This window comes from Lactuca serriola, chromosome 4 (genome assembly GCF_051521515.1).
Source record: "Lactuca serriola cultivar US96UC23 chromosome 4, Lser_US96UC23_V15, whole genome shotgun sequence".
In the NCBI taxonomy this organism is placed as follows: Eukaryota; Viridiplantae; Streptophyta; class Magnoliopsida; order Asterales; family Asteraceae; genus Lactuca; species Lactuca serriola.
In genome coordinates, this window is record NC_136411.1 from 251885227 (window position 1) to 251957315 (window position 72089).

At 39.0% G+C, this 72089-nt stretch overlaps 2 protein-coding genes across 3 annotated transcripts; one reads left to right on the plus strand and one right to left on the minus strand.

The window, feature by feature from the left end:
* The first annotated feature begins 33916 nt into the window (after positions 1 to 33916).
* Positions 33917 to 37066, plus strand: LOC145096922 (low-temperature-induced cysteine proteinase-like). Its single transcript, XM_079034309.1, has 5 exons — positions 33917 to 34471; positions 35063 to 35298; positions 35406 to 35546; positions 35742 to 36191; positions 36766 to 37066. The coding sequence occupies exons 1-5, from the start codon at positions 33985 to 33987 to the stop codon at positions 36844 to 36846; spliced, it is 1395 nt and encodes a 464-aa protein (XP_078890435.1). The 5' UTR covers positions 33917 to 33984; the 3' UTR covers positions 36847 to 37066.
* Positions 37067 to 37657: 591 nt separating this feature from the next.
* Positions 37658 to 38718, minus strand: LOC145096923 (protein RER1A-like). 2 transcript variants are annotated; one of them, XM_079034310.1, is made up of 3 exons: positions 38227 to 38718; positions 37978 to 38158; positions 37658 to 37886 (listed from the first exon to the last, which is right to left on the minus strand). In XM_079034310.1, exons 1-3 carry the CDS (start codon positions 38598 to 38600, stop codon positions 37785 to 37787), a joined length of 657 nt encoding a protein of 218 aa, XP_078890436.1. In that variant the 5' UTR covers positions 38601 to 38718; the 3' UTR covers positions 37658 to 37784. The 2 variants fall into 2 exon arrangements, with proteins under 2 accessions (XP_078890436.1, XP_078890437.1); XM_079034311.1 differs by having other exon boundaries at positions 37699 to 37896.
* Between the last annotated feature and the right edge of the window lie 33371 nt (positions 38719 to 72089).

A 72089-nucleotide genomic window follows, 5' to 3' on the forward strand; every position in this document is an offset into this window, starting at 1 on the left:
TGGTTATGAAATCCATAGTGATCCGCTCCCACTTCCATTCCGGAATCTCTGGTTGTTGTAGTAAACCGGAGGGCTTCTGGTACTCGACCTTAACCTTTGCGCAAGTAAGGCATTTACTTACGAAGGCAGCAATCTCTGCTTTCATATTAGGCCACCGGTATAACTTTTTAAGATCCAGATACATCTTATCTGAACCTGGGTGGACGAAATACCAAGTGTTGTGCGCCTCGGTCATGACCAAGTCTCGGAAACCACCGTGCTTCGGTGTCCAGATCCGGTTCATGAAATATAAGGCTCCGCCACCCTTGGCTTCTAAATTTTTATCCATTCCTCTAAGGGATTCACTCGTCACGTTTTCAGGTTTCATGGCTTCAAGTTGGGCCGCCTGAATTTGCTTAGACAAGTGTGAATGAATAGTCATTGTCAACGACTTGACTCTTTGACCAGAATATTCCTTCCGACTTAGGGCGTCTGCTACTACGTTGGCTTTACCTGGGTGATAACGAATTTTTCATTTGTAGTCACTGAGTAGCTCGACCCACCGTCGTTGTCTCATGTTGAGCTCCTTCTGATCTAATATGTGTTGTAAACTCTTGTGGTCAGTAAAGATAGTGCTTTTCGTTCCGTACAAGTAATGTCTCCAGATCTTCAGAGCAAACACAACTGCTCCTAGCTCAAGATCGTGGGTCGTGTAGTTAACTTCGTGTGTCTTCAACTGTCTCGAGGCATAGGCGATGACCTTACCTCGCTACATCAGAACACACCCGAGCCCTTGATTCGATGCGTCGCAATAGACTACGAAGTTTTCTATTCCTTCGGGGAGGGATAGTATTGGTGCGGTGCACCAGGCTCGCTTAAGCGTTTGGAACGTTCTTTCCTGTTTCTCTTCGCAGTCAAAGGCCACGCCTTTCTGGGTCAGCGTTGTAAGAGGTTTCGCTATTCGGGAGAAGTTATGTATGAACCTACGGTAGTAGCCAGCGAGACCTAGAAATTGACGAATTTCTGTAGGCGTCTTCGGTGCTGACCAGTTCTCAATGGCCTTAATTTTGGATGGGTCCACGTGGATTCCCTTTTCACTTACCACGTGTCCTAAGAATTCGACTCTTCGGATCCAAAATTCACATTTAGAGAACTTCGCATAGAGCTTCTCCGTCCGTAAAGTTCTTAGAACTTCTTGCAGATGATCGCCATGCTCTTCCTTACTTCGGGAGTAGATCAGGATGTCATCAATGAATACAATGACGAACTGATCCAAGTAAGGTCGGCATACTCTATTCATCAGATCCATGAAGACTGCGGGCGCATTGGTCAATCTGAATGGCATCACCACGAATTCGTAGTGTCTGTAACGAGTTCGGAAGGCTGTCTTCGGAACATCCTCCTCTAGCACTCGTAATTGGTGATATCCGGATCTTAGATCAATTTTGGAAAAATAGTTCGCCCCTTGCAGTTGGTCAAATAAATCGTCTATGCGAGGCAGAGGGTAACGATTCTTGACCGTTAGTTTGTTGAGTTCTCTGTAGTCGATACACATACGGAATGATCCGTCTTTCTTCTTAACGAATAAGACCGGTGCTCCCCAAGGCGAGAAACTTGGTATTATAAAGCCCTTGCTGAGCAGTTCGTTAAGTTGACCGGATAGTTCCTGCATCTCTGTTGGTGCTAATCGGTAGGGCAACTTGGCTACTAGGGTAGCTCCTGGGACTAAGTCGATTCAGAACTCGACCTGTCGTTGCGGAGGTAATCCTGGTAGCTCTTCTGGGAAGATGTCGGGAAAGTAGCTCACTACTGGAATGTTCTTTAGTTCTTTCGTTTCGAGGCTCGTATCGACAACGTGAGAAAGTAATGAATGGTATTCTTTACGTAGATACTTCTGTGCTTGAATACTTGATATAATACGAAGACTCGCACCTGGTTTGTCTCCGTCGACGATAAGAGTTTCGTTAGACGGAAGGTTTAGAAGGACTGCTTTCTCGTAGCACATGATGTCGGTGCGATGAAGACTCAACCAATCCATGCTGATGATAACGTCGAAGCCTTTTATTGAGACCGGCATAAGGTCGATTGGGAATGAATGGTTATCTAGAGTTAGGGTACATCCTAAGTATATGCTATTTGTGCTCTCTATTTTTCCATTAGCCATTTCTACTGTGAATTTTTCTTTAAGTGTGTGTGGTTGTTGTTTAAGCATGCGAGCAATTTTATGGTTCACGAAGCTTCGCTCCGCTCCACTATCGAACAGAATGCATGCATAGGAGTTATCGAGGAGGAATGTACCAGTCACCACTGTCGGGTCAGCAACTGCTTCCCCATGGCCTATTGCTAGTACCCTCCCAGCTCCGCCGGCATTCTTTGCTTTAGGGCAGTCCCTCTTATAGTGGCCCGCCTCGCCACATCCATAACAGGTCGGGCTCACGCCAGCGCCGAGGACTTGGGTAATCGGCCTCGCCGGAGATTTACAGAAACGGGCTGTGTGGCCTTTCCTGTTGCAGTTAGTGCACTGCATTTCACGGCAGGAGCCATTGTGGTGGTAATTGCATTTGCCGCACTTAGGCAAATTTCCAACATACTGCCCCACCGGAGCAGTAGCAGCAGCAAGGGTTATTACAGCATGCACTGCCATAATTTGCTGCTTTTTGGCAGGTCGCTGTTTCTTCTTCTTCTCCTCCCAGAACTTCCGCTTAGTGTCAGCGGGTTTGGAGGGTTCCGGGATGGCTAGGGTTGTTGTTGTTGCAGGGGTTTTGACTCCATGGTCAATGAGTCGTTGTGCCAGTCGCTTGGCACTGTCAAAGGTATCGGGGTTTGATGATAGGACATTCCGCTGATACAGAGGCACTAGCCCCCATATATACCTCTCAATCTTTTTCCCTTCAGTGGGAACCATATTGGGGCAGAGGGCCACCAATTCACTGAATCTGGCAGTATATGCGACTACGTTGGTGCCCTTCATGGTTAGGCTCCACAGCTCCTGCTCCAATTTCTGGATTTCGCCCCTCGGGCAGTATTCCTCAATCATGAGGTTCTTCATGGTTTCCCAACCCATGTCTTTCGCCACTACGAGAGTTAGCGCTTTAACGTGGCCGTTCCACCACGTCAGGGCTTTTCCTTCAAAGGTGCATGCGGCATATTTGACTTTGCTCGCAGCAGGGCATGAACAAATTTCGAAGACTGATTCAGTCTTCTCGAACCATTGCGAGAGGGCAATGACTCTGTCGGTTCCCTGAAAGGACTTCGGCTTGCAGTTGGTGAAATCCTTGTAGGAGCACTCTCTCGAGCGCACAAGGATTTCAGCAGGAATAGAGTCAACAGGGGTTCCACCTCTGCTGGCATCAGTAGAGTGATACTGAGCCATGGCAGTTGCCACTGCTGCAGCTACGGCAGCATTCAGGGCTGCAGTATCGATGACCGGAGGAGGAGGAGGTGGTGGAGGTGCAGGGTTATTCCTGGGAGATTTGTGAGGAAGCATCTTTCAGCTATAAGTTTATAAAGATAAACAAAATGGTAAGAATCAATTGTAAGTGGGGTGAGAGTGACACACGGACTAACTAACCATAGCCCAACAGTTGAATGAGTGTTTGAGATCACAACAAGGAAGATTAATAGGAAAACACAAGCATAAAGAATTTTCCCACGGATTAGGTAGTTGTCAATAATACTGGTATTACTGATGTAATAAGTTCAGGGAAAATCGACCTAACAGTAGGTCTTACATCATACCATACGAAAAGTTTGACAGTTCCTAGATTCCTAGTTAGAGTACTGAAAGTTAGGAATATTTTACAGACAAGTGCTACTTAGAGCACAGATACTAAAGGCTATTCCTTAACCACAAGACAAAGATGTACTAGACATCTTTTAACGGTGATGGGAATTCCTCGGGCGAACCCTGAGGTCTACCACTTGACGAACCACCTCTTGAAGGTGTCGCTCATGAGCCCTTTGACAGGCTCGAAGTTCCATGACTTCGGCTCGGGAGGCAGCCAGTTGTTGCTGTAGTGTTTCATTGGTTCTCCTGGTCCGTTCCATTTCTTCTTCCAGACGGAGGATGCGGACTATGTTGACACCAGAGTTGGCATCAATCTCTATGACTCGGTCGATAGCTGCTCGACCTTGTTCACCATTACAAGCTATCCTGCGGATAATGACGGGCAGAGCTCGATCCGCAGAGCCACCTTCGTTGAGGTTGTAAAAGCTTCGGTCCCCAAAGTAAGGTAAGGGTTGACCCTGTTCATCGCTCCAGTGATTCAAGTTGGTTGCCCACAAAGGTGTAGGACCTGGAAAAGTTGGTCGAGGGTTGTTGTTTGGGGCTTGACCTACTGGCGGTAGGTTGTTGACTTCAGGCTCAGAGTCGGATCCATCAGAAAAGCCTTCTGCGAGGTGATCATCCAAAGGGATTGGATGCTCATCTTCAGGCTCTTCTTCGATCCACCTAGCATTGCCTTCATTTGGGAAGTACGGGTCGCCATGATGGAATCCATCCATTTAATCTACGCGAGAAGAGAGGTATAAGAATCTAGTGTATAAATAGCTTGTAGTAGCACAAAATACCCATATAGTATTTTATATTTAAGATCTATTGTTCTCCTTATGGTATTTTTGGTAAGTTTTTAGACTTGTTAACATATCACAACCATTCTAGGGCATATGCTAATCACTCCTTGGACCAGCATAGTTGATCAGGCTATGCCATTCCCAGGACTGACCATACATCCCCGAGCTCACTTGTGATATTTAACAATCGTAATACTTTTGTTCTTGTCATTGTGACACTGATTTTAGTATGAATGCAGAATAGTATACTTAACTAAATATTTTAATATTTAAAGTATAGACTCTTGGTCAGAATGTTTTAATCACAAATGGGTTTATAGTTAGTATATCTTTTATTGGTTGATATACTTAATTCACTATAAACAATGCTCTGATACCAATCTGTCACACCCCAAAACCAAGAACGGCGGAAACGTTCTGGGGCGGAGGACGTCATGTAAAGTATCACAACACAATATAACAGTAAATAAGCAAACAACATCATTTATTTCATTAAATATATAATTTTAACACAAGTGTGTTCCGTACAGTTATAGACACCGAAAAGTAAATCAAAATAATAAGATGAGTCTTGGATGCGCTCCATCTTCTCAAAAGCTGGCCTCGGTACCTGTCTATTGTCGACCTGAGAATACAAGTTATTTTGAAAGAGTTTATCAGCATTAAGCTAGTGAGTTCATAAGTATTTTAGTGTTGGTGTTTGTATCAAAACGTTTGAACATGGTTTTAAGTATGAGTTTGTAAACATTGGTGATAAAAGTGTGTGAATGTCTGTAAGTGTTTGTAAAAGTTTGAATCTCTCAGAAAAACCTATATTTTCTATTAAAAGTAGCCTTCTACCAAGGCGTAACTGTTTTGTATGTTCGTTTATTGTAAAAGTGTGTAATTTCCCAAGTGTAACTATCATTAACAAGTTATAGTTTGTACATTAATGTTTAAGTGAAATAATCACTAAATATATGTGAAGCGTAAATTATTTTAGTACTGTAATGTTGTATTATAGGAACTACTGCTGTAATAACTACCTTAAACCAGATTTATATTAAGGTATCATGTGATTAATTGTACCATACTATCGACTAGGTAACAACGACTAATATAGGTCGTAAAAATATATGACGTTTGGCACCCGCAGACCTGCAGGTCCGGCTGTAGCTAGCAGCACGGTGTAGGATAGTCAATCCAGTATAGATCTATACGCAAACTCATGCTCTCCCTCCAAGAGACTCTGGCTACAACTCGGGCCATCACATTGAAGGCATGCTTCGATACAGTGGATCACAATTGCTAACGTATTCATGTATATGTAATGTATTGTTACTCGTTCTAGTATTGTTTGTATATGTTCTCTTCCTAGTATAATCGTATATGTTCTCTTCTAGTATAGTTGTATATGTTCTCATAGTAATGTAATGTATATGTTCTCATAGTAGTGTAATGTATAAGTTCTCATAGTAATAAGTATTGACTCATGAATGAACTGACTCATTGAACATCTCATTGATCTAGCAATTGTATAAGTATTAAACCGTGCTACCCATATGGTAACACACTAATGAAGTAACTAGTACGCATGAATATGGAAGAACTTTTATGACTATATATATACATATGATATATAATTAATATTGAAACGACCTTCGGACGGCTACCCGATATCCCACCAGACCTCATCCAAATCGAGGAAAAGGAAATAGGGCGGACGGCCTTCCTAAGCCTTTTAAACATTTCTTATATAACTATACATATACGGGCATGCAATTTATAATAAGTATAAAAAAGTTTAAGTAAAAGAGTTTGTAAAGCAGTTTGAAGTAAAACAGTTTGATAAATAGTTTGAACAGTAATAAAATCATTGGTTTTGTAGTTATTAATCACATGTGATTGATGTAATAACTATAAGTATTTAACTTGTATCCCCCCCCCCATTAAATCATTTAAAACATTTAAAAGTATTTCAAAGGTTAGTTAAAGGGGTATGAACTCACTTGTGGTGAGTGGATTGGATTGAAGTGTCGGATACTGTGTTAGGAGCAAACGGAGACTTGTACACACGCACGAGCCTAGTTATCATATAATGAACATATATATAACTAATTAGCCAAATCATAACTAATATATTAAGTTGGGACACTCTAGAACATGAAAACACTTTGTATAAGTGTTATAAGTCCTAAGGGTTGCATCTAAGTTGTTGTGGGACAAGGCTAAAGGGGTTTAGGGTTCCAAAAGACCCTATACATGAGTTTACTCTTCAATAAACCCCACACAAGGAGTTTACGGTCATAAACCCTTGAGTTTACGGCCGTAGGCTCCTAAACTTAATGAAATTTTGTGTTTTGAAGTGTTACATGATTCCCAGAAGCAGTTCTACTTGGTGGTTTAATCCTTGGAAGAGTTTAGGGCATTAAGACACTCCTTTTAGGAGTTTTCGGCCCCAAGGCCATCTCCTTTTGAGTTTACTGCCGTAAACTCATATGGAAATGGGTATTTTTATGTTTTTAAGTCCCATACTCATCTAGGATAGGTTCTAGACAATTATCTAAGGCTAATGAAGGCCTTAGGCACACTTTGGTACCCTTCATTGATGTTCACGGCCCAAGAACCATTTCCCTTAGAGATTACGGCCGTAATCTCTCATGGGGATGAGTTTTTTATGTTTTAAGGTCCCCAAATTAACTAGGAATAAATAGAGGTTATTGTCCAAGGCTTTAGGAGTGGTTAAGGCACTCTTTGGCCTTTGAGTTTGGAGTTCACAGTCCAAGAACTTCTTGCGCCGTGAACACCTAAACCTTGGTGTTCTTGGATGATATCTAGTCTTAAATACACCTACATACAAGCCTAAGGTCGTTACTTAACAAGTGGAAGGGACTAGGCATCATTTAAGCCTTATATAAGAGTTTACTCCCCAAGATGTTCTTGGGCGGTAAACTCTCGAATCTTGCAGTTTTGCTATGTAATCTATGTTATTAAACACATTATAAGCCATATAAAACAACTAGAGAGAGGTACTCATGATTTGGGATGAAAACCCGAATATCCGTGAGAGAGAAAATGGTTTTTCTCTAGTTGGAAATGTAACTAATGAAATAATTTGGTTAAGAATTATATATATAGTCCTGGGATTTTTGGCAGAAAATATTTTTATTCCATAAATGAACTCTAATATCATCAAGTTTTGAAATACTCGAGTTGCACAAACACCATGTGCATCCACTCTCCTGATATCTCCTTAAATGTAAACCCTGAAATATGCAAACTTATTCGGAAAAGTCTAAAATTCACTGCAACTGGTCTAGCTTCTATTGACTTGATAATGTTCGTACATAATGGAAATTTCGGGTTGTCACAGTTTTGATAGGATCCGGTGCATTAGTGTTGGTATGATCGCACCCTATAGGTCTACAAAGAAAGCACCCTTCCACCAAAATGTTTAAAGGTGAAACGATAATGAGTTTTTTTTAGAATGGCTACGTTGTGAGTTTTCTCACTAAGTTTATCTTAGTTCAATTTGAAACGTATTTTGGTTGTTTTATGGTGTTCTGAAAACAATTCATAATGAGGGTCTTTATATGATAAACTCATGTATTTTAGTAGTTCTGTATCCAAGTGAAACCTTGAAATTTGATCCAAGCTAGGTCTTTCTTACGACCATTTGATGTATGCTTAGTGGTATGATTAAGATTTAATAGACCTTTGAGTCTGATGGATCTGTCGTAAACCCATTTTGTTAATATGATTCTAGAAATTTTGGTTTCAGAGAAAGTTTTGACCTAGATGTAGGCCTACACCAGATTATTGTAAGGAAAAGTTTTGATAGCAACTAAATCTCTTGATTAGTATAGCCGCTTAAATCGCAGTGTCGTGCTTATGCGTAGAATAGAGTAGCACAAACGCATACTCATGAACCTAATTTACAAGGTCTTGTGAGCGGTATGAGCTCTACTCATGACGATCCGTCCATTGCGATGCCTGAGGCAAAATCAATGTACCTTGCAGCTCTACCAATCGATGCTTGGCTGCAATCATCCTCTCTTTGGATGTCGTGTGTCTATCCTGTTACTCTCTTGCTTCTGCCCGAGCTGTGATAAGGTTCTAAAAAGAATGTTGGCCTCTGAAATAGTAGTCTATCTCCGAGTCTCGGGTACGTGAGACAGGAGGGTATGTGTAACATCCGGATTTCCAGGTATATTATTTTATTTAATTATTTTTGGAGTTTGTGGAGGAACTCGGCGAGTTGGAGCCAAGACTCGCCGAGTAGGGTCGCGGATGTTCATCCGGGTTCACGTCCTGACTCGGCGAGTCCACGCTGTTTAATGAAACCCTAATCCCCCGGGTTTGGAGCCTATTTAAGGGCACTTATAGCCTCCCATTGTAGCTACCAGTCCCTTGAGAGAACCCTAAGTGAGCCAAATCGCTGTGAGGAAGAAGAAGTCACTTTTGATCTTTGTACCTTTGGTTTAGCAAGAAGAAGGTGACCAATAGCAAGATGAGGTGCGATTCTAGCAGTTCCAGAGTTCAGAGACTTCATTTTGAGGTATTAGTTCGAACCTCCTTCAGTTTTGGTGTTGATCATTAGAGTTAGGGTTTTCTAACCCCTTTGGAGAGTGATTATGTGGAGCAAATGGTCCCTCTTCGAGTTGTGCCTTGGATCTGGACTCAAAGAGGTCCATAGACCTTAACCCTTAGAGCTTTATGGATCAGTTTGGGGTCATTGGACTTAGGTTGCCATTTTTGGGACTAAATCTCCTTTTGATGCCTTGTTGTTGTTATACAAGCATCAAGTTTCGGACTTTACGTGACATTCATGCTTGGGAAGGCCAGATCTAGGGTTTATGGAAACAGATCTGACCTCAGGAGGCCAGTAGAGTTTGTGCATGGCATGAACTCACCGAGTTGTTCTTGGGACTCGGCGAGTAGGGCTAGGGTTTCACGTAAATTGCTCAGTGAGTAGACTTGCCGAGTTGGGGAATGACTTAGTGAGTCAGAAGGGGGTTAGAGGACTGGAGTTCAAGGCGGTACTCGCCAAGTTGTTCTTGAGACTCGGCGAGTTGAGTCGGGGTGGCCCCGCGATTCATGTCTGGTATGCCTCGTCGAGCATAGGGAGGGACTCGGCGTGCCAAGCGGGACAAGTGTTAGAGAACATGTGTGAACTCGCCGAGTCACCAAGGTGCACTCGGCGAGTAGGGTCAAAGTGTGACCGTTGACTTTTATTGACTTTAGGGGTTTGGTCAACAACGGAGTACTTGTGTCAAGATGGGGGTAAAATAGTCTTTTACCCTTCTAAGAGTGCCAATGGCGGGTTGATTCTAGTTTCTAGAGTTATATTAATAAGAGTACTTACTTTATGTGAATAGGCGGAGACTAGGCAATATTTCTTCCGAGTCAGAGATTTACCGAGACGCCTGAGGTGAGTCTTCTCACTATACTTTACCTAGTGTGGTAACAGAGTTATGTGACAGTGTATTTTAGAGTTATGAGCTAGCGTATTTGCATGTTATTTATGTGTTTTGATTTATTGTATGTGATATGCATGATTCAGAGTTTATAGAGTAGGACCAGTGGGTCCATAGAGTTAGGACCTTCGGGTCCATAGAGTTAGGGCCAGAGGGCCCACAGAGAGTTGGGGCTGGAGGGTCCCACTAAGACACATTGATCAGAGGGTCAACACAGTTATAGCCTCGAGTGGCTAATATATGTTAGAGTGGTATTTTGGGGAACTCTCTAAGCTTATGCTTACAGTGTTACGTGTTATGTGTTTCAGGTACCAGTGATGACCAAGGGAAGGAGTCGACTTGATTCGTACACACACATGGGATTTTATGTATTTCGATCTTGGGAGGTGTTTTGTGAAACAAAGACATGATACTATGACATTTTATGAATGAATGAGCTAGTAAAAATGTGTTTGAAAATGCGAAAAATTGTTTTAAATTTTTATGGCGTTACAGTCTGTAGTAGGCTAGTAGCGCGTAGTTTCCGAACTCGGGTTGTAGTCTACCTGTTTTAATCCCCGATGTTCGCGATCTGTCGGGTCTTCGCCGGGAAGGCTCTGTCAGTCGGTCCCCCGTGGTTGAGGTCATAGCACCCTCGTTGGTCTCTACATGGTGATTGCTGTCACTGCTGTCGACTTCAACCCTCAATCACGGTTGCCTAACGGGGCACAGGTTCGATGTAGTCGAAACGGTTTGTGGGAACCCTGGCTATGCATGGAGGGTTGATTACCTCCGGTTCGGCTTCTGATTCTTCTCATAACCATCCACCATTTCTCTGGTTGGGAAAGTAGGGATCGTCCAGAAAGTAGGATATTGTTATGTTGTACGTGCGAGAATAGGAGTAAGAAGATAATTATTGGACGAACTATCTACATAATTATTAGATGGTCTGTATCAGTTATATCAATACTTGTGTAGTGTATACTAGTTATATGAAATCAAGGCAGGATAGTCATTTGAATAGGTGACTCTAACTCCAAATCCACAATCCTACAAGAACAGGAAGTAAAGCAACGGTCACAAATTCTAAGTCTATAACGCCTAAATTTCATGTAACCTTAGCGTACCCACTTAACAACTATTGACCTACTTGATAGAGACCTGTTTAGTTCTCATGTAAGCACTTATAGTAACACAAAATACTCCCATAGTATTTTTAAACTCATGCTCTGTTCTAATGTTCTCATTGTGGTAGTGTCGGTAAGTTTTTAGACTTGTCGCCATATCACAACCATTCTTGGGCATGTGCTAATCACTCCTCAGACCAGCATAGTTGATCAGGCTATGCCACTCCCAAGACTGACCATACATCCCCGAGCTTACCTGTGATATTGTGACAATCTGAAATTTCCATTCTATACAAACTATATCACTTCAATAGAAGTTATAGCAGTCACAGTTAATTTTCAGACTTTTTCGTGTAAGTTTGAGTAATTCAGGGTTTACACTTCAGGAAATATCAGGAGAGTGGATGCACTAGGGTTTAGTGCAACTCTATTATTCCGTCACTCTATTATATTAGAGATCATTTCAGGAATAAAAATATTTTCTGCCAAAAATATCTCAGGACTATAAATAGAATTCTGAACCAATTTCATGAATTCTAAACCAATTTCATTCATTATTCGCATTTCCAACTAGAGAAAAGCCATTTTCTCTCTCACGGATCTTCGGGTTTTTATACCAAAACTTGAGTAACTCTCTCTAGTAGTGTTAGAAAGCTTATTATGTGTTTATAACATGATTTAGATGGCTAAATCACTAGATTTAGGAGTTTACTCCCCCAAGGTGTTCTTGGGCAGTAAACTCCCAAAACAATGCCTAGACCTTCCCTTGTGATATGATACTACCTTGGACTCATATATATGTGTGTTAGGGACATGAAAACAACCAAGAATCATCAAGTTTTGGGTGTTCACAGCCCAAGAAGATCTTGGACTGTGAACTCCAAAATCATGGACAAAAGGGTGCTTTTAAGGCACCTAAAGCCTTGGACATTTACTAGGAATTGTTCCCACTTAAATGAAGGACCAAAACACATCAAAATCACCCCTCAAAGTGAGTTCACGGCCCTAATAAGGTTCTTGGTCCGTGAACATCAAAAAAGGGCACCAAAGTGTGCCTAAGGCCTTCATATGCTTAGGATAAAAGTTTAAGACCTATACTACATGTGTATGAGACTTGAAAGCATCAAAAACACCCATCCTTAAGATTTTACGGCCGCAAACTCTAAAGGAAATGGCCTTAAGGCCGTAAACTCCTCAAAGGGGTGTTTCTATGCCTTAAACCCTTCCAAGAATTAAACTACCAAGTTGGAATAATTCTAGGGATCATTTGGGACTTCAAAACACAAAATATCACCAAGATTGGGAGTTCACAGCCGTAAACTCAAGAGTTTACAACCGTAAACTCCATGTGTGATGCTATATGGAGAGTAAACTCAAGTATAGGATCCTTTGGAACCCTAAACCCAAGTACCTTGTCCCACAATAGCTTAGGTGCAATCCTTAGGGCTTATAACACTTATATAAAGTGTTTATTATGTTCTAGGATGTCTTAACATTATCAATTAGTAATTTAAGACTAATTGAGTGCATATATGTGTGATTATATGTTCATTAGGATCGTAGTGTGTGTACAAGTCCTCACTTGACACCTAACAATCCTACACCGTCCAGTTCATCCAAACCACCATCTACAGGTGAGTTCATACCCTAATCAATGTTTAAAATGATTTTAAATGCTTTAATGGGGGGAATACAAGTAGAAAACAACATGTTATTAAATTACTCATATGTATTTTATAACTGTGTTTTCATCCAGCAGATTTCACATACTACAAAATGTGATGCATGAAATGGTTTTCCATCTTAAAATACCTTGATAACAAAGGTATTAGGTTTGAAATGTTTATTAACATGACATCAAGTCACTCTTAATTATTATTCAAAACTCTTAGATATCTTGCAAAACCATTACGTTTACCTTCTTGAACAAACAATTGCCTTTCAGTTAATTATCATAGGGATAGTTAGAAGATACAAAACAATATTCCTATTACGAGGAATCACACAAGAGTCAGTTCATTCATGAGTCTATACCAGTACATTACATGATACATGAGTACATTTATCTAGGATTACATGATACATGAGTACATTTATCTAGGATTACATGATACATAAGTACGTTTTCATAGATACATTTATCTGAATACGCTTACATGAATACCATACATGAGTACTGTTACATAGATACATTATCATGTATTCACTTACCTGGATACTTGTATCTAGAGTTATGAGGAAGATTTATTCGTACCTTCTGTGTAAATTTCCCTGCCCATCCATGTTCGACGGGATGTCTAGACGGGACTAACCATTCTGGAACCCAGCTGTTAGCACCACTGGGTGATGAACATCTACGGATGTCTAAGGTTATCACTTATAATAGATAGATTGATATCGGAACTAACCATTCCTCCATCCTGTTTTTGCAACAGAGGATGAGATGAAAATCTTCAAATGATCATTAGGTTACCACTTATATTAGGAGTCGGCTATGGGACTAACCCTTCCTCCAACCTGCTGCTGCTACAGAGGACAATTGGACCATCTTCGTAGGTTCATTAGGTTATACATATCGCTTACTGCGATGGCGTGTTAGTCCTGGTATCCAGGGATAACACTCACATGGTTATATTTTTCCTATTTACTTTATTTTGTGATATATTCACATAAACGATGAGTTAGACTAATTACTGTTTGTAGTAGTCAAAAAGAAGGAAAAACTATCATTTTACTTACAAAACATTTGGGTCTTGGTAGAAGACTACATTATCATAACAAAACATTCGGGTCTTGGTAGAAGATTACATTGTCATAACAAAACATTCGGGTCTTGGTAGAAGACTACATTATCATTCGGGTCTTGGTAAAAGACTACATTGTCATAACAAAACATTCGGGTCTTGGTAGAAGACTACATTGTCATAACAAAACATTCGAGTCTTGGTAGAAGACTACATTATCATAACAAAACATTCGGGTCTTGGTAGAAGACTACATTGTCATAACAAAACATTCGGGTCTTGGTAGAAGACTACATTGTCATAACAAAACATTCGGGTCTTGGTGGAAGACTACATTTCATACTAGTAGGAAATAAGGGATTTCTTAGGGTTTTTCATACTTATATCAACTGTCTTACTTAAAGGTTTTACATGACATTCATAACATGTTTTCAAAGCAAGACAATGACACTTAAATACTTATGAATTCACCAGCTTTAAAGTTGATACTCTCTTACAAAATAACTTGTATTCTCAGGTCATCAGTAGACAGGTACGGTGGGCAGGTTTTGAGAAGATGGAGCAGACAAGTCTCGTCTTTTATTTTGATAATATATTTTTGGTGTCTTATTACAATGAAAGAACACACATATATTAAAACTTTACTTATAATGCAATGGATGATGTTATTGCTTGTTTACTATTTTACATTGTTGTGATATTGTACATGACGTCCTCCACCCCGGAATGTTTCCGCCGTTCTTGGTTTTGGGGTGTGACAGATATTCAACAATCATTACTTTTGTTTTGTTCTAGGATGATGCTAACCTTAGTATGTATGCATGTATGTATACTTTTAACAAGAAACTATTTATTTCTAAAAGTATAGTTGTTTTGAAAACTTTAAATTAGAGACCTTAGTCCCAATGCATTTGTAGTTTGTATATCTTATGTGGTTCGATATACTTAGTTCACTATAAACAATGCTCTGATACCAATCTGTCACACCCCCAAACCAAGGATGGTGGAAACGTCCGGGGGTGGAGGACTCCATGTAGTATCACAACAACGAGTATAATAGTGCTCAATACAACCATCATAAATATAATTGAAAAAGTTACACCAAAGTATATGTTTACATGATTCAAATCAATTACATTATGATGACAAAATGAACTGTTTGACGATTCAACGTCCCATCCTCAAAATGATGTTGGTTTTCCTGTTTCACTGATTTCCTGAGAATACAAGTTGTTTGAAAAAGTATCAACACAAAGGTTGGTGAGTTCATAAGAGATTTCGTTAGAGAAGTAAACCGTTTTCCTTGTAAAAGCGATAGAGTATGTATCCAGAAAATCCGATATTTTCTTTATAAAAGTTATGTGGTCCTAATTCCCAGGACCGAGAATAAATAAGTATTTCTCATACTTAAAGATATAAAAGTGGTTTTAAATCGGAATAAAACCCTTTTTGAATTGAAGGAAAGTCCCGTAACGAATAATGTGTAGTCTTAAATACCAAGACCGAAAGTGTACAGTAATATCCATACTTATTGATATAAAAAGTGATTTTAAATCGACATAAAACCCCTTTTGATTTATAAAAATTCCCGTAAACTTTATGTGTTGTTAACTCCCTATGTGAGTCGCTATAACCATACTATGACTAGAGGTAACCTGCACAACGTCTTTCAAACGCCCTGATCCTATGACTCTTGTCACCCGCAGACCTGCCGGTCCGGCTGTAGCTAGCAGCGAGGTGTGGGATGTCAACCCCAATATAGATTTATACACAATCATCACGCTCTCCCTACAAGAGATTTTGGTTGTAACTTACAAGAATTTGGATCCCGTACTCGAACGTACGGGGAGAGAATTGTCTCACAACCTAAGTTAACAAGTTTACGTGTGGTGTGCGTGAGTGTAGAACCTTTTTCTGTAGGAATAATATTTTCCGAAATGTGTTTGTTGTGTTAATGGAAACATAAACCATACCTATTATAGTTTATCAAAATGTTTAAATGTAATAGTTATAAATTTGTTTACTATGGTTAACTACTGTATTTGTGAAGGTAAAAACTCTTTTTTTTTACCGATATGTATATACACTTTTGCTAAAGTGAAGCAACGTGCAATATAACAACTAATTGATTACCATAATTTTGTAGGTAAAAAGAAAATCCATTTGTTTTCTGATGTATGAAAATAAACTAAGGCAAAATGTCATCTATTTGCAAAAACATATATTCACATAAAGATATACACCTTGCTCAACATGTTACAAGGTGAAATGAAATTGATAGTATTTTTCTGTTGTTAACATTTTCATTTACTATTCTTAGAAAATTTATAGAAAAATCATCAAAGGTCCAAATCAGAAACCGTAAATTCTGAGAGTTTGGGAAATGAGTCTAGTTTGTTCATAATTTTTATTATGAATTTTAATGACACCCAACTTGTGTGAAAAAGTCCATAATCACAGACTGGTCCGGATTGATGTTTGAAATGATAGGGAGTTTTGTAAAAATCACCATAAATTATGGAGATGTGCAGGTAGTCATTTTAAAGATAAGAACTTGAACTATTTGCACCTAATACAGTTTTGAAACTAAAATTTTTAAGTTGTCCAAAACAGTCTGTGAATGGAGTCCAACTTTTCTGATGAAAGCTGTTTGAAAAGTTTAGTAATGTTCTTGGTGTTTTAACTTGTATTCCCCCCCCCCCCCCCCAAAAAAAAAAAAAAGAACTTAAGAAAACATGAAAATGTAGGGGTATGAACTCACCTTATGTGATTTTAGTAGATGAATGTTGGAGAAAGGAAGTGTTCAACTCAAGAGCACTTGAAGATGCCTTGAAGATTTTCGTGAATCTAACATCAAAGTGATGGAGTTTGTGTAAGCAATCGATGATTGGAGTAGAATGAAGTGTAATAATCATAAGGAGGATGAATTATACTTACCAAGATTATAATAAATCTTGATGATCAGCCTTGGAGTCTCGAAATAGAGAGAAAAAGTTTGAGAGAAAAGTGTTTGATCTTTTGGTGGAAATGAGAGAATCAATGAAGTGTGAGGAGAGAGGATGGATGTTCCATCTCTAAGAACGTGGGAAATGGCTGGAAATCATGATAAAGTACTTTAACATGACCTAGGTATGGTAGGAGGAGTGTGGCTGGTCATGGAGTGGGTGTGGGTGGTTACTTGTGTCATAAACTAAAGAAAAGTCAACACTCCACCTCTTGTACTTCACCCACTCTTCTTGGATAAGGTTTATCCCCAAAAACGTGATTATTTAATAAATATGGGGCCTTATATGTTAAAATAAAGTTTTGGGTGAAAATCTCGCGTTAAAATAATTAAAAACGGGCCTAAAACGCAAAACTAGTCGAAAACCGGGTGAAAAAGAGCTTCCTACGAGACCTCTCGGTCCTAGGCCGAGGTTCGGTCCCTTCTGCTGCTGGGCCGAAGGCGAAATGGAGCGAAAGGTGGGTAGGAGGTGAAGGCGAAGGTAGGGTTCGGTCTATGCGAGGTTCGGTCCGAAGAGACCTTCCGGTTCGGTCTACTGAGCCTCGGTCCGAGAGGGTAGTTCGCTTCTGATGCCTTCGTTTCTGACACCTTCGCTTCTGACAAGTTCGGTTCCTAAGAAGGTTCGGCTCCTTAAGAGGGTTCGACTCCTTAAGAGGGGTTTCGGGTCCTTAAGTCTATTTTATCCGTTTTTACCCCGTTTTAAGCGGTTTTTGACCTGGTTAAGGGTCGGGATGGCCCGAAAGACTATAAAAAGTTTAAGGAACTTTTGAGAGAGATTTGAGAGAGATTTCACAAACTTGGAGAGATTTCTCATACAAAGAGAGATTTAGGAGAGCTTTCACATACTTAGAGAGATTTGGGAGAGATTTCACATACTTAGAGAGATCTGGGAGAGATTTCACATACTTAGAGAGATTTGGGAGAGATTTCACATACTTAGAGAGATAGAGTGAAAACGATTGAGAGAGGTTTCGTGTGTGACATTTTTGAGTGTCCGGCTTCGCAACGCAAGGTCCGTAAACCCCGTTAAGCCATGTTTAAGGATCTTACACACTCCTGATGAGTATGCAACATTGATTTATCGGTTTGGTTCGTTACTTACAACAGTTTTAGGTTAAGGAAATCTAGATGTACGTACTTCTCAATTTATGATTTCTCATTAGAATAGCGAGTTGTATAGTAATTACCTAACATAAGCCCTAGTATGCAAGGGTTAGCTGAGTTGACTGGTTTGACTTGTTGACTTTATTTGACTTTCACTTGACTAGAATTTGACGGTTGTCACACACCATGAGTGAAATTGTATGATTATATAGTTAAATTTTATTCGTTCCTTTTTCCTTAATAGGAAAACGTAATATCTTTAGGCTCGTTGGTGTTTTGATGTTGACATTATAGTGTTGGGCCCAACCACGACTAAATTGATGTGTTCGGTTAGTAATCTAATGATGTCATCACAAAACGAGATTATTGAGAACCAGAATCTTCGATAGGAGATTGATTCTAATCCATGTCTCATGTTCATATGATATCATGAAAAGCGAAGGAATATGTGATCACTTATCTTAAGACGAACAGAGTCTGATATTGTCTTGAAAACACTTTTTACTAGTTATTTGGAGTTGTACGAGCAGTTATAGTTAGCGACTTATCCAAGTGGGAGACTGTTGGATTAAGGTGTCTAAGGTCCTAACTAAATTGGTATGATATTGATCAATAAAAGTAAAGTCATTTTTGGGTTGCCCTCATAACCAAGAAACTGTCTAGATTGATTTTAAATAGAGATAATTGTTTTATTAATCTATTATATGACTAATATATTGATTAGAAATAGTTATATTTAATTTAGAATTAATCATAATTGATTTTGGGTTAATTAGAATTATTTAAAAATTGAAGGATTATAGTTGTAATTGTTCAAAAGTTGAGCAGATGACATGTTCTTGAACCCTCATGTGGTTGACGGTTTGGAGGATCCTCTTGGAGCCTTCTGGAAGCATTCATGTAGATAATTAAGGAATTAGATAATTAACTTATTTGAAATAATATTACTTTATGTTCAAATTAGGGTTTTTAGGTGTTTCCTTATCAACTATAAATAGAGCCTTAGACTTGGAATTTTCGGTCAATGCAATCAGACATACCATAGCCGAAAATTGCCTACATCTTCCGTCTCTCCTAAATCTTCTGGGGTTCTTGTGTTGTGGGTGTCAACCATTAGAGGCTTGCACACAATTGAAGCTAGTTTTCAAGAGACTATTTGATTGATCAAAAGGGTTTGTTTACAATAACAAATCAGGGGTATGTTATCTTATGTGAAATTTGATTTACATTAGGGTTTAAAAGTTTTGTTGTTCAATAGTATCTTGCTTCAATATAGTTATGACATACATTAAATTAGGTTGCATGTACCCTTAAGATTTTAAGGTATATTATGCATTATTAAATTTAAATCTCATCAGAGTTCTGGTGAGAAGAGGAGAGGGCGTGGTGTGACTGTACTCGCATCATTGTTTGTTTTACTTTTAAACTTTTGTTGGTTTTATGATATGACTCTTATTTAATACTATGTTTTTATGATATTGGAAGAAATGGATTTTTATGTACTTTAGAATAGATGGTTTTTGGATTGTTTATTTATATTTTTAAAAGAAAACTGTTTGGTTGAAAATTTTGGACGACACGGAAGATTAACTCCTTTGTTCTATAAATAGTTTTCATTGGCTTATAGATCTTGATTTGTTGAGCTCTTGAGTTCCAAGTTCATGAAACACACAAACACGGTCACAAATTAAAATCAGAGCCTTCTGGGTTTTTTGAAGCATATCCATCACATATATATGTTTCAACTTCATCCATGGAAGATATGGGTTTTGACTTCATCCATCGCAGATATAAATTTCGAAATATGAGTTGTGTTCATCAATTTTATTCATGAACACACACAAACACAAGAATATCAAGATAAACACATTAACACAGAAAAAACCCTATCGTCTTTGCATAAATCAAATGGCATTAGGTTTCGTCGAAGATAAAGAAGAAGAAAAGAAAATTAGAGGAAGAAAAATTTGCTTGTTTTGATTCAAGCAAAACATGATATTAGGGTTTAGTAATTTGTGTGGTATTGAGATTAGGAGTTAAGTATCGAGACAAAAGGTTTAGAACCGCTAGTGCACAATCTCATGTGTCCCTCATTTAATAAGAAAGAATATTGTGTGACATTTAATTTAAGGACATGATAAAGAGGTAACCAGTTTACCCCTTCAATTTTTCGAAAAGGAGCCTTCTAAATCCGACAAAACCCACATTATACACCTAGAAAATTAGAAAAAACATTAAGGACCATTTAAAATTAATTCAAAAAAAATGTTGGGTTAGAATGACATATAGAGAACGTCTAAACTGAGAGCGTACATATAGAGAACGTCTAAACATTAAGGACCATTAAGAACCATTTAAAATTAATTCAAAAAAAATTGTAGTAGTCGCCAAACTGAGAGTGTGCATATAGAGAACGTCTAAATCTGACTTAATTAGTGGAAGTTATGATTTTTCTCAGATTCGGCAAAGCAGTGTACTACTCAAAAATTGAATTTTGGATCAGTCGATTTTTAGTCAAAACAATCTAAACAAGAATTGAAGATCTCATTAATATGAGTTCAACGATATAAAGACAGTCGAAAACGGACTACGGATAAGTAAGTTATGCATTTTATATGGGTTTTAATAGTTAAAGCCTGTGTGAAAACAGTAAAGTCAAGTTAGCCGAAGGGGTCTAAATGAACGTTATAGATCTTGTCGAGAGCTTTCCGTGGATATAAAGAATGTCAAAAATGGAGCTCGTGTGAAGAATTTATGCAATTTTGAAAATCTGAAAATCAACACGTACGCGAGACACACGTAGCTTGCACCCGAAGTCGGTCATGTAGCACCAGGAAGAATCTGACACATGGCACCACACCAGGACAAGCACGTTGACCATGTGTGCGATGAACAGGTGCCCAAAAGTGCCTATAAATAGCTTTCATGAGCTCATTCCTTTCCCACGCTTCTTTTATCTATGCCCCCTCTCTCTCTCTCACACACACACACACACACTCTCTTTCTCTCTCTCTCACTTCTACTGCCCTAGCCTAATTTTCTCATGGTGTTTAGGGAACTTTGCAAGACTTTTGAGGTATCTAGGAGCCCGATTATTACAATTTTTCGATTTCATAATTATGCCCACATAATCTCCCAGTTTTCGCCTAAAAGCTCTGATGTTAAGCTATACTCTATCGCTTTCAGTGTAACTTATATTTATAGTCATAAGTCATTATTATGAACCTATAAATAATACTTATCAGTAATTCTGAGTCAAAATATTGATTGATCTGCTTATGCGATAGGTGTCTATAATGGTTATGTTGGCTTGGTTGTTGGATTTCAAAAAGGCTATATGCCGAAATGGTCTTGCCTCCCAACTATCCTGACTAGCTAATCTTTATTTGATAGAACTATCGATATTCATTGGGATCCTTATTTGATAGAATTATTAGTATGAAGTTTTGTTAAGAAAAAGGATGGGTCGCACATGATGTGCATAGACTATAGAGAGCTTAACAAACTCACGGTGAAGAACCGTTATCCCTTACCTAGGATATACAGCCTTTTCAATCCACTTCAAGGAGCGTCATGGTTTTCCAAAATTGATCTGCATTCAAGATACCACCAGATGCATGTAAGAGAAGAAGATATACCAAAGTATGCCTTTAGAACCCGGTATGGTCATTATGAGTTCGTGGTGATGCCTTTCGGGCTCATGAATGAACCCGTCGCATTCATGGACTTAATGAACCAAGTATGTAGACATATGCTTGATCGATCGGTAATCGTGTTTGTCGACAATATCTTGGTCTTTTCAAAGACTTGAGAATAACATAAAAAGAACCTAACAGAGGTACTCGAGGTTCTAAGTAAGGACAAGTTGTATGCAAAGCTCTCCAAATGCTAGTTTTTATTATGAGAGATCCGGTTCCTTAGGCATCTTGTTAACCATGATGGTATTTTAGTAGATCCAGCCAAGATAGAGGCGGTACTGTAATGGATTGTCCCAATTACAACTTTAGAGATTCGAAGCTTTATAGGATTAGCAGATTATTATAGAAAATTCATTCAAGACTTCTCCAAGATTGTGGTATCGATGACCTGTTTAAAAAAGAAAGAAGTTGCTTTTCGTTGGGGCCCTGAGCAACTGTTAGCATTTGAAATGCTAAGGAAAAAGTTATGTGGAGCTCTAGTGTTAGCCCTCCCAGAAGGTGTTGTGCATCAATCATGGGTTTCGGATCCGTCCTCATGTAGCGAGGTCAAGTAATCGCATATGCATCAAGACAGTTGAAGCCTCACAAGGCTAATTGCCCGACACACGATTTAGACTTAGGAGTAGTAGTCTTTGCCCTTAATATTTGGAGGCATTACATGTATGGAGTATGGTGCACCATCTACACAAACCACAAAAGCTTAAGATACATAATGGATTATCCCAACTTGAACATGAGACAACGTCGATGGTTAGATGTAGTGAAGGACTACGACTACAAAATCTGTTACCACCCAGGTAAGGCCGACGTAGTAGCTGATGCATTAAGTCAGAAAACAACCAATACGCCAATGAATGGTGTTTTTTTTTAAAGATGACAGTGATCACTCCAGTACTTGAGATAATCAAGGACGCTCGGATTGAAGCAGTCAAGGAAGAAAACCGAAAAAGCGATAAAATTGCAGGGCATATCTCAACTTTCAACATAGATAGTCATGGGTTGTTGACCCTACATGGCAGAGTTTGGGTTCCATACTCAGGAGGAACTCGAAAAATACTAATGGATGAGGCACACAAGTCCAAATTCTCAATTCATCCAAGAGCTACAAAGATGTACAGGGACCTCAAACACAATTACTGGTGACCATGTATGAAGAGAGATGTAGCATGGTACGTCAAAAGGTGTTTGACTTGTCGGAAGTTTAATGCCGAACACCAAATGCCCCATGGGAAGATGCGACCTCTGGATATCGCGATGTGGAAGTGGGAACAAATAACGATGGACTTCATCACCAAGTTGCCAAAGACTCCTCATGGAGTAGATACTATATGTGTGATAGCGCATAGATTAACCAAGAGTGCCCACTTCGGGTCTATCCAAGAAAGCTCCTCAACTGAGAAGCTTGAAGAGATATACGTCAAGGAAGTAGTATCTCGACACGGAGTACCAATCTCAAATAGATATTTCCGTTTCAATTATCGGTTTTGGAGAAAGTTCCATAATGAGTTGGGGTCCCGATTGCATATTAGTATAGCTTATCACCCTTAGAATGATGGGTAGAGAGAAAGGACTATTCAAACTCTTGAAGATATGTTAAGGGGATGTATGCTTGATTTTAATGGGTTTTGGGATACTTATCTGCCATTAGCGGAATTCTCGTACAACAATAACTACCATTACAGTATTGGTAGACCTCCCTTTGAACTGCTTTATGGAAGGAAGTGTCGAATGTCCATATGTTGGGGAGAAGTTGGCTAGCAAGTCATGGGGAGCACTAATGTGGTGATCAAGACAACCAAACTTATCCAAAAAGTATGAGAAAGGCTGAAAACTGCACAGAGGCAACAGAAGAGTTATGCATATCGACGAAGATCGGATCTTGAATTCCTAGTAGGAGATCTAAAAATACTTAAGGTTTCACCATGGAAGGGTTTCATCAGCTTCCGTAAGAGGGGCAAGTTAGAACCTCGGTATATCGAATCATATCAAGTCATTGCTCGAGTCGGCAAGGTTGCCTATCATTTGGATCTGCCGAAAGAGCTCATCAGATCCACAACACCTTCCACATCTCCCAATTAAGGAAGTGCATTACGGATGAATCCATAATTGTAACTTTGGAAGAAATTCACATAGACGAGGGTCTGAACTACATTGAAAAGCCGGTAGCGATCTCGGATAAGAAGACGAAGACCTTGCGCAACAAGGTGATCAACTTAGTGAAGGTTTAGTGGCAAAATTGAAAAGGATCGGGATGGAATTGGGAGCTAGAAGAAGAGATGAAGAACAACTAACCAGAGTTATTTAGTTAGATTTCAGGGACGAAATCCTTGTAAGTGGGGGAGAGTTGTAACACCCCATTTTTACCATAACAATATATTGTAATGAATACGAAATAATAATTACTCTTGATCCAAAATAATCATCATAGACACATAGGAAATGTTGATATGGTTTACGTAGATATATAAAACGTGTAAATCCGACTTCATATGAAGAAGTTATAGTTCTTCAAAGTTTCATTATTAAACCGGCACGACTCTGCGTATCGTAAAAAGTAAAATTTTGATAAATTACTTTTTAGCCTAAGTGATCTAAAAAAAAGTCGTAATAGTCGTTAAACCGAGAACGTGCATATAGAGAACGTCTAAATCTGACTTCATTAGAGGAAGTTATGATTTTTCTAAGAATCCGCAAAGTAGTATACAACTTAAAAATAGAATTTTAGATCCGTCGATTTTTAGCCAAAACAATCTAAATGAGAATTGAATATCTCGTTAATAGGAGTTCAACGATATAAAGACAATAAAAAATAGACTCCGAATAAGAAAGTTATGCATTTTATACAGGCTTTAATAGTCTAAGCATGTGTAAAAACAATAAATTCAAAAGTAGCCGACAGAGTATAAATGAAATTTGTACATCTAATCGAGAGCTTTCTGTAGATATAAAAAACGTCAAAAATGAAGCTCGTATGAAAAAGTTATGCAATTTTGAAAATCTAAAAATCGGCATGCGCGCGACGCTCATAGCTTACGCCCGAAGTCAGCCACATAGCACCAGGCAGAATCCGACACGTGGCACCGCACCAGGCCAACACACATCGCATGTGCGTGGCGTGCATTGTGAGTGGCATGTAGGTGCCTAAATGTGCATATAAATAGCTTTCATGAACTCATTCCTTCCCCATACTTCTTTTATCTCTCTCTCTCTCTCTCCCTCCCTCTCTCTCTCTCTCTTTCCCTCTCTTTCTCTCTCTCTCTCTCTCTCTCTCTATATATATATATATATATATATATATATCCCTCTCTCTTCTATCACCCTAGCCTAATTTTCTCGTAGTGTTTACAGAAGTTTGCAATACTTTTGAGGCCTCTAGGAGCTCGACTATTAGAAGCTTTCAGTTTCTTAATTCTACCCGCATAATCTCCTTATTTTCGCCTAAAAGCTTTGCATGTTAAGCTACACTCTACCGCTTTCAGTGTAACTTATATTTATAGTCACGAGTCATTATTATGAACCTATAAAGAATACTTATCAATAATTCCGAGTCAAAATATTGATTGATCTACTTACGGGAGAGGTGTCTAGAATGGTCATGCTAGCTTGGTTGTTGGATTTCAGAAAGGCTATATGCTGAAATGGTCATGCCTCGCAACTATCCTGTCTGGCTGATCCTTATTTGATAGAATTATCGGTATTCATTGCTATTAGTGATAGGTCTAACCTACTTTACCAGATTACCATAAGAACCAATAAACTACAGTAATATAGGTTAATCCTCGTTGAAGTGTTGGTCGTTAGCTAAATTGTTCGGTTAACTGTTAAACCTATGAAAATCTGTCAAAGTGAGTTATTCTCACTATATTGTATACTCCAATATGTATCCTCTATATGTTAGGATATAGTTACACTGTAGTATGTACGTAGGCAATTAGACTAGGATAGTTAGTTGCCTGTTATGTGGATCGTTGCTATATATATATATATATATATATATATATATATATATATATATATATATATATATATATATATATATATACCTTATAAAGCATATTTAGTCAAATGTTGAATTTTAAGTCGTACAAACCTTATTTCATTATTTATAATCAGTTTATGCATCGCAAAATTATCCGGTCAACAAAGAATGAGTCAAAGGTAAACTGGTATTCCCTCGATTTCTGCCTATTGAACTGGTCAAAACTAGTTGAATCAATCGGTTTTTTCCCTCTATACACGTTATAAGGCATTTCGCTCTATTTATCTCTCACCCTTGGTGAACCACCATCTCGAAGAAACTTTAGAATATGGAGAGTGTATTCTATCAAATGCTCAACCACCATTACCACTGACTCATCGCCACTGTCATAAACGTCCTCAACCACTGACATGATCTACACTCCACCAAATCACCACTAAAGCCACATGCCTCCCATAAAAAAAAGTGCATCTAGAACCCTCTATTGGTAGCTCTCTATCTCAATTTATGATCGAATGGAGGTGCATGTAACAAATCTATCAAATGGTTTATGCCTTTAGTGAACATCTTAGTTTTCATCTTTATTTCTTAATTTTTGATTTTCATGGTATATGATTTTGTCATTTAAGTCGCAACCTCTCTATCTCACTCATTTAATGAACCAGAAGATAAGCGAAATTATGGCTTTTCAATGAACGCGAACGATATTGGGGTTTTTTACTTTTAGGGCTTTTCAATCATCAATCCTGTCCTTGATTACCTAGAAATAAAATATAACAAATACCTACCTTGAAGTAAGATTTGACATCGATTCTCTCTGTTTTGATTTTATTTTTCGGGCATTTAATCCTTTTTATAAAACTCAAACTTTTACATTTTGAATGTTTTTCAAGAAACATGGATGAAGACGATTCAAAGGAACGATAAGGGGGTTTCGCCATTTGGATCCCTTGTTGCTGGAAATCATCCCAACTATGTTCCAGAATAAAAAAGTGATTGCCTTTTGGTGTTGGGATGAAGGGTTTCGTTTCAATTCTATTCTTAAGGGATTTTGGTTGTTGGCTATTGGGTACAGGTACGGTCAAGAAATGAACTTATCCCTTATTTACTCGCTTCTTTTTCATCTGTCTCTGTCCCCTTTTTACCCCTTTAAGTTTTTCCTTATCGTAAATATATGTTCACATGGACATGTTCAGTTGAGCATCTAAAATTTTTTATTCAAACTGTAGAAGCATTGGTTCTGTTAACTTCTGTCTAATTGTAATTTTGATGTTTTTGGGATTACTTCATCCGTATTTGTTGAACTTACACATATCACATACATATGCAGACATGCATCCCATAGTTCTTACTTAATAGATTTTACCTTTTTCCTGAAGCAGTATCAACCTTAAAGCACTTAAAATGCCCATTTTGGGATACCATTTCTAATTCTTCAGTTTACAACAATAAATCATCATTGACAGTTAGTACCAGAAGTACTTTACTTTGTTATATGTTATCTTTTCTTATCCAAGTTGACATTTCTTTTCAAACTTCTCATATTAGACTATATGGGAATTTGAATGTCATCAACATGAAAATGCACATATCATAATTCCTCATTTACATATCATAGGTCCAATTCTTCTTGAAGATTACCACTTAGTGGAAAAACTAGTCAATTGTGTATGCTAATGCATCCATGAAAATTGTCCATGCAAGAGGTGCATTTATAAAAGGTCCTTTTTAACTCACACATGACATTTCTGTTGTCACGATTATTTTATTTTAGATCAAGTTGTACTTTTTTCTTTTGGTTTGTTATATGATCCATATATTTGTTGGAAAAAACTCTTCGAGACGTAATAAAGCTAACATGTTATTTTGACAATTTTGAGGCACCAAGTTGTTGTATAAATGTCTTATTACATGTAATTATTCTCACTCACTTATTTGTATCCATTTACAGAATTTTTGGAAGGATATCCCTTATATTGCATTTTAATAAATTTGAAGGCTTTTTAAGTTATATGGGTTTGTAAACTTCATATTCATGAAACACATAATTATTTTAGTTTTTTATTATAAATTGTATACTACGTGTCTTATCCACCCATTCGTTTTGATTTGAAATCTTTCATTTTAAGTGTATTGGTGTTTTAGTTTTTAACTAGCAAATTTTTGTTGAAATTCAAAAGTATTTGCATTATATCACATCCATGTAAGATTACAACTTTGACTGATTTGATGCTTGCATTTCTCATTTCTTTTTCTTAAATCTTTGTAATGTTCACTTTAAAAAGGTGAAGCAACTCTTTATTTTGTTTTAGAAAATTTTTGTAATTTTAATGTTTGATCCTGTAATGTATTTTGTATAGATTACAACGGTGTCAAGTCAGACTTCCTCATCCTTTAATACAATCTTTCATAAAAGACATACCAAAAGTTACTATGCAACTTAAGTTCATATGATAATTTAAATTTAAATATAAAACGTAAAAGATAGTTTATAAAAACAGTTTACCATGTATATGGAACATGATTTTTTTTAATAAAAATGATATAAATTTAAAATTTAAGTAGTTTGATGTTTAAGAAAAATTGAGTTGTTTAAACTAGTTACTTTAACTCATAAAAACAAATAAACCTTAAATTGGGTTATAGTCAATTCTATTAAAACTTATAAGAGCAACACAACACCTAATAGTATATATCATAAATTTCTGAAAATTTAAATTGAATTTTACAAACAGAATCATGCTAAAACCCTTTTGATAGAGAAAAATAAAAATATAAAATATCATAAATATTGTACAATTTTTATATGTCTCGACTTACGATTAAGAATGCACCATTGATCATGTGTGCATGTACATATATAAAGACTTTTCATTTTTAATTATTATTGATTTCGTTTAGATTACAATGAATCTTATTGATAATTGTTTAGATGTAGTAAATTATTTGCACAAAAAAACTAATCGCTTCTATAAACTAATTTTTGAAAAAACTATTTGCACCCGTCGCTTAGCGCGGATAAACAACTAGTGTGTGTGTGTGTGTATATATATATATATATATATATATATATATATATATATATATATATATATATATATGGAGTTGAGGGCGGACCAACCCTGTGCTGAAGGCCAATAGACTCGAGCGAGCTAGCTTTATGCTAAAGCCAAGGTGCAGTCCAGCTACATGCAGAAGGCTAGGGGCAGACCAACTATATGTTGAAGGTCATTATGTGTATGCATTGTATATATGTTGTGATATGGAAGATTTGAGGGAATTCACTAAAAATTGGCTTACAGTTGTTGAATAACTGCTTTGCAGGTTGTTCATCAGATCGTGGAAAGGCTCACGAATGACTGTATTTGCATCAAAATCAATAAAGTTTTATAGACTTCCGCTGAGATACTATTTTAAATAATAATGAAGTGTAATGTTTTGTAAGACATATTTTAATATAAATAAAAATGAAAATTTTCCTTTTGAAATTCGAGGCGTTTCGTATTTTAATGAAGTTAAAAGAAAATATTTAGAGAAATTTAGTTGTTTGTTGTTTTTTCAAATTTAAATCATTTGATATAACTGCAGACGAAACACATATAATAATTAAAAAAAAGAATCAAAAATGCAAATATGTTAAATTCCAATTTATTTGCAAGGTTCTAAATGACATTAGGTGTGACGTGATGACAATGTCAAGCCTCAAGCCATATCGATTCTTGGTGAACAATGATGTTTTTCATTGCATGTTAAATTTTATACATTAAAAAAATAAATCACATAATTATAGAATTATATAATATATAACAAGTTTTTAGAAGTGTTATATCAACACTTAATATGAAGAAGTTAACAACTCAATTCTTTCATGTCCGATCTAAAAAAAACAAAAAAGAAAAACAAAAGAGACTCACGCCTTGGAAAAAATTTACGTCATATCGCGTTAAGGCGCGCCTAGCCACGTTATTTGGGTGTCATGCCTCACAAAGACGTTTTGCATGTTTTCCTAACGACTTCTTCACGCCTCGTGTCATGGTACGCCGTGGCGCCGCCATGGTGTGTTATTTAGAACATTGTTCCTTCGATGCCATTTAAATCTTTTCAAAGCGAGGGCAAACCAAAATCCTCCTTAAAAACTGATATTATTTTTTTAATTTCATAACAAGTCACAAAACCGAATCACATAATTGATCACCGGTGGTTGCCATCTGCCATGACAAATAACATCACAAAACTAGATAATTATTCTAAATTAAATATTCTCCTATCTATTGTTGTCATAAAAAATATATTAATTTTCTCTCTTAATATTTTTATATAGATTTTGATACTTAATCTAACAAGTCTAAAAATGTATAGAAACATAAAATAGGAAAGATAATTTGACTATTATTTGATTTCTTCTATCCGATTATATAATATTTAGGTAATATCTAACTAAAAGTTTAATTGTACAAGCTGGGACACTATGGAACATGTTAAATATAATTCCAAAATTATCATAGGGCATTTAGGTCCCGTTTGATACGCATCTTTCCATGTCCAAATAGATCTTTCTGGCTGAATGGACCGGAAAGACTGTTTGATTTGCACAAAAAAATGGTCTTTCCCGGTAAGATATGTCTTTCCCGGAAAGCCCCAAAATCATATATTTCTGGCTGAATGGGTTGGAAAGACAATTATGCACTAAACCCCGCCTCTTTCTTTCTTTCTTGGATTATTAATTTTTTTTAATAACTTTTTTTTAAAATTTAGTTTTTATTGAATTATTATTTTTTTCATCATTCAGCAAAGTCAATCAGATGTACAATCAAACAACATGGTTTCTTTTCCAGTCAGAAAACTTTTCCAAAGAGCAATTTCCCAGACAGAAACTATCAAACGGGACCTTAATCGAAAAGAAGAAAATGTTGAGTTTAAAGCAAGAAAAGAGCAAGAAGACAATTTGTATGAGACTTGACTTCTTTGGGCTAATCATAAATCCAACCAATAAATATCTACCTTAACTAATAAATCGAACTATTTTGAATTAAAATATATCAAACAAATTCGTTTTAAAAATATCAACATTCATAAATACAATCTCATTTAACAACTCTGGATGTTATATTGTTTTCTAATGGGATAATTACAAAAGGTACCGTATAATTATGAGAAATATTCAAATATAACCCAATTTTTATATATTTATGAGCTTTAATTTCAAAACATGTATTTTAGATTCGATAATATATTATGGGTGTGTTGAGTACCATATGACACAAAACTTCTATACAGTTTTAACTTTTAGCTTGTAAAAAAAACTCGAAAAAAAATGTTTCGTTCGATAGTAGGTGTGTTTGGCAAATTAGCTGGTAGTTGATAGCGTTTTGTTAAAAATTGTGTGATATAGCTTTTAGATATGCAACATTTTGTTTAAACTAAATGCTAAAAACTTGTAGTGCAAAACAAAACTTTTTGTATAAAACGGAGTGTTTTGTTAAACGTCGGAAACTAAAAGCTCTCAAACATTTTGTGTCAAACACGCCCTATATAAGATTTTAACTTTTATTTTAAACAAAATGCTAATAATAAAAAATCTACTTTAAGTAGCTTTTAACTTGTGATGTTTTTAGGTATTTTTTGATTTTTAAAAGCTAACATCTAATTTTATAAAATATTTTTACATAAATAAAAGTTACAACTTATAACTAATACTATCAACTAATTTGCTAAACACGCTCAATGTTTTTCACATTTGCATAAATATTTCTCAATAATTTTCTCTACATCTTTAAATCCGAAATGTTTAGATTTTCAAATAATTCTTGTATCCTAATCTATTTTTTAATGTGTTTTTTTTTAACTTTTTTTAGCTTTAAGTGAAAACCAAAATATTTTTTAGAAATTTTGGATTTTTTTAGAAAAAATATTATATATATATATATATATATATATATATATATATATATATATATATATATATATATATATATAACCCAAACGTTTAGACGATTTAATTATCATCGTACAACAAGTGAGATGACAAACGGGCAACAAGCTGCGCTGCTAAGTCTTTTTGTATAACAAAGCTCAATCTTTTAAAGACTACATTCATAGAACTAGGGGATATACCATTGCAATGCATAATCCGTTGTACTCTATTAAGAAGCTCTACCGCATCCGGTGCGAGGAAACCAAACATATCAAACGCAAATGGTATGAACACGTGTTGATTTTCCATGCACGATTTCTCATGTTTGTCGACTTTGCCGGTAGCAGCTTTTAAAGCAGCCAGTCCTGCCGTGAAACCCCCCGCCCTCAAGCCCACGAGAGGGGATACCCCTGTAAGGTCCACACATGCACGTTTCCCTCCGACCCATCCAAAAATCAAAATGTCAATCGGTATAAGGGTTGACATTCCTTCTGTCGGGTCAGTCAAGCAATTCACAGGTGCCTATTTCTTAGCGGAAACTCCTGCACGCTTAAATATATCGAACAAAACATCTCTGACCATATCGTGCCTGTATTTGAACTCTGGGAGTTCTTTACAGTGAACTGCATGCTCTCTAAAGGAGTCCAAACATGCCTTGCGACACACCGGACATATCTCGTCAGCTGAGAATATTGGAATCATGAGTCGATATTTGAGGATAGTACGATAATCCACAAGAGACATATGTTGGCCAAGCCCATCTATAGGGATAGCAAGAAGAAAATCTTGGGCATGTGGTGCACGTAAGCACTGGAAAACCGCTTTCTGACGGGCCATCATGTCGAGATGAACTTCCATATCTTGGACAATTTTACGAAAAAGGGCACTTGCCAGCGTACTCTGGGATTTAGGGGGGGCGGTGTCTTTAGTAGTAAAACTGCTAAGGTCAGAATCTGGAATCTTGTTACGAAGAGAAGCCAAGGCACCATCATAATCAGAATCCATACCATATATGTCGCTATCCCGTAAGATGTGGTCTTGCAATACCTAAGTTTGGGCCCTTGAGGCAACAAAAGCATATGAAGTAGCCTCTACTGCCGAATATAAACCCAAACCACCAAACCTGATGGGTAAGGAAGCAATGTGCCATTGTATGTCACCAAAGAAAGGGCCACCACATACCACAATGTCCTCAATGGCCTCGCGCAACCCATTGTCAAAGAATATTGCCTCCTCCATGTGAACGGGTTGACACGTCCTCAGCTCAAAGAAAAGCTTAGCAATACCCATACAAGACCGAAGCAGAAGGAGCTCACTCTGAGGGTCAAACAATTGAGGAAGAAGGCGCATCAAATTCATAGCGTTTTCGGCTCTCTTTATGGCTAAGCTGCTAATGAAACTAGCATCTCTACTAACAGCTCCTCCAAGAAGTTTCACCCCCAAATGTGGCATCCCGATGTCAGTTGGGAATAGCCCCTCATGTAGCTTCCTACCGTCGCACGAGAGCCAAAAGAGCTCGTTTTTCTTGATATTTAGTTGAAGGCCCAATTTTGGGCCAATCACCGTAATGATGTCCAACACTTTGGCCACCTCCTTCGAATCTCCAATAAGTGTGCCATCATCAAGGTACCATGCATGGAGAAGAAGCTTGCAATTGTTGCTAATATTATGCAAGAACAGGTGTAACACAAGAGCAAAGAGAAGTGGTCCCAAGGGGTCTCCTTGCTGAACCCCAGTAGTGGACCAAATATGCGTGTTGTCTAGATACAACCTTACTGCTTGACCATAGAGGAATTCTACCCATAAGGATATAGAGAGACATCTCAATCCGACCTCATGAAGCAATGCTCATCAAATATCATATATACGTTTTTAAAAATTTGGAATAATTTTCCTTTTTTTTTTTCATCTGAAATTAAAAATCCAAAATACAAAATATATTTCTGCTTATTAAAGAATACATATACATATGTGATCTGAAATATCTTATTCGTACCAAACAAAATTAATTTGATCTGAAATACCTTATTAATGTACAATTCAACCATTAATAGTGATTACAAACGTGAAGCAAGCGACATGTGCGACTTGTTGGGCCTAACTTTTTGGATTTTCCACCAATCGCATCTTCTCCAGCAAACTATTCACACTTCACTCCTCGAGATTTTTTTTAAAACAAAAAAATCTTCTAGTAGATAATGTTTATACAAATACTTGAAATACGTATAAATTCATCTTTCGAAAATATCAAATAATTTGATACCACTTTTCATCTATCCACTCGTTATATAATTCTATTTAAAATTAAAATTCGAATTAAGTATTCCAATCCCCATCTCCTTTTCCCATTATAAAACCAAACGCCCTATCCCCACCATTCCCACTCCATTATTCTCTTCTCTCTATCTCATCTCCTCCGCCTGCAACCATGAAGGTCGTATCCATGGCTATCCTCTTCCTTTTCGCCCTCTTCGCCGTCTCCTCCGCCCTCGACATGTCGATCATCGGCTACGACGCCACACATATGACCTCCGGCGATTCCTCTTCCACCAACTGGCGTACTGACGATGAAGTCAATGCTATGTACGAGTCATGGCTCGTGAAACACGGTAAAACCTACAACGCTCTTGGGGAAAAGGACAGGAGGTTTCAGATCTTCAAGGATAACCTCAAGTTCATCGACGAACACAACTCCGGCGACCATTCCTATAAGGTTGGACTTAACAAGTTCGCCGATCTGACAAACGAAGAGTACCGGAAAACCTACACCGGAATCAAGACGATCGACGCTAAGAAGAAGGTTTCCAAGGCTAAGAGCGACCGGTACGCCGCCAGCCCCGCCGATGACTTGCCGGAATCGATTGATTGGAGAGCAAAAGGCGCCGTTTCGCAGGTCAAAGATCAAGGAAGCTGCGGTGAGTTATTTCCTTTCCATAAATAATTTGAAAAAGTATCGGTAACATAATCGCAATCACGAACAAAAAAGTATATGCATCATGAATCATGACTGACGTATATAACTCATATTGACGAAAATAACCCTGTATCAGTGAAGGGTATTTAGGTAATTAGCATAGTAGTTAGGCGTCCTTTACTCGAATCAGTTTTGTTCATAGTCAAAATTATAGGGTGTGTCGTCGTAGTTTATCGATGATTTGGATAATGGGTAAACGAAGAAGGACAATAACGTAATTTACTTTTGTTATTAATAATCTAAAAAATACAATCATAGATCTTATCAAACCTATGCATACTCTCTTTTTTAAAGAAATTCAGTGGCTACCTATTATCAACGTTCATGAATCACAACCAACCACATCATTCATTAAAAAAAGTAGTTTCTTTTTCTTTTATATAACTACTAATCAAGCCAATCCAATATTTGGCTCTTTAGTGAAAGAAATTCAATTAATGTATTTAGTGAATTTTGTTTATAATTAACTATTAAATAATTTTTAACAAAAAGTAATATATACAATATAACACTTTGTGATGTTTTCTTGTAGGGAGTTGTTGGGCGTTTTCAACCACAGGATCAGTGGAAGGGATCAACCAGATCGTGACAGGCGATTTGATTTCCATCTCAGAACAAGAGCTTGTGGACTGTGATACTTCTTACAATGAAGGATGCAATGGAGGTCTCATGGACTACGCATTCCAATTCATTATCAAAAATGGTGGAATTGACACCGAAGAAGACTATCCCTACACAGGAAGAGATGGGAAATGTGACACCTATAGGGTTCGTTCATACCCAATAATAACTTTCACCATTTGTTACTTTTAAATTAATCCGGATTTACTTTATTTAACTTTTGGGGTTTTGTTATGTGTTTTTGGTTTATGTAGAAGAACGCAAAGGTTGTTTCCATTGATGGTTATGAAGATGTTCCAGTCAACGATGAGTCAGCATTGAAAAAGGCCGTCTCAAACCAGCCTGTATCCGTTGCTATTGAAGCCGGTGGTCGCGATTTTCAGTTCTACACTTCGGTAATGTGTTATTTATAGCAAGCATCCTATTTTCGTTTCTTTCTATTATCACATTTTTACTCTGAATAATCTATCTAATTATAGCAATGTCAATAATATGTCATCCGATAAGTAGTTAATGTTTACTCATTCATGTTTAATATTTCTTTTAATCAACCTCAGTATCTAACCTATGATTGGTTGGGATTATTGCAGGGTGTGTTCACAGGACAATGTGGGACCGCTTTAGACCACGGTGTGCTGGCAGTTGGGTACGGGACCCAAGACGGGAAAGACTATTGGATAGTGAAGAACTCATGGGGAGCAGAGTGGGGTGAATCAGGTTACTTGAAAATGGAAAGAAACATTGCGGATAAAACAGGGCTTTGTGGTATAGCAATGGAGCCATCTTACCCCATCAAAACTGGCCAAAACCCACCGAACCCTGGCCCATCTCCACCATCACCGGTCACACCTGAAACAGTTTGTGATGAGTACAGCACCTGCCCGGAAGGAACTACCTGTTGCTGTATCTATGAGTATTATGGTTATTGCTTTGCTTGGGGCTGCTGCCCGTTGGAGGGAGCTACTTGCTGTGAGGATCATTACAGTTGCTGCCCACATGATTACCCCATTTGCGATGTGCGCAGGGGTACTTGCTCAAAGGTTAGTTTGTTACCTTAAGCTAAGCTCTTGTTTATTATGTAGGATAGGACAGACTCTGTCCTATCCTATATAATAGATTAACAAACTTTTTGTACCATTCAAAAAGTTTGTTACCTTAAGCTCATGTTTGTTACATAGGATATGACATACTAGCATTGTACCGGTTTGCAATGCTAGACTGTTCTGTCATATCCTATGTAACAAAATAACAAACTTTTTGTACCATGCAAAAAATTTGTTACCTTAAGCTCATGTTTGTTACATAGGATAGGACATCCTAGCATTGTATCGGTTTGCAATGCTAGACTATTCTGTCATATCCTATGTAACAAAATAACAAACTTTTTGTACCATACAAAAAGTTTGTTATATTAGGAACACGGTGCCATGTTTGGGTTTTACAAATAAGTAAATTTGATTGGGACAAGAATTACAATATGTAAAAGACAATTTGTAATTTTTTTCTCATTCAAAAAGGTTGAAAGAGTTTGTGAAAAAAGACGTGAATATCCTTTCATTTGGATGTTTGTGTTGTTTTGTATTTGATTAATGGTTTGATTGTTGATGGAAACAGAGCAAGAACAGCCCGTTGGAAACAATGGCAATCAAGAGGATTCTTGCAACACCAACCAAGGCAAAGAGGAACATTGCTTAAGAGGTGAAAGATGAAGAGAGAGAGAGAGGTGATCACGATTTGCTTTGAGGGGTTGAAATCTGATATGATAGTTTTGTTTATCAGATTTTTGATTTGTAAATACTCTGGCATTGATTCTTCCTGTACTATTTATTGCATTTGAACAGATTCCCTGCTATTTCCACAACTTTAATTTAAGTCTGCAAATAATCTTTTATGACAATATATTTTATTTGGTTAATTTCTGCTTCTTTTTTCAACATACTATACATTATTACACTTCATGCATAGATAATTCATATGTATAGATTAGTGAGAGAATATATCTATCCATGTAATTAATATTAGCATAAATAATTAGTGATATTTGCCTAAATAAAAAACATTGTATGCACGGAATTTTTTTCATTTTTCAACTCTTTATATAAAGCATTATATACACAAAGTTTGCCTTTTCTATTAATTGAATAAACCATCTGAATGAGACTGAATGATCATCAAGAGGTGATGTATAGTAGTGTTCCTATTATGTCTTTCACATTAAGTAAAAAAGAAATACGTGGAGTCTATTTAGGAAGGAAGCTTCTAAAAGTAAGTTGATTGGTCCAAAACCAGCCATCAATGGAGATGTTTTGTCACTCTTCTTTATTTTGATAACTACAAATCTTTCATATTTATGTGACATCATTATCTTTGTTTGGTAATCTGCTTTGGTATCAATCAATCATCATAAAGTTATAACCATGCATTATTTAATATAAATCGAACAGAAGTCCTTTGTTATTCTATACAATTTTCCCCAAATGATCATGTTTCAAAATGGCAAACACTCTGAACATATAACAAACATCATGACAAGTACTAATTAAGGCAAACTAACAATTTGTTTTTCAATATTGCAAGATTGTGAAATGTATAACAAATTCAGTTAATGAAATCGCTATTCTAACTTATAATAATCATCTAATTGCTTCAATGTACCTGTAATATGCAACAAATGTGACCAATGAAGATTCAACTTGCAACAGGGGATGCATCATCAACCACCTCTTCTGTTCTTCCTGTGTAACGCTAGAAACAGATGAGAAATGCATCATCCAATCAGTTTACAGGATCGAGATTAATCTGAGAAGTTTAGGTATAATTTGTTACCCGTTTGCCAAAAGTGTAGGGAACATATCTATGCTTTATCATATGCCTTATCTGTCTCCTCATTGTTGCAACAAACAATACAATCCAATAGAACAATAGAATCGGCCAAAATACAGGAACATCAAATACACGGAAGAATGTCAACACAAAAGCAAGGCAAGCTGCTTTTGTAATTGAATACCTGCAGCCAATTGCAATAGAATCAATCGCAAATAACATACGAGAATTAGGTCAAAATGTGGGACGCACCAGAACTTGAATTCGGGAAGACGACGAACGAAGGGGCGGAATTCTTCGGATCCATGGGTAGGTAGGGCAAGGCCATCGAAAGGATCTTCTTCAAATTCGGGATCAACCTGAGGCGAAAGGAAAGTGATGAAGAGCTGAAGAATGTAGATCCCTAGGCCGTATGTTACGATGTAGTAACCTTGAACGAAGGAAACACGGAGGACGTAGATGAACAAGACGACGCCGAAACCGATCCAACGGTGGCGGACGTATGGTGTTGACTTGTCGAGAAGGTGTTGGTATCTTTGGGAGACGGTGTGCGTCCAGTTGGTCAAGGCGGAGGATGTGTGAACGTCGTCGTCTCCACCACCATCGCCACCGCTAGTGACATTCATGCTTTCACTCCTTTGTTTATTTATTATTATTTTTTGAATTTCTCTTCGTTGTTCGAGGGGAAAGCAACTGCATCACCAACATCTTCCTCTGGCAGTTACTTGATGGCTTTGGGCTTCTTTTGTGGGTCTTGTTACGTCTTGTGAATCAAATGAGTTTATTATTTATACATCAAACTCATTTTTATCCATCACTGATCTTATTCTTTTATGTTTTGATAGTTATAAGTTGTAAACATTAAATTTTTAAGAAGTAAGTGACGTTTGATATTTTTATGAAATGGTTTGCTTATTGATGTTATAATTATCGATGATATAACTATTTTATAATAATTGTAATGTTACAATAATTAAGAAATGCCACCTTATAATTTTAAAGCATGTGTAATATATGAAAGATGTGTATTTGTTGGATAGAAAAATAAACAGATTTGTAATAAGATATTAAATGTTTATGTACCCCAACATTTTGACCTTTGACAAAAGGACATCTAATTTAAAAGTCGAACGATAACCAGGTAGCCAGGGTCAGTCCAGACGATGGACAACCTGGGCGATCGACCAGAGCCCACGACTCCAAGGGACCCAAAATTTATGGGCTATGTAGTTTATATATATATATATATATATATATATATATATATATATATATATATATAATTATTACCTAAATCATTTTTAGGGTTTAAAGTTGTTTCAAACACAAATTAGCTCAAAAGATAAACAATTTAGTTTGATTGTTATTTCTAATTAAACACGTTTATATTGAAGAATAATTGATATTTTTTTGAATCTTTATTATATTTATCTTTGAGGACCTTTTTTTTGTTCTGGGCCCCATATATGTTTAGACCGGTCATGCAGGTAGTAGAGTAGCAATACCACACTATCAAGACAAGTTGATCCTTTAAAGCAAGCAAGCTCGCCAACACAATGCCACCCTACTAGGGCAAGTCACCCCACAAATGCAAGTACGAGTCGCCCAGTTCTTGTCGAGCGATCTGCAGAGCCACTGACTTGTTTATTACCTATATTCTCAAACCAAGTTGTGCACTATGCTTAGCATGACCATGTTCTGGTTGCGTTTACCTTAATTTTACTATACTCATGCTTATATATACTAATAGAGATCCTAAAATAGGTCAAATTATACTATGCATAAACTCTACCTCTTTGATTCTCTATCGAATCTCCCACAAAATAATGACTTAACAATAAAAATGTATATTTGGGTCTCTGACTAAGATACGATAAACTGTTTTTTTTCAAGTGATACTAAAGATTGGAGATCTTTTACGATCCTGAATCTTTTTCATGGAATGAGGCATCATAATCGGTGTCATCCATAGGGTCAAAATAACAAAAAGTTTGAGCTAAATATTACTAGAAAATCGAAAAAACCTCCTTTAAACTACATCTAATTCTTTCCCAACATTAAAACAACAACACTAGGAAACACCACAAAACTAATCACTCATTATGACATCCCTAAATTCAATCATTTTCAAAACCATTTTATGCTCGGAAATTTTAACAAAACTATTTATCTAATAAACAATTCAAACCATTTTAAATAATAAAATGTCGAACAACTTAACAAAATCCTAAGTTATGTTCTTCAAATAATATTTTATGCCTTCCTTCTTATGATTTGACACTTTCAAGTCAATGTAATCTAAAGTGTCGATTAAGACAGAGTACTTGCTAATCCTTGTCAATTAAAGGCTTTATAATCATGTTTCAAATCAATCCAAACTCATTCTATAACACTAACAACATATAATACACATATATCTATGCCTTAGTAGTTACTTGTTGATCTCCAATTACCATGAGGAGTAAACACATCGTTATGGTGTGATGGCATAAGTTGGATGCCGTTGACCGAAGATAAATGGTCACAACGACACAGTGGAGACCCTACCATAACGATATTTCGAGGCCAGAACACAGGTTTTAAACTTGTTAGAGTCTCATTTAGAACCAAAACTATCCAAATCCCATGAGAGCTCAATGTTGGCGATTTTGGTGTTTGAAATGGAGGAAATAGAAGCTAGACATGGTGGATTTTCATCCTCTCCACATTAAGGTGTGATTTCTCCATGCTTGGTAAAATGTGTACTTTGTGTAGATTGGTTGAATTAATCAACCTATAGCTTTATTATGATGTTAATGAGAATGTTTAGAAGCTTTAATCAAGCTTATAAATTGATTTCCATGGTGGAATCAATCCAATGAGAGTTAGGGTTCGAAACCCTAACTAGTGATTAGTAAATTGATGCATTAGATGTTGATTATAAGACATAGGTAGTATGGGATGTTTAATTCATTGGTTGGAATAAATTAAGATGTAAAGATTGAGAAGATAGAATTATGATCCATTGAGTTGTCATTTTGACCAAGAGAGTCATGAAGCTCTTAATAGGCTAAGGCCTAAGAGCAAAGAAGAGAGTCATTATGATCCATTGAGTTGTAAGTTTGACCAAGTATTAAGAAACTTATATATATATATATATATATATATATATATATATATATATATATATATATATATATATATATTGTTAGATTAGATGTCTAAGAAAATAACTGAATTAGTATACTTGAATTATTAACAAAGTCCTTTTAGATTGCCCTCAGACCTTGTAATTGAATATGATAACTTTTAGAGAGAGAGAGAGACTGATTTATTGATTTATTATATGATTAATAAATAACAATAATGAATTTATTAATATGTTATGAAAATAATATATTAATTAGAAATAGTATTATTTAATTAATAATTAATTATAAATTAATTAAAATTAATTTTGGGATTAATTGGATTAATAAAAAATGCAGGGGTCTAATTGTAATTGTTTAATAGTTGAACAAGAGGTTCTAGAACATGTGTCATTGATTTGGGTAGGAGTTAGGACTCCTACCTAACTCTTACAGAGTTCTCCTACAACAGCAGTTTTCACCCAACATTGGTGCTCCGCCTTTTGAGCTCTTGTATGGAGGGAGATGTCCTACCCCAGTCTGTTGGGGCGAGGTTGGTCACAGGGTTATGGGACGGACCGAGGTGGTCCTTCAGACTACGAAGATGATTCGGTAGATCAGGCACATATTGCAGACTGCTCAGAATCGACAGAAGAGATATGCCGACCGGCGCTGATCCGAATTGAAGTTTCAGGTCAGTGACATGGTGTTACGGAATGTATCACCTTGGAAAGGTGTGATTCTCTTTATGAAGAGGGGAAAATTGGGTCCCTGATATATTGGGCCATTCCAAGTTATTTCTCGTAGGCGGCGGTCGTCGGAACTCCATCTGGTCGGAGCACAAGAGGGAAAACCGGTGATGGCGGCTGGAGGATGAAGAGGAGGTGGGGTGGCGGCCGATGCATAATAGTAGGGTTAGGGTTTGAGACAATGGAACAGTTTAGGCTATATACCCGCTTCATTGAAACATTATCCCATATTGACACAACCGGTCCCTCCTTTCCTATTTCTTTCAAAACAAATCCTTAATTTACCATTTAAACCCTTGCTCGCATAATCCTTTTCAATATAAGTCCAACAGTTACAAAAAAACCCCTCCTCTACAAATTATTCTCAATTAAGATCCATAAATTACCATTTCTACCCTGACTTCAAGAATCCTTCTCAGATTAAGTTCGGTATTTACTCTTTAACCCTCAGAAATCACAAGTATATCATTTGGCACCCCGAAATCAACACCCCACTAATTATTATTTGATTTTGGACAGTAATAATATAAAATAATAGTAAAATTACTTCTCGATATTTCGGGTTTATTATTTTAATTATTCTATTTAAATGGGATGTTACAACTCTCCCCTACTTAAATTTAATTTCGTCCTCGAAATCGTTTCTTGTTATTCCTTACACGACAGACAACTTAAGCATCACAACCACAACCAAGAGCATAACCTCAGCCTTTCCAAGGCAACCACAACAAACCCTCGCATGTTTTTTAACCCTGGAGATGAACAAATTCCCTGCAATATAATGAAATTTACTAAATCAACAATTTGAAGTCTCAAGATGGTCTAGCTCCTTGACAGACGGCCCACACTGGATCATTGCCGAATTCGTTGCACTTAACTCCCAACTGGTTACTCAACTTCTGATAATCTGGGGTTCCCACCCGAAAACGAAATCACAAATTCCACACTGCTACCTGTAATTCTCTTCTTGACAAGAGATTAGGTACTCCTTCAAGAGAAGCCCGTTTGATAACCAACTCCCATGGATATAATGAACAACGAGATGTAAACTGGGAGATGAACCCTTTTAGGATCAACAATACAATGTCTCCTTTAGTTCCCGAACCACATACATATAATAACCGGCTCACAAGCACAAACACTCATACTTGGCCTAATCAGCTTCGAGATGGAATACCAGGCATGCCTATAACGGGTCCAGTCATCCTCAAGATGGAATACCCTTGATCATAATTCCACTATATTCGAAACTCGGGTCTCAACTCATAACTTCCGATTCCTCACAACCGATTACGGCTCACCTAAACTTCAACAATGTGTCGATTTCGCAAGCGCTCCAACAGAAAAATTGAACTACTAAGATCACTAGGCCCACAACCTATGGCTGGAATACCACTACAAGGTCCTCAACATAGGTCTGGATTAACTCTGAGCCCACAACATGAGTCTGGTATGCCCTACCCGGCCCTCAACTCATAAATGGAATGCTCCTGATAAACTATAAATCTTGTCCAAAAGAAAAGGCCTAACCAACGTCCTTCATAACACCAACTAACGCCAGGATGCTGAAATCCCACCATGCACTATTCACCCATAGAACAAGTTGCTACCCAAGCAAAATCTTACAAAACTATGGCCGCACATGACCCTATAATGGGATGATAATCGGACTCTAGATCTAATTTGCAGACTATAACTTGGACCTGATCAAACACGTAAGCCGAACCAACCCTATTGCCACCTTGAATACCCACAGATACACGCGAAGAATCACTACTATGCATATATTTGGGAATCCCTAACCCATATTTACTCACCACAAAGCCCATACTTGATCGAGACTGATCCGATCTACTAATACCAAACTGGTCCGAAAAGACTTCCACAACTATCCCAAAGGTTACCGAAATCCAAGTCCGATACAAATAAAAATTGTATTCCATCATCGAGTGGAAACATACCCGAAAGAATTTGGAAACATAAACACACTACATAAGGGAATTGGTGACACGCTCCTAGCTTCTTAACTGTCGCCTATTGAATTCCTTCGGAGAATCCCCGCTCCCTGAGAGGTTCACCGATTAATGCCTGCCCGACCATTCTAGAAACCATAATCTGAGCAGCAATAGACAAAATCTTCAATGGCTGACGCTCAACCTGAAAATTCCCAAATTCAGCTTATCAAGCACCAAGAAGACGTGATTCACATGCTAGGGAGTTTTACCGAACTCCCAACTCACACAACCCTCAACCAAACAAACACTTGGGTTGTCTTCCTTCCAGACAACGATGCAAAACTTATCCTATTTTCAAAACCGCTCCTTCTTTTGAATCCTGGGGTAGTTCTCCCCCACTTATATTCGACTAAGTCTTCACAATACATGAAAGCTAGATTATTCCCAATCGTCTTCGCTTTCCAACGATCGATCTGATAACAACCAACTCTTTCCAACTAGTGCTCCATTACCAGCCAATCCCAGTGATCACACACTTCTAAGAACTAGTTGAACACTTCTTGAATCCTAGTGAAACCAACAGTCTCTGATGATTAAATGATACCACACTCAAATCTTGAAGACCTAAAGATAGGTGTTCCAACTAATATCTCAGCAACGAGCTACTTCCCTTGGCGCCCTCACCCGCCAATCAATAACGGTTACTAAAACCACTAAATCCTGACCATGTTGAATAACCATCCTATGGGACTCTGTCCGTAGACCTCCCATATAATACTCTTCTTCCCAAAGTTCTCCAAACAAATATCCAACTCTCGGGATCTAGAAATCATATCATTCAGGGTCTTGCACCCTGACTCACTCACCAGCTCAGTCGTCCATAGTTGAACTACAGTAGCGGCAACAACCTTTGCCCTATACCGGGCTACAAACTACTCCCAAGACATCGCCTCCAATCCCTCCCAAAAGTGCAATAGATCGCATAACCAATCCTTACCGCCCAATACAATAGACCAAAGGCAAAACTGTGCTCACCAGCGCTGAAATAATGTCGCCAACCCCTGCGACTAACTGACCCCGAGCTGGAATACAACATGATCATGGGTCACAAGCCTGCTCACTCCTTCGGACTAGAAAAACTGAAAGGGCACAATCCTTGCCCAAAAAAATGACATTCCAATCCATCAATTAACCATTCCTCTTCCAGCTGCAAAACCCCAGCTGAACATAATCACCACTCCTTTCCGGAGTCCCCGTGACTCACATTCCAGCCTCGAGCAAACCATCGAGCCTCAAATCTAGAAACTCATGTGCTAGCCTCTCCCGCTCGACCCGCAGAATGTAACGAGTACAAAACATCTCCCTGATCCCAAGTAACTGCAGTCCTCTGTTCATCAGAATATGTCACGACAACAAGTTCCGATACTAGAAAGCTCGACCAGCTCCTCCCGTTGCCATCGTTACAGCCATTGAAGATGTTGTGGCAGCCGTCTCAGCAAGGGCTGCGTAGCGCTCATCGAAATATTCAGCCATCATGGTCTTAATAGACCCAAACGTCTCCGGCAACTGTCCACGGACAACCCCGATCACCTCCTCCCGGATGATCTCACCGACACGGTCCTCTAACAATGTTGGCCTATCCTGGCTGCCAGCTTCCGATCCTAACCTGGATCCGGTCTCAAGACGTCTCGAATAATCCATAAAATAACAGGAAACCAACTCCTAACTAAACCCTAGGGGTTGTGACTTCCTTGCTACGCGTATGAGTCCTGTGCTTTCAGTAGTACGAGCCCATACTACCTTCCACAACTACCCATATTTATATCAAGTATCACCATAACACCCTAAAAATATACATAACATGGCGAGCGCTCAAACCTCACTCCTAGAGGAATGCTAAATATCTTGTAATTGGCCTCCCGGTCTCACACAACCCACCTATCCATGAAACTTCCACCAACCCTGTAGCACTAGTCTATGCTAGCCATACATAACACTGGACCCTATAGACTTTCGAATATCAAATCCTACCCTAACCCCCAATCAGACAAGAACAGAACATAAGGCCAAATCAAACATTCTCAGGCTATAAGATCTTAATTATGTATAGCCGTGATGCATACACTAAACAACTACAGTAATGATGTAAATCTCATATAAAGGAAACCCTAGGCTAGCAGGCATCATGTAATCAGGAAATTATATCATGCAATTCCTGAAGATCCCTAGCCTAGTACTAGCATGATGTTCTAACATATCACATAATCAACTAACTGTAAGGTATTTTGGGGTCTACTTACTGGCTCCGGATGATCGTACACTTCACATCCTCTTTTACTTATTTTGAAAACCATTAAAAGTTCTTTTGAAATCTTTCCTTGATTTGAGACTGGATTCACACAAGTATTCCTCCAATTCACTCAAACCAAGGCTCTGATACCAACTTGTAACGTCCATAAAATTCGAGCCAATTTAAAACTTTTTAAGTTATTTAAAACCATTCAGTCATTACAATTTGTTTTCAAAATAGTTTAAACATCAGAGTTCCCAGAAATCATAATTATCAATTGAGGAAGTGTATGGTCACGCCTTCGCCTTCCCGCGACCATCCGCTGAACCTGAAACAATAAACTGAAAAATGTAAGCCCGAAAGCTTAGTGAGTTACCCTCAAAATACCAACATATACTACCCAGCAAAATATAACAAACAACATGTATAATGAGACTTCAGCATGACTGGACTGCCTCCTTAGGGCCTACAGCCTATCTGGACCGCTCCCGAGCCTTCGACATGACTGAACCGCCTTGCAAGGCCTACAACCTATCCGGACCGCTCGTCGGGCCTTTGGCCTGACTGGACCGCCTCCTCAGGGCCTACAACCTATCCGGACCGCCCCGGGTATGTTGGCCTACAGCATGAAGCAGGACCGCCTCAACCCAACCCCCAAACAAACAATCATGTGCACATGGATAAAGTACGAACAATAACATGCATATAATAGTTAAACTGATCTAACAGATCGCCAGCATGGCAATGATCCTATAACCAGGACACCGACCTAACAGGTCACTAACATTGCATCCTAACTACCAGGATGTAAATCAGTAGGTATATCATATAATAATCCTAATACAATCCATAAAGGGTTGACCTTGGTGCTTAGACCCCGTTGATATAGTGAGGATAACTCACCTGACACTGCTGAAGTCCCGCAGATAAAACTCCAGCTGTTGGTTGACAGATTCCCGAGCTGTCAACATCAAACAACACCCAATTAATCATTAGGTTCCAAGCCCAGGTCCAACTCACACTCCAAAGGCCCAATAATCAAATAATGGGCCAAAGCCCAACATATGGCCCAATTTTCCAAATTAGGCCTAGACCCCTACACGGTCTTTCCTTAAGGCCCATCCAATTATTCTGGTCCAAACTCTTGGTATTCCCATGGCCTAATATTACATAATCATAAAGGCCCAAATTATGACTCATCTATGGCCCAATTTTCCAAATTGGGCCTTACCCTAAAGTCCATCAACATATTCTAGTCCATATGATCATTCTTGGATGGTCCATTAAAATCCAATTACCAAAGCCCAATGGAAAGGCCCAACACAAAGCCCAAGTGAAATTAGGGTTTCACATAAAATGACAATTAGGGTTAAGTGTTTCTCATTTAACCCATTAAGGACTTAATCCATTAAGTCCCTTACTTTACTAAATAAATCATATGGTGTGATTAGGATTAATACACAATTCCATTCCAATGGCCCAAATATGGGTCCCAATAAGTCCAAGCCCATAATCCCAAAATTAGGGTTTTCACATGAAATGACGATTAAGGTTAAGTGTTTCTTACTTAACCCATTTAGGACTTAATCCATTAAGACCATTATTGCCTTAAGTTAGTTTGCCAATGATTATTATTTAATATTTCAAGTTTATTAACTAATTCTCGTGTGTGTGTGCCGATCGATTTCCCACAAATTAGGGTTTTCCAAACCCTAATTAGGTTTTCCCAACCCAATACTAACCCATTAATCCATTGGTTGGGCTTTTAGGTCACTTTGGGCCTTATTGGGTCCATTAGGGTCTCCTTGGGTTAATTAGGGTTTCCTTGAGCCCATTATGGCTTCATTGGGCCCACATTGACGAAGCATCCCCCAAATGAGTCAAACACAACAAGGTAAGCACACTGCCACCCGGTACGACGGCCGGAGGTGGCAGCCACCACCCTACGGTGGTTTAGACTTTTCTTTCATTATTCCCACACTATTACAACTTACAACAATACTCAACACACACTCACATAAAAAAAATAACACAAACACAACAACATACACACCCGCCATGGCTGTCCTTGAGGCAGCAACCACCATGGCCGGCAACCATGGTGGTTCTTCTTGGGTATTTTTCCGGAAGCAGAAACCCGAGACACCCACAAGATTGCGAAACACAACTGAAGCACGCACATACTAGATTAATCGCCCACACACAGCCACCTAGTGGCGGTTGGCGGCGGTCTTGCGTTGACAGTCACCACCCCATGGTGGTGGCGAGTCTTCTTAAATCTCAGCCAAGCAACACGCGAACACAATGGAACTTTCAAGTAAGCTATCCACTGGAAACCGGTACCCACTTAGTCTTTAATGGATTGGTGGTTAAGGCCGGCGACAACAATAACACCATCGGCGACAACAACGGCTCATACTGCAGCAACAATGACGACGTTCGAGGACCCTAGCGACATCGGCAGCGTGATCTGAAGGTGGAGTAGAAGTAGAAGAGGAGAAGGAGCATTTGATAACATTAACATGCCGCCCAGAAGTCGCTCACGGTGGTTTCTTCGTTCACATGGTTTCCGACAGCAAAGTGTGACGACCACTCATAGGCGGCGGTCATCGGAACTCCATCTGGTCGAAGCACAAGAGGGAAAACCGGTGATGGCGGTTGGAGGATGAAGAGGAGGTGGGGTGGCAGCTGATGCATAATAGTAGGGTTAGGGTTTGAGACAATGGAACATTTTAGGCTATCTACCGGCTTCATTGAAACATTATCCCATATTGACACAACCGGTCCCTCCTTTCCTATTTCTTTCTGTAACGCCCCGTTCTAAAAGTAATTATTTAGGGATTCCCGAGATCAAGAGTAAGGGAGTTTCGGTCTTTTAGGGGCAATGGCTTTTCATTCGAGAAGCTTTCGGACTAGGGTATGTTGCTAGAAGCGTAGGGCTTCTCGCCACCTTTCCGTGGACATAAAGTTCGTCGGAAACGGATCTAGAATTAAGGAGTTATGATACTTTGAAGATATTGGCAACTATGAACCTTATGGAGAAAAATTGTCGAGAAAGGGGCATTCATGCTTTTGGGACACGCGTGGCTACGCCCATCGTAGCGGGTGTTTGGATCGCGGAGGTATGAGGCGTACGCCCAGCGTACGCTAAAGTTCATTAAACCCTAATTTGGGTTGAGCAACTATATATAGAACATAATGGCTTCAACCCTAGCCCCCATACCAGCCCCCCTAACCTTAGAAGAAACCCTAGAACGTTCCAACCTCCATTTTTAGAGATCTTGGCCTTGAAAAGCTCATCTTGGTGGTTTTTAGATTGGTAGAGAAAGGAAGAAGATTGGGAAGGAGGAACCTTGGAAGCTAGAGCTTATAGATCTGGGACAAGTGTTTCATTTCAGACCTCTTCAAGGTAAAAAGCTTTGTGCTTGATGAATAATCTCTTAGATCTCTCTTATTACAATTTTATGGACTTTTTGGTCCCAAGAATGCATCTTTATGACTCTAGCACGGTTCTAAGTCCAGGGTTGCCACCCTTAGTATCATATGAGTCCCTTATGCAGTAAAGTTTCAACCTTTAGGGCTCATTTGTGATCATGCATGAGATCTAGCCACCTTTATGGAAGTATGATGTTATATTTCAAGTTTGGGTTCATTTGGTGGGTTGCAAGCCACCACATTGCCGACTTTATAGCTTAAGACATCTTAATGGACTTGGATCTGTGATTATAGCACCTGGATTGGAGTGTTAAGCACTTAATGAGGAAGTGACTTAGCGGAGCACTACACTGAGCGTACGTGCAGGTATGCCCAACGTACCATCATCGAGCTTGTACGCTAAGCGTACATTGAATTACGCCCCACGTAATCTGCCTGTATGGATCATGAGTTTTTGGGCCATGGTTTGGGGCATGTTTGGGTATTTGGGCCTTAGTAGGCCCTCAGTAATCATATTATATGGATCAAAGAATATAATTTGGGCTTAGGGTGAGGCCCATTAAGGGATTGGGCCCAATGTAGCAAATTGGGCCATTAGTGGGTCACTAGTGGGCTTGAGAAGCTTACCTAGTGTTGGGCCTTTCATATTTTGGTTTTGGGCTTTAATCATGGACCAGATTAGGTTAAGGGTAAATTGGTAAATTTACCCTTAGAAGGATATTGTATTTTGGGCTAAGTATTATTGCGACATTGATAGTTCGGGGGAGCTAGAGGAGCAACAGTGCGGGGATTTTCATATAGTAGCCAACAGGGTTTCAGCAGTTCAAGGTGAGTTATCCTCACTATACCAAGGGTCTAAGGCGCCAAGGCCGACCCTTTGAATTGTTATTTGAGTAATTGTTGTTGTGATATGTTAGTATGGTATTCTTCTAGAATGGATGATTATATGCTAGTAGTGTTGGTTAGATTGGCATCCTGGTAGACTATATGTGGTTATGCTTAGTGACCTGTAGCTGTTCGGACTGTTTGTGTGTTGGTAAGAGATTACCTGTGATATGAGTGCATATTTGAATAGATGTAGAGGGTATTCCATCCCGGTAGGATGATAGGGCCCTAGTATATTGTTTCAGTAGACTGTTATGTAATTATTTGATAAATACACATGTTTGCTAGTATGTGGGCATTCTAACCCGATGGTTGTGGGCCAGGAGTATTCCATATTGGTAGGATGATTGGACTCGTAGTATGATGGCATTCCAACCCGATGGTTGTGGGCCGAGAGTATTCCATCTCGAGGATGATTGGACTCATAGTATGTTGGCATTCCAACCCGATGGTTGAGGGCCTAGGGTATTCCATCCCGAGGGATGATTGGACCCATAGTAGTTATTGTATGTATAGGTGTGTGGGCATTCCAACCTGATGGTTGTGGGCCAAGAGTATTCCATCCCGAGGATGATTGGACTCATAGTACGTTGGCATTCCAACCCGATGGTTGAGGGCCTGGGGTATTCCAACGCGGTGGTTGATTGGACCTATAGTATGTTGCTTATTGATGTATGTGTATGGTTATGTGTGTATGGGTATTTTGGGGGAACTCACTAAGCTTTCGAGCTTACGGTTTCAGTTTATTATTTCAGGTACTTCAGGTGATCGTGGCAAGGCAAAGGCGTGATCGTACCGCTCCTCATATTTCATGATTTTGTGATGTGGTTCTGGGGATACTCTGATGTTTAAAACTGTTCTGAAAACAAGTTGTATTAACTTAATGATTTTTGGAATGGATTAAAATGTTTTAAATTGGTTTGAAAATTTTGGTCGTTACAAGTTGGTATCAGTGCCTTGGTTTGAGTGAATTGGAGGAACATTCGTGTGAATCCAGTCAAAAATCAAGGAGGATTTTAAAACGATTTTTTTCTAAATGGTTTTCCAAATGAGTAAAGGAGGATGCAGAGGGTACGATCAGCCGGAGCCAGTAAGTAGACCCCAAAATACCATACAGTATTTGATTATGTGATATGTTAGAACATCATGCTAGTACTAGGCTAGGGATCTTCAGGATTGCATGATAAAATTGCCTGATTATATGATGCCTGATAGCCTAGGGTTTTTCCTTATATGAAATTGACATCATTACTGTAGATACTTGTGTATGCATCACGGTTATACATAATTAAGATCTTATAGTCTGAGAATGTTTGATTTGGCCTTATGTTCTGTTCTTTTCTGATTGGGAGCTTAGGGTAGGGTTGGATATTCGAAAGTCTATAGGGTCCAACATTATGTATGACTGGCATACACTGGTGCTGCAGGGTTGGTGAAAGTTTCATGGATGGGTGGGTTGTGAGAGGCCGGGATGCCAGTTATGTGACCTTTAGCATTCCTCTAGGAGTGAGGATTGAGCGCTTGTTATGTGTGTATATGTTTAGGGCATTGTGGTGATACTTGAGACAAATATAGGTAAGTGTGGAAGGTAGTATGGGCCCGTACTACTGAAAGCACAGGATCCATACGCGTATCAAGGAAGTCACAACCCCTGGGTTGTTGGTTGGAAGTTGGTTCCTGGGCTTTTATGAGGAGTATCTGGCGATCTTTTGGTATATTGCAGTATGGTGATGACGACACACTTCGGAGCAGGATCCGGTTTAAGATCGGGATCAGGAGAGGGTGGTCAGGATGGATCAACACCACCCGAGGTTATTGGTCAGATGAGGACGGATGAGTTGGATGCTAGGATTCGTGATATCTTGCATGATGAGGTTGCTGCTATGTTCCGAGCGGAGTTACCAGAGTTGTTTGGGTCGATCAAGACCTCCATGGTTGAGTACTTCGATGAGCGTTATGCAGCTCTTGCAGAGAGGGCTGCCGCTGCAGCCGCAGCGGCTGTAACAATGGTAGGATGAGGAGTCGGTCAGGGGTTTCAGTATCGGGACTTTGATAATATGAAGCCCCCTACTTTCGATGGGATTCAGGATCCGATTGTTGCTATGAGATGGTTGTCGGACGTGGAGGGATGTTTCTTCACGTGTTCATGCCCTGCTGATCGGAGGGTGAGGTGTGCTCTGAACTTACTGAGGCTCAGGGCAAAGGATTGGTGGAGGTTGACTACGGGATCATATCCTGATGCACAGCGAGCTACGGTTACTTGGGATCAGTTCTGAGACATGTTCAGTACTCGTTATGTTCCGCGGATGGAGCGTGAGAGTTTGGCTCAGGAGTTTTTTTTTTTGGAATTGAAGCAGGATTCTGAGTCGGTGACGGAGATCACCAGGATTTTTACAGAGAGGGCGATGTTTTGCCCTGAGTTTCCTTCGGAGAAGGCTCAGATGACCCGGTATCTGAGCATGCTCAAGACAGATATTCGACAACTTGTGTCTACTCAGAGATGTGATACCTTGTTGCAGTTGCAGGAGGCCTCCAGGCGGCGCGAGTTAGAGATCGAGTTTAATTTGAGAGAGCAGAGGCAGGCCCTGGTGCAATCGCAGCCTACACCGAAACGGATGAGGGCCGTTGATTATCGACAGGGAGGTCAGAGGAGTCGCACTTATGGGAAGTGTGGCAAGGTACATGAAGGAAGTTGTTGTTCTTCTTTTGGGTGCCACAAGTGTGGAAAGGAGGGCCACATAGCCAGGGATTGCAGGCAGCTGGCTCCAGCTGCCGGAGTTTGAACTTGTTATCATTGTGACCAGGTGGGCCATATAAAGGCCCAATGTCCTCTCTGGGCTGCCAGGCCAGTGCAGGCCCCAACGCCAGCCACTTTGAGACTTACTGATGGGGTTCAGGGTTGAGCAGAGCCTCCAAAGGCTCCAAGGCATGCTTATCAGCTTGTGAACGAGGAGATCGGGACACCACCAGAGGTGTCAGCCGGAAAAAAGAAAGGTCATGATTCAAGATTCGAAATCGTCAGCAGAAACGAAGGTCGATGTTTCAGTTTGGGTCGATTGAGCAGCATGTTAGCTTGTTGCCGGTAGATAGTGGTTAGTGCTCTAAGTGGGGGAGAATTGGAAATTCTCGGATGGGGCGTTCTTTTGAAGGATGTCGCTTGACGCAATTTGGGTGTCCGTTCAGGAGTGGTACAATGAGGAGGTCCAGTTTTGATAAGGACACTGTGTATTATGGATTCTGAGCGAATATCGAGGATGCTGCTATGCTATAGCAATCAGAGGGGTTGCTCCCAAGTGTTGGAATGATGAGAGATATGCAAAGGGCTATGTATGGATTGATGATTATGCGGTTAGTCCTGGGTATGTATGCGATGTGCTCCATCAGTAGGTGATGTAGAGTGAGGATATGTCACTACGGCAAGGAATGATGATACGAGGTTGTGGTTTAAGTCTCCTTGGAAGAGGAGAAGGTTAGTAGCTCCAGATTTAGAGGTATGGACAGAGGAGCTAGAAATGGCGGAATTGATAGACTCGAGAGTAGTCTAGACCGGTGCTGAGGACCATGTGAGGATGTATCAGTCATAGATTGTGGATCTAGAGATTGCGATAGTGATATTCTATTTTGTGGTACGTTTGGAGTAGACGTGATGACGGGATTTGGGTGAGTTGCACTCATTGGCGTCGAATTAGAGTAGTTTTGAGTAAGCTGCCAGGTTGGATCCTTGGGCTTCAAGTGTGATTGTAGAACTTGAGGTATGTGTGCAGTGGTATGCAAATCTAGGGTATTCCATCATGAGGATGATCGGACCCTATGATTGATTGGACCTGATGTGTTTGGTATTCTAACCCGGGGGATGAATGGACCCGTTGTTGGCATGCCTGATATTCCAGCCCGAGGCTGTTTGGAGCAGGTGTGAGTGTTGGTTTCTGTAAGGGTAATGTTGTATGCACGTTTGGGTATGAGTTAAAAGAGAGCAAGTATCATCGACAGCAGGATAGGACCCATGGTTCTGTTTCGGGTCAGAAGCTTAGATTCCCAGGGTTGAGTGGTCGTTTGATAGCAATAGGAAGAGGGCAGGTGATGGTTAGTTTGGACGGCCTGTCAGGGAGACAAATCCAATCTAACTCTCTAAGTAAAGAGCATTCCGTGGATGTAGATAATTGATACTGCATGTGAATGAGTAAGTATCTCTTCGAGTTGGAGCTCCAGTGGGATTAGCCTCCCTTGGTGGTTGTCACGCTTTAGCGGCGTGAATGTGCCTTTCGGGATTTTAGGTAGCCATGTAACACCCCGAGATTGAGGTGCATTTCTTTCACCCTTATTCTTTGTCAATTGTTCATGATTGGTCCTTCAGTGGAGGAAACCTTGCAAGTGAGTACGCTGGGCGTACCAGAGGGGTACCCGGCCCAGATGCAAAACCCTATTAAGACTTGTGCACTATTTAAAGGATGCTAAGTGTTGGGTTTTGAGCATTCTAACACTCCTAAGTGTACATGCAACCCTAAATACCTTGGATCTATGTTTTCTCTATTATACATGCAAATAAGAACATCCAAGGTATAATCCTAATCTAGCATACAAAAACAATGAGTGTAACAAGATAGAATACATACCTCTTTGATGTAGAAAGTCTTCATGAAGCTTGAGTGCCTAGCCCCAATAGTGTGGAAGCCTCAAATGGAATCACAATCACCAAAACACTTAGAATAACTTGAGAGAATTCTACAACTCATGAAATCGGCTAGCCCTTTCACTTCACACTCTAGTGGCCGATTTGGTCAAGAATAAGATGCTTATATAGTTAGGGTTACACCATGTAAACCCTAATTGACATGGCCTTTCATTTCCATGATCCATGGGTACAAATACACCATGGAGCATCCATGGACCATCCTATGGGTTTTAGCCCAACTTGATTATCCATGGAGCATTAGCCCACTATACAAGTATGGATGGTTTACACAATCAACCCATATATTTAATTAGTCTTCTTTTGATCACTTAATTAATCCTAGATTAATTCTTGATCAATACTAATTAAATAATCTTATTATTCTTATTATTAATATATTAGAACTTATAATATATTAATAACCATAAGTGTCTTATTTCTCTCATTATAGTCTATCCAAGTGCATGATGGTGTGCAACCCAAATGGACCATGCCGGGTCGGGTCAAGTCTTACCAATTATAGTTATGGACTTAGACATTAATCCAACAGTCTCCCACTTGGATAAGTCTAAAACTATTATTGCGTATGACTTTAGGAACCAACTGGCAATCGTAGCTCTCAAAAGCTTTTGTCGAACTCTGACCTTGTAGATGAACTCTGACCTTTGTCAATGACTTGTCCATTAGATAAGGGATCATATATTCCTCCATTCTAGATATCATATGGACTGAGACATGGATTATAATCATTCTCTCTATCCATTTGTTGTTTCCCGATTTTCGATTTATGACGACTGACTAATTGAACAAATCAAATCAGTCCTGGCCCGGCCGAGCACTTCCATTTGTCATCATCAAATCATCGAGGGGCCCACAGATATCGCTTTTATCCCGAAGGTAAAAGGAACGGATAAACTTCGACTCATATGGCTTGTTCTACTACTTGTTGAATCATACACAAAGGCACGTTTTATAGCACCGAGTTACCAAATGCGTTTTCGTGCAATCAATGTACTATCAACTCATAGTAACAACTCATATCTCTAGGTTTGAAGAATATAAGATATTATCGTCTCATGATCACTCGTGATAAAATCCATGAAGTGATTCCAATGAGCGCGGGTTGAATCCAATACTCAGAACTTATGAGCACTCATGAGTGTTGTAGCCCTTTGTCCAACACCTTAGACCTCTACAAGCCAACCCATGACAGTCTTAATTCATATCTACTTCCAATATATGACCGACTGTGGATGGTTTGAATAACTTAGTCATTCCGGAAGAATAACCCAGTTTATTCGGGAAGTCAAAACATGCAAAATGAAACACAATAATAATTGAATCCAATATGGTATCAACCCTTTGAACATAAATAAAACACCTTTTATTTATCACCATATGATTACACATTATTCATTGTATACTGTTTCAGCTATCAACTTTATTCTTGAATTTAAAACAATAGTTGTCCCATGCTCCAAGCATGCACACTATGTTTTCTAAACACTAGTCATGCCATACACCAAGTATGCATACTATGTTTGTCTATGATCTTTACTTTGTGAACTAGATCAATTGAACATAACTTCAATGATTCTCTTTTCACACTCCCAAATCCTTACTGCAAATGCAAGAATTCCAAATTCATGCCATTTACTGAAATCTGTTAGACTCTAAACTTATATGCATTGATCCTCTTGTAATGATTATGTACAAAGTCATAAAGACTTGAAAACAACCATTACAGAGTATTCCAAAGGAGATCAGCTGTCACACCCCAAAACCAAGAACGGCGGAAACGTTCTGGGGCGGAGGACGTCATGTATAGTATCACAACACAGTAAATGTAAATAAGCAAACAACATCATCCATTGCATTAAGTATATAATTTTAATACAAGTGTGTTCTGTACAGTTATAGACACCAAAAATAATGTAACACAAAATAATATGGGATGAGTCTTGAATGCACTCCATCTTCTCAAAAGCTGGCCTCGGTACCTGTCTACTGATGACCTGAGAATACAAGTTATTTTAAAAGAGTTTATCAGCATTAAGCTGGTGAGTTCATAAGTATTTTAGTGTCAATGTTTGTTGTCAAAAACGTTTGAACCTGTCTCAATGTATAAGTTTGTAAAAGTGTAAGTAAATGTTTGAAAGTGTTTGTAAAAGTTTGAATCTCTCAGAAAATCCTATATTTTCTATAAAAGTAACCTTCTACCAAGGCTAAACTATTTTGTAAACTCGTCTGTTGTAAAAGTGTGTAATTACCCAAGTATAACTATCATTTGTTAAAAATATAGTTTGTACATTAATGCTTAAGTGAGGTTATCACTAAAATATGTAATGGGTAAATCATTGTAGTACTGTAGTTTTGTATAATAAGAACTACTGTTGTACTAATTACTACTACCTTAAACCGGATTTATATTAAGGTATAATGTGATAAATTGCACCATGCTATCGACTGGTAACAACGACATAATGAATGGTCGTAATAAAAGAAATGACGTTTGGCACCCGCAGACCCGCAGGTCCGGCTGTAGCTAGCAGCAAGGTGTAGGATAGTCAATCCAGTATAGATCTATACGCAAACTCACGCTTTCCCTCCAAGAGAATTCTGGCTACAACTCGGGCCATGACATTTAAGGCATGCTCCGACACAGTGGATCACAATTGTTAATGTATTCATGTATATGTAATGTTTCTCATTCAGTATAGTTGTATATGTACTTGTTTCTAGTATAGCTGTATATGTACCTGTTTCTAGTATATCTGTATATGTTCATGTTTCTAGTATATCTGTATATGTACTTGTTTCTAGTATATCTGTATATGTACTTGTTTCTAGTATATCTGTATATGTACTTGTTTCTAGTATATCTGTATATGTACTTGTTTCTAGTATATCTGTATATGTTCATGTTTCTAGTATATCTGTATATGTACTTGTTTCTAGTATATCTGTATATGTACTTGTTTCTAGTATATCTGTATATGTACTTGTTTCTAGTATATCTGTATATGTACTTGTTTCTAGTATATCTGTATATGTTCCTGTGTTACCCCGATGGTAACTAACTATTGATGTACTGATAAGTATGAATATGGAAGTACTTTTATGTCTATACATGTATATATGATATATAAGTAATATGGAAACGACCTTCGGATGGTCACCCGAAATCCCACCAGACCACATCTCAAGGCGCGAAAAGGAAATAGGGCGGATGGCCTTCCTAAGTCCTTTAAACATTATTTATACATCTATACATATATGGGCATGCAATTGAATATATAAAAGCATAAATAAGTTTTCATAAAACATTTGAAGCATAAATATAATTTCAAGAGAAGATCGACTTGATGTCGATCTATAAAACAATTTGAAGGCATAAGTTGATAAAACAGTTTAAGTATAAGAAGCATTTGTTTGAATCACAGTCTATAAATAAGTTTGGATAGTAAAAGAGTTTGTAAAACATTTCAAAGTAAAGCGGTTTGATAAATAGTTTGAACAGTGGTAAAAATCGTTGTTTTCCTAGTTATTAATCACATGTGATTAAATGCAATCACATGTGATTGAAGCAATAACTATAAGTATTTGACTTGTATTCCCCCCCATAAAGTATTTAAAACATTTAAAATCATTTCAAAGGTTGATTCAAGGGGTATGAACTCACTTGTGGTGAGCTGTTTGAATTGCAGTGTCGGATACCGTGCTAGGTGGCAAACGGAGACTTGTTTACACGCACGAGCCTAGTTATCATATAATAAGCATATATATGACTAATTAGACAAATAATAACTTAATAAATAAGTTAAGACACTTAGGAAACATGGAAACACTTTTTATAAGTGTTTAAGGTCCAAATGGTTGCATCTAAGTTGCTACGGGACAAGGTAAAAGGGTTTGGAACATCAAATGGCCTTGCATAAGAGTTCACCACCCAAAAAACCCCACCCTTTGGAGTTTACGGCCGTAAACTCATGGGTTTATGGCCGTGAACTCCTCACATGGTGGTTTTGGGTGTTTTATGGTGCTATCTTGATCCTAGAACACTCCTAGCTTTGTTGGAATAACACATGAAGTAGTTTAAGGCCCTAGAATACTCCATAGTGGAGTTTACGGCCTAAAGTCCATTCACCCTAGAGTTTACGGCCGTAAACTCCTATGGGGTGATGGATTTTAATTGTTTTGAGGCACTTACACATCAAGGATGGCTTCCATGATTTTATCTAAGGCTAATGGGGACAAGAGGCACACTTTTGTGCCTTCACTTGGAGTTTACGGTTTTAAGGAGTGATTATGATGTGTTTTACTCTCCTTTCAAGTCCCATGTGTTCAAGGTAAATTGTCTTAAGGCCTTAGGTGTGTTTGGAATGCTTTTTACCCTAGAAAAAGGGGTTTACGGCCCAAGAGGGGTTCTTGGCCGTAAACTCCTATAAACTTGTGATTTTGATGGGTTTTGATGTCCTAAATAAGCACAAGCATTTGAGGGTAAAGTTCTTAGGCTTAAGGGGGTGAGTTAGGGCATTTATGTCCCTTAAAAAGGGGTTTACGGCCCAAGGAAGTTCCTTGGCCGTAAACTCCAATGACTTGTGTTTCTTGGTTGCTTTTTAGTCCCAAATGATTATACACTAACCCCTAAACAAGTTGTCTAACAAGGAATCGGGACTAGGAAGCCTTTAGGCTCCGTTTTGGAGTTTACTCCCCAAGAACGTTCTTGGGCGGTAAACTCCCGGATCTTGTAATCTAAGCATGTTGTTGATGTTAATAAGCCTCTAACAAGTATTGAAACACATTTAGTAAAGTAGACTCACGATATGGGATGAAAACCCGAAGATCCGTCAGAGAGAATATAGCTTTTCTCTATTTGGAATTGTAAATAATGAATTTATTTAATTCAGAAAACTATTTATAGTCCTGGAATATTTTGGCAGAAAATATTTTTATTCCTGATTTTGGACTGTAACATTTTGAAACTTGAAATGCCCAGATTTCACAAAACCAGGAGCATCCACTCTCCTGATATCACCTAAAACATAAACCCTAATGTACACAAACTTGATCGGAAAAGTATGAAAATCACTGAAATTGAACTAGCTTCTATGTAATAGATGATGTTTGTACAAATGGAAATTTCGGGTTGTCACATCATCCCCCTGTTAGAGGGAATTTCGTCCCGAAATTAGAATTTAAGCAAATAAGAGTTACAAACAATTAAGCGAAAAGATGAGGGTATTTCAACTTCATCTGATCCTCGCGTTCCCAAGTGAATTCCGGTCCTCGCTTGGCGTTCCAGCGAACCTTCACGATAGGGATACGGCTTTGTTTCGTCTGCTTGACCTCACGGTCCATGACCTCTACAGGTTCTTCCACGAAGTTGAGGCTCTCGTTGATCTCGATCTCGTCGAGTGGGATTACGAGAGTCTCGTCGGACAAACACTTTTTCAAGTTAGATACGTGGAATGTAGAATGTACGTTACGAAGTGTGTCGGGTAGATCGAGTTTGTAAGCTACGGGGCCGACTCTGGCAAGAATCTCGAAAGGCCCTATGTACCTCGGATTAAGCTTCCCACGCTTGCCGAAGCGTATCAAGCCTTTCCAGGGTGAGACTTTGAGAAGGACTCGGTCTCCCACCTGAAATTCCAAAGGTTTTCTTCGTTTATCGGCGTAGCTCTTCTGTCGGTCTCTAGAGGCTTTCAATCGTTCACGGATCTGAACGATTTTCTCTGTCGTTTCCCGAATTATTTCCGGACCAGTGAGAGTACTGTCGGAAGCTTGCCCTCTTACTAATTGGGTATCACCCACCTCAGCCCAACACAGAGGGGATCTGCACTTTCGGCCGTAGAGAGCTTCGAATGGAGCAGACTTGATGCTTGTGTGATAACTGTTATTATAGGAAAATTCAACAAGGGGTAAATGAGTATCCCATGCTTTCCCAAAATCAATCACACAGGCTCGCAACATATCTTCCAGTGTTTGGATGGTCCTCTCACTCTGTCCGTCGGTCTGTGGATGGTAGGCTGTGCTCATGTCCAGCCTTGTTCCTAGGGAACGTTGTAGTGATTGCCAAAATCTTAAGGTGAACCTACTATCTCTATCGGAGATAATGGACATAGGTACACCATGCAACAGTACAATTTCCCTAATGTATGTTCTCGTGAGTTTCTCCATCTTGTCGGTTTCTTTGATAGGCAGGAAGTGTGCAGACTTGGTCAACCTATCAACGATGACCCATATGGTGTCAAGTCCACCCGTCGTCTTGGGCAACTTGGTTATGAAATCCATAGTGATCCGCTCCCACTTCCATTCTGGAATCTCTGGTTGTTGCAGTAAACCAGAGGGCTTCTGGTACTCGACCTTAACCTTCGCGCAAGTAAGGCATTTACTTACGAAGGTAGCAATCTCTGCTTTCATATTAGGCCACCAGTATAGCTTTTTAAGATCCAGATACATCTTATCTGAACCTGGGTGGACGGAATACCGAGTGTTGTGCGCCTCGGTCATGACCAAGTCTCGGAAACCACCGTGTTTCGGTGTCCAGATCCGGTTCATAAAATATAAAGCTCCGTCACCCTTGGTTTCAAAGTTCTTGTCCATTCCCCTAAGGGCTTCACTCGACGCTTTTTCAGGTTTCATGGCCTCAAGTTGAGCCGCCTGAATTTGCTTAGTCAGGTGTGAATGGATGGTTATCGATAATGACTTGACTTTGCGACCAGAATATTCCTTCCGACTTAGGGCGTCTGCTACTACGTTGGCTTTACCCAGATGATAACGAATATCGCATTTGTAGTCACTGAGTAGCTCGACCCATCGTCTTTGTCTCATGTTGAGCTCCTTCTGATCGAAAATGTGCTGTAAACTCTTGTGGTCGGTAAAGATAGTGCTCTTCGTTCCATACAAGTAATGTCTCCAGATCTTCAGAGCAAACACTACTGCTCCTAGTTCAAGATCGTGGGTCATGTAGTTAACCTCGTGTGTCTTCAACTGTCTCGAGGCGTAGGCGATGACCTTACCTCGATGCATCAGAACACATCCGAGTCCTTGATTTGATGCATCGCAATAGACTACGAAGTCTTCCATTCCTTCTGGAAGGGATAGTATTGGTGTGGTGCACAAGGCTCGTTTGAGCGTTTGGAACGCTCTTTCTTGTTTCTCTTCCCAGTCAAAGGCCACGCCTTTCTGGGTCAGGGTTGTAAGAGGTTTCGCTATTCGGGAGAAGTTCTGAATGAACCTGCGGTAGTAGCCAGCGAGGCCTAGAAATTGACAAATTTCTGTAGGCGTCTTTGGTGCTGACCAGTTCTCAATGGCTTTTATTTTGGATGGGTCCACGTGGATTCCCTCTTCGCTTACCACGTGTCCTAAGAATTCGACTCTTCGGATCCAAAATTCACATTTCGAGAACTTCGCATAAAGTTTCTCCTTTCGTAATGTCTCTAGAACTTGTCGCAGATGATCACCATGCTCTTTCTTGCTTCGGGAGTAGATCAGGATGTCGTCAATGAAAACGATGACGAACTGATCTAAGTAAGGTCGGCATACTCTATTCATCAGATCCATGAAGACTGCGGGCGCATTGGTCAATCCGAATGGCATCACCACGAACTCGTAGTGTCCGTAACGAGTTCAGAAGGCTGTCTTTGGCACATCCTCCTCGAGCACTCGTAACTGGTGATATCCGAATCTCAGATCAATCTTGGAAAAATAGTTCGCCCCTTGCAGTTGGTCGAATAGATCGTCTATGCGTGGCAGAGGGTAACGATTTTTGATCGTCAATTTGTTGAGTTCTCTATAGTCAATACACATACGGAATGATCCGTCTTTCTTCTTAACGAACAAGACCGGTGCTCCCCAAGGAGAGAAACTTGGTCTTATAAAGCCCTTGCTGAGCAGTTCGTTAAGTTGACCAGAGAGTTCTTGCATCTCGGTTGGTGCTAAGCGGTAGGGCGACTTGGCTACTGGGGTAGCTCCTGGGACTAAGTCGATTCTGAACTCGACTTGTCGTTGCGGAGGTAATCCGGGTAGCTCTTCTGGGAAAATGTCGGGGAAGTCGCTCACTACTGGGAGGTTCTTTAGTTCTTTCGTTTCTAGGTTCGTGTCGACGACGTGAGCAAGGAATGCGTGGTATTCTTTGCGCAGATATTTCTGTGCTTGAATACTAGATATAATGCGAAGACTCGCACCAGGTTTGTCGCCATAGACTATAAGAGTTTCGTTAGACGGGAGGTTTAGTCGGACTGCTTTCTCGTAGCACATGATGTCGGCGCGATGAAGACTTAACCAATCCATGCCGATAATAACGTCGAAACTTTTTATTGAGACCGGCATAAGGTCGATTGGGAATGAATGGTTATCTAAGGTTAGAAGACAACCTAAGTATATGCTATTAGTACTTTCAGTTTTCCCATTGGCCATTTCTACTGTGAATTGTTCATTAAGTGCGTGTGGTTGTTGCTTAAGCATGCGAGCAAATTTGTGGTTTACGAAGCTTCGCTCCGCTCCACTATCGAACAGAATGCATGCATAGGAGTTATCAAGGAGGAACGTACCAGTCACCACTGTCGGGTCAACAACTGCTTCCCCGTGGCCTATTGCTAGTACCCTCCCTGCTCCTCCAGTATTCCTCGCCTTTGGACAGTCCCTTTTAAAGTGGCCTGTTTCGCCACATCCATAGCAAGTTGGGCTCGCGCCAGAGCCAGGAACTTGGGAGATCGGTTGTGCCGGGAACTTACAGAATCGGACGGTGTGTCCTTTTCTGTTGCAGTTAGAACACTGCATTTCACGGCAGGCGCCGTTGTGGTGGAAGTTGCATTTGTTGCACTTCGGCAAACTTCCAGCATACTGCTTCCCCGGAGCAGTAACAGCAGTAGGGGTTACCGCAGCATGTACTGCCACGATTTGCAGTTTCTTTGAAGCTCGCTGCTTCTTCTTCTCATCCCAAAACTTCCGCTTGGTGCCAGCGGGTTTGGAGGGTTTTGGGATGGCTTGGGTGGTTGTGGTTGCAGGGGTCTTGACTCCATGATCAATGAGTCTTTGTGCCAATCGCTTGGCACTGTCGAAGGTAGCGGGGTTGGATGCTAAGACATTCCCCTGGTACGGAGGCACTAGCCCCCATATGTACCGTTCGATCTTTTTCCCTTCAGTGGGAACCATATTGGGGCAGAGGGCCACCAGTTCGCTAAATCGGGCAGTGTAAGCGATCACGTTGGTGCCCTTCATGGTGAGATTCCAGAGTTCATGTTCTAACTTCTGTACATCGCCCCTCGGGCAGTATTCCTCAGTCATGAGGTCCTTCATCGTTTCCCAGTCCATGTCGTTAGCCACGACGAGAGTTAGGGCTTTGACGTGGCCGTTCCACCACGTTAGGGCTTTACCCTCAAAGGTGCATGCGGCATATTTCACTTTGCACGCAGCAGGGCATGAACAGATTTCGAAGACTGATTCAGTCTTCTCGAACCATTGCGAGAGAGCAATGACTCCGCCGGTGCCATAGAAAGGCTTCGGCTTGCAGTTTGTGAAATCCTTGTAAGAGTACTCTCTCGAGCGCACAAGGATTTCGACCGGAATAGATTCAACAGGGGTTCCACCCCTGCTAGCATCTGATGAGTGATACTGAGCCATGGCAGTTGCCACTGCTGCAGCTACGGCAGCATTCAAGGTTGCGGTATCGATGACCGCAGGTGGTGGAGGTGGTGGAGGTGCAGGATTATTCCTATTCCTGGGAGATTTGCGAGGAGGCATCCTTCAGCTATAAGTTTATAAAGATAAGAAAGATGGTAAGAATCAATTTGTAAGCAACGTGAGAGTGACCCATGGACTAACTAACCATAGCCCAACAGTTTGAATGAGTGTTTGAAATCACAATAAGAAATATTAGTAGGAATACACAAGTGTACAAATTTTTCCCACAGATTAGATAGATTTCAATAGTATGGGTATTACTGATGTAATAAGTTCAAGGAAAATCGACCTAACAGTAGGTCTTACATCATACCAAAAGGATAAGACTGACAGTCCTAAATTCCTAATTAGAGTATCGAAAGTTAGGAATATTTTACAGACAAGTGCTACTTAGAGCACATAAGTTCAAGGCTATCCCTAAATCAAAAGACAGAGATGTACTAGACATCATCTAATGGCGATGGGAATTCCTCGGGCGAGCCCTGAGGTCGGACACTTGGCGAAACACCTCTTGAAGGTGTCGGTCTTGAGCTCTCTGACGAGCTCGAAGTTCTAAGACTTCAGCATGGGAGGCAGCCAGCTGTTGTTGCAGAGTTTCGTTGGTTCTCCGGGTCCGTTCCATGTCTTCTTCAAGACGGCGGATGCGGACTGGGTTGACACCTGAATTGGCATCAATCTCCATGACCCGGTCGATGGCTGCTCGACCTTGCTCGACATTACGAGCTATTCTGCGGATGATTACCGGCAGAGCCCTGTCAGCAGAGCCACCATCGCTAATGTTGTAAAAGGTTCGGTCCCCAAAGTATGGTAAGGGTTGACCCTGTTCATCACTCCAGCGGTTCAAGTTGTTTGCCCACATGGGTGTAGGACCTGGAAACGCTGGTCGAGGGTTGTTGTTCGGGGCTTGACCTACAAGCGGTAGGTTGTTGACTTCAGGCTCGGAGTCGGATCCATCAGAAAAGCCTTCTGCGAGGTGATCATCCAAAGGGATTGGATGCTCATCTTCGGGCTCTTCATCGATCCACCCAGCATTGCCCTCATTAGGAAAGTACGGGTCGCCGTGATGGAATCCAGCCATGTAGATCTACGCGAGAAGAGAGGTATAAGAATGTAGTATACGTGTAACTAGTAGCACAAAATACTCCTATAGTATTTTAAGATTAAGTTCTACTGATCTTCTTGTGGTATTGTTGGTAAGTTTTTAGACTTGTTAACATATCATAACCATTCTAGGGCATATGCTAATCACTCCTAGGACCAGCATAGTTGATCAGGCTATGCCATTCCCAGGACTGACCATACATCCCCGAGCTCACTTGTGATATTCAACAATCGTAATACTTTTGTTCTTGTCATTGTGACACTTATTTTAGTATGAATGCAGACTAGTATACTTAATTAAATATTTTATTATTTAAAGTATAGACTCTTGGTCAGAGTGTTTTAATCCCATTTGGGTTTATAGATTAGTATATCTTTTATGGGTTGATATACTTGATTCACTATAAACAATGCTCTGATACCAATCTGTCACACCCCAAAACCAAGAACGGCAGAAACGTTCTGGGGCGGAGGACGTCATGTATAGTATCACAACACAGTAAATGTAAATAAGCAAACAACATCATCCATTGCATTAAATATATAATTTTAATACAAGTGTGTTCTGTACAGTTATAGACACCAAAAATAATGTAACACAAAATAATATGGGATGAGTCTTGAATGCACTCCATCTTCTCAAAAGCTGGCCTCGGTACCTGTCTACTGATGACCTGAGAATACAAGTTATTTTGAAAGAGTTTATCAGCATTAAGCTGGTGAGTTCATAAGTATTTTAGTGTCAATGTTTGTTGTCAAAAACGTTTGAACCTGTCTCAATGTATAAGTTTGTAAAAGTGTAAGTAAATGTTTGAAAGTGTTTGTAAAAGTTTGAATCTCTCAGAAAATCCTATATTTTCTATAAAAGTAACCTTCTACCAAGGCTAAACTGTTTTGTAAACTCGTCTGTTGTAAAAGTGTGTAATTACCCAAGTATAACTATCATTTGTTAAAAATATAGTTTGTACATTAATGCTTAAGTGAGGTTATCACTAAAATATGTAATGGGTAAATCATTGTAGTACTGTAGTTTTGTATAATAAGAACTACTGTTGTACTAATTACTACTACCTTAAACCGGATTTATATTAAGGTATAATGTGATAAATTGCACCATGATATCGACTGGTAACAACGACATAATGAATGGTCGTAATAAAAGAAATGACGTTTGGCACCCGCAGACCCGCAGGTCCGGTTGTAGCTAGCAGCAAGGTGTAGGATAGTCAATCCAGTATAGATCTATACGCAAACTCACGCTCTCCCTCCAAGAGAATTCTGGCTACAACTCGGGCCATGACATTTAAGGCATGCTCCGACACAGTGGATCACAATTGTTAATGTATTCATGTATATGTAATGTTTCTCATTCTAGTATAGTTGTATATGTACTTGTTTCTAGTATAGCTGTATATGTACCTGTTTCTAGTATATCTGTATATGTTCATGTTTCTAGTATATCTGTATATGTACTTGTTTCTAGTATATCTGTATATGTACTTGTTTCTAGTATATCTGTATATGTACTTGTTTCTAGTATATCTGTATATGTTCATGTTTCTAGTATATCTGTATATGTACTTGTTTCTAGTATATCTGTATATGTACTTGTTTCTAGTATATCTGTATATGTACTTGTTTCTAGTATATCTGTATATGTTCCTGTGTTACCCCGATGGTAACTAACTATTGATGTACTGATAAGTATGAATATGGAAGTACTTTTATGTCTATACATGTATATATGATATATAAGTAATATGGAAACGACCTTCGGATGGTCACCCGAAATCCCACCAGACCACATCTCAAGGCGCGAAAAGGAAATAGGGCGGATGGCCTTCCTAAGTCCTTTAAACATTATTTATACATCTATACATATATGGGCATGCAATTGAATATATAAAAGCATAAATAAGTTTTCATAAAACATTTGAAGCATAAATATAATTTCAAGAGAAGATCGACTTGATGTCGATCTATAAAACAATTTGAAGGCATAAGTTGATAAAACAGTTTAAGTATAAGAAGCATTTGTTTGAATCACAGTCTATAAATAAGTTTGGATAGTAAAAGAGTTTGTAAAACATTTCAAAGTAAAGCGGTTTGATAAATAGTTTGAACAGTGGTAAAAATCGTTGTTTTCCTAGTTATTAATCACATGTGATTAAATGCAATCACATGTGATTGAAGCAATAACTATAAGTATTTGACTTGTATTCCCCCCCATAAAGTATTTAAAACATTTAAAATCATTTCAAAGGTTGATTCAAGGGGTATGAACTCACTTGTGGTGAGCTGTTTGAATTGCAGTGTCGGATACCGTGCTAGGTGGCAAACGGAGACTTGTTTACACGCACGAGCCTAGTTATCATATAATAAGCATATATATGACTAATTAGACAAATAATAACTTAATAAATAAGTTAAGACACTTAGGAAACATGGAAACACTTTTTATAAGTGTTTAAGGTCCAAATGGTTGCATCTAAGTTGCTACGGGACAAGGTAAAAGGGTTTGGAACATCAAATGGCCTTGCATAAGAGTTCACCACCCAAAAAACCCCACCCTTTGGAGTTTACGGCCGTAAACTCATGGGTTTATGGCCGTGAACTCCTCACATGGTGGTTTTGGGTGTTTTATGGTGCTATCTTGATCCTAGAACACTCCTAGCTTTGTTGGAATAACACATGAAGTAGTTTAAGGCCCTAGAATACTCCATAGTGGAGTTTACGGCCTAAAGTCCATTCACCCTAGAGTTTACGGCCGTAAACTCCTATGGGGTGATGGATTTTAATTGTTTTGAGGCACTTACACATCAAGGATGGCTTCCATGATTTTATCTAAGGCTAATGGGGACAAGAGGCACACTTTTGTGCCTTCACTTGGAGTTTACGGTTTTAAGGAGTGATTATGATGTGTTTTACTCTCCTTTCAAGTCCCATGTGTTCAAGGTAAATTGTCTTAAGGCCTTAGGTGTGTTTGGAATGCTTTTTACCCTAGAAAAAGGGGTTTACGGCCCAAGAGGGGTTCTTGGCCGTAAACTCCTATAAACTTGTGATTTTGATGGGTTTTGATGTCCTAAATAAGCACAAGCATTTGAGGGTAAAGTTCTTAGGCTTAAGGGGGTGAGTTAGGGCATTTATGTCCCTTAAAAAGGGGTTTACGGCCCAAGGAAGTTCCTTGGCCGTAAACTCCAATGACTTGTGTTTCTTGGTTGCTTTTTAGTCCCAAATGATTATACACTAACCCCTAAACAAGTTGTCTAACAAGGAATCGGGACTAGGAAGCCTTTAGGCTCCGTTTTGGAGTTTACTCCCCAAGAACGTTCTTGGGCGGTAAACTCCCGGATCTTGTAATCTAAGCATGTTGTTGATGTTAATAAGCCTCTAACAAGTATTGAAACACATTTAGTAAAGTAGACTCACGATATGGGATGAAAACCCGAAGATCCGTCAGAGAGAATATAGCTTTTCTCTATTTGGAATTGTAAATAATGAATTTATTTAATTCAGAAAACTATTTATAGTCCTGGAATATTTTGGCAGAAAATATTTTTATTCCTGATTTTGGACTGTAACATTTTGAAACTTGAAATGCCCAGATTTCACAAAACCAGGAGCATCCACTCTCCTGATATCACCTAAAACATAAACCCTAATGTACACAAACTTGATCGGAAAAGTATGAAAATCACTGAAATTGAACTAGCTTCTATGTAATAGATGATGTTCGTACAAATGGAAATTTCGGGTTGTCACATCATCCCCCTGTTAGAGGGAATTTCGTCCCGAAATTAGAATTTAAGCAAATAAGAGTTACAAACAATTAAGCGAAAAGATGAGGGTATTTCAACTTCATCTGATCCTCGCGTTCCCAAGTGAATTCCGGTCCTCGCTTGGCGTTCCAGCGAACCTTCACGATAGGGATACGGCTTTGTTTCGTCTGCTTGACCTCACGGTCCATGACCTCTACAGGTTCTTCCACGAAGTTGAGGCTCTCGTTGATCTCGATCTCGTCGAGTGGGATTACGAGAGTCTCGTCGGACAAACACTTTTTCAAGTTAGATACGTGGAATGTAGAATGTACGTTACGAAGTGTGTCGGGTAGATCGAGTTTGTAAGCTACGGGGCCGACTCTGGCAAGAATCTCGAAAGGCCCTATGTACCTCGGATTAAGCTTCCCACGCTTGCCGAAGCGTATCAAGCCTTTCCAGGGTGAGACTTTGAGAAGGACTCGGTCTCCCACCTGAAAGCCTTTCCAGGTTAGTGTGCCGGTAAACCACACACGCTCCACTAACGACTTTGAGAATGCAAATATCACAATTGCTATCTAGCTAAAATCTACTTAGTGAAAGTGTTTCCTCACCATCATTTTCATGAATCGGAGAGAAACCTTATGACACTTAGATTTAATGGTGTATGTGTTCTTATCCATGTGAATTGTCAAAACCATAATCACAAGACAAAGATAATGACAAATCCAAACTCATATGGACCGAACTCAATCTTAACTTCTTGCCACCTGGCACCTCAATGGCCTGCCATTGCTTCCAAGTTGTTGTGCAACACATTGAGAACTCTAAGAACTCATATGCAAAGCCAACTTTAACTGGAATGGGCATAGAATATGTCAACACGATAGGTTATGAACCTCAAGTTGTGTGCTAGTGAAGAACTTTAGGTTTTATTCTTGATTAGTTCTTGAGACTTTCAAGACTTTTAAGACTCCCACTGTCCTCTTGACCTATAAGACTCTCTTGTCAAACAACCAAGAGATAGTGTGGATTCTAACCAAGACAAACACTTCACACAATTGGCCTAAGTTGGTCTTTGTTTTATCCAAAACATCACAACTTACCAATTTCAAATGTACAAGAGTAGAAAACATTTACTCTTACATTTAACAAGTGTTTTAAACCTTCTTTGAGACATGTCACTCAAGTTACAATCTTGGAGTATGACTCTAAGACTTGTATTGGAACGAAGTATGACTCATCTTCTTGATTTAACCATTTCAACAATTCAAGATCCCTCTTCTTAGTCATAAGAATGCACTAAGACTTCCTTAGAGAACTAATTGTGCTATGGTTTCTTAATCATTAAGATGATCACAAAACTGATACTAAAGTACTCTCCCATCTTTTCATATTTGAGAAACTTTTATCCTTCTGCCTTATTTGATTCTTCTTATTCGCTCTGCCATACATTGGAACCTTTTCCAATGTCTCAGAGTTACACTTAAGCTTGTAAGTATAATCATATTTACTGAGCTTTAGTAAACTATGACGAATAGTCTTATCAATCTTTTGTGGTGGACTTAATCAGTGCACAAGAATGTGTACTCGATCCCTTAGTCCTTTACTTGACTCACACATCCATGTGAACGAGTAATTAGTCTTAATTTTCCAATACTTGAAGGTTCTCATTCATCATGCTATACAACTTGCAGTATTCCAAGTTCCGGTCCAATTGAAACTTGGGTGATGAGAATCTTTCCTTATTTGGTAAATTTAGACATTACCACAAACGAAAGAATCAATTTCATATTTCCACTTTTGCTATTAATGGAATCATATAAGCAACAATTTTTCCTCAAATGGCATTGTAAGGATATTTTAAAATAAATAAAATCAAAAATTTTTCTTTTATTTAAAACTTTGCAGAAAACTTATCCTTACAACCCATATGAAAACTTGTTGTTATCTATTCCTAAGCAATATCTCATAACTCCTAAGAAGTAGCTCAAGAATCCGATCTTCAAACTACGCGATAGAAATCCATCTATGCGATCAGATTCAGCATATTCTTTCTTTAAGTTTCTTCACTTTTTCTTTGATTCTTAAAACATCACCATGTGACCCAGTCACATCATGTATCAGGAATCTCAGAATAGAAACTTAACAGAGTTAGATAGTGGACTTTACCTGAAGTAGAGTCAAACTTATTGACTTTAACATCCTTAGGTAAATTTGGCAGCTTCGCAACCAATGCTCCTTTCTTTGGCAATATAAACATATGGACCCTTTGATAATGGTACACGAGACTATCACAGACTTAGCTTTTCTCTTTACCATTTGGTCAACCGAGTTGACTATGGCCGATCCCTTACCATTGGGAAGAGAGAGCTTTTCTGGATTTCCTGTGTCACTATTGTCAATGTCCATCAAGTTTTAAGGAAGTTGATCTTAACAAATAGATAAGATCATTAAGGGTCTTGTCATAGTCTGTTTC

Bases quoted from the DNA above. Each gene is read 5' to 3' on its own strand.
- LOC145096922 (XM_079034309.1), top strand. From the start codon at position 33,985: ATGAAGGTCGTATCCATGGCTATCCTCTTCCTTTTCGCCCTCTTCGCC. The intron at 35,299-35,405 runs GTTCGTTCATAC...TGGTTTATGTAG, and splicing joins GGAAATGTGACACCTATAGG to AAGAACGCAAAGGTTGTTTC. The intron at 36,192-36,765 runs GTTAGTTTGTTA...TGATGGAAACAG, and splicing joins GCAGGGGTACTTGCTCAAAG to AGCAAGAACAGCCCGTTGGA.
- LOC145096923 (XM_079034310.1), bottom strand. From the start codon at position 38,600: ATGAATGTCACTAGCGGTGGCGATGGTGGTGGAGACGACGACGTTCAC. The intron at 38,159-38,226 runs GTGCGTCCCACA...AATTGGCTGCAG, and splicing joins CTTCCCGAATTCAAGTTCTG to GTATTCAATTACAAAAGCAG. The intron at 37,887-37,977 runs GTAACAAATTAT...AGCGTTACACAG, and splicing joins CCTACACTTTTGGCAAACGG to GAAGAACAGAAGAGGTGGTT.